Source organism: Mauremys reevesii, linkage group 1, assembly GCF_016161935.1.
Source record: "Mauremys reevesii isolate NIE-2019 linkage group 1, ASM1616193v1, whole genome shotgun sequence".
In the NCBI taxonomy this organism is placed as follows: domain Eukaryota; kingdom Metazoa; phylum Chordata; order Testudines; family Geoemydidae; genus Mauremys; species Mauremys reevesii.
The window spans coordinates 292,235,816-292,307,904 of record NC_052623.1 but is presented as its reverse complement, the minus strand read 5'-3'; the positions used below and the strand labels follow the sequence as shown (position 1 = coordinate 292,307,904).

Below are 72,089 nucleotides of genomic sequence, written 5' to 3'. Positions count from 1 at the left end.
CTTTGCTGAGGATAACACAACAAGATAAAGAGCGGATGCTTCTTGAATGCCAGCAGTCACTGGGACCATACGCTGCTATGCTTTGCCACGCAATGATACCTGATTACTTGCTACATGCATGGCGTGGTAAAGTGTCCTACCATGGTGGGCGGAACAAGGCTGCGTTGCCCAGAAACCTTCTGCAAAGGCTTCTGAAGTACCTACAGGAGCACTTCATCGAGATGTCCCTGGAGGATTTCCTCTCAATCCCCGGACATGTTAACAAACTTTTCTAAGTAACTATACTGTCTGAGAATGCATCCCAAGTCCTCAGGGCAAATCAATCATTAAAAAAGGCTTGCTTAAAAAACACTGTTTGCTATTTGCAAAGGTACACTCACCAGAGCTCCCTTCCATGGCGTCATTGTCTGGGATAGTTGCTTGTGAGGGCTGGGAGGAGGGTAATTCCGTCAGGGTGATAAAAAGCTCCTGGCTGCTGGGGCTCACGGAGTGCTGTGTGCTCTCTGCTAGGTCTTCCTCCTCTTCTTCATCTTCATCTTCCCCGTCTGCATAATCCTCAGCCATGGCAGAGATTACAACCCCCACCTCGGAATCCACGATCAGGGGTGGGGTACTTGTGGCGCAGCCCCCTAAAATTGCATGCAGCTCAGCATAGAAGTGGCATGTTTTTCGACCTGCCCCGGACCTTCCGTTTGCTTCTTTGGTTTTCTGGTAGGCTTGTCTGAGCTCCTTAACTTTCACTCTGCACTGCACTGAGTCCCTGCTGTGGCCTTTATCCGTCATAGCCTTAGAAATTCTTTCAAATACTTTTTCATTTCGTCTTTTGGAACGCAGTTCTGTTAGCACTGAATCCTCTCCCCATATAGCGATCAGATCCAGTACCTCCCGTGCAGTCCATGCTGGGGCTCTTTTTCGATTCTCAGGAGACTGCATTGTTACCTGTGCTGATGAGCTGTGCATGGTCACCTGTACTGATGAGCTCTCCACGCTGGGGAAACAGGAAATGAATTTCAAAAGTTCGCGGGGCTTTTCCTGTCTACCTGGCCAGTGCATCCGAGTTCAGAATGCTGTCCAGAGCAGTCACTGATGCACTGTGGGATACCGCCCGGAGGCCAATACCATCGATTTGCGGCCACACTAACCCTATTCCGATATGTTAATGCCGATATTAGCGCTACTCCTCTCGTCGGGGAGGAGTACAGAAACCGATTTAAAGAGCCATTAAAATCGATATAAGGTGCCTCCTAGTGTGGACGGTTGTGGTGTTAAATCGGTTTTACGCTCCTAAAACCGATTTAAACGCCTAGTGTAGACCAGGCTACAGATGCATCTCATCAAGGACCTGGAAAATTCACCGAGGAAGGAGAGGTGCTAGAAATTCCAATTCTAGGGATTCACATACAATAGAACTTTAGAGTTATGAACACCAGAGTTACAAACTGACCAGTCAACAACACACCTCACTTGGTACACAATCAGGCAGCATCAGAGACAAATATATATATATATCAAATACAGTACAATACTGTGTTAAACATAAACCACTAAAAAAATAAAGGGAAGGCAGCATTTTTCTTCTGCATAGTAAAGTTTTCAAATCTGTATTAAGTCAATGTTCAGTTGTAAACTTTTGAAAGAACAACCATAACATTTTCTTCAGCATTAGGAACATTTCAGAGTTACGAACAACCTCCATTCCTGAGGTGTTCGTAACTGAGGTTCTGCTGTAACTCTGTTCTATAAACGGGGACTCTAGCACTGTAGACTACTACAAGATGTATTAGACCCTAGGTGGAGAGGAATGTGAGTATCACCAACGCAAGGATCAGTAAGTGTATAGACTCCCTGTTGCCAATGAATGGGGATGTAGGCAGCCTTAACCCTTAAATGTGCTCTCTTCATTCAGGAAACAGATTTGCTAGTCTTTTTACTGAAGGCAAAGGATGGGTGAAGCAGGGCAATCAACCAGCCTCTGAAGAGGCAAGGAAAAATGAAGAAGTCAGCAACATGTGCTCTGGAGACAACAGGAAGGAAGCAAGTCACTGTATCTACAGCAAAAGTTTAAGAGTGAGCCCAGGTCTGTTGGAGGAGTTGGTGGTATCTGCTGGAGTGGGAAGGGGGAAAATGTAACATGAGTCAGTTTTACAAATCTCAGAGTGCTAGCTATTAACAAAATCAGGTATTACCTGGTGGTGTGTTCCATTATGAAAGGTTTGCAGAGCTCAGTTACAGGGGAAAGACTTTGAAAGGGCAAGACAGCACTACAGTGTTCTTTTGTTCAAAATCTGCAACATTCAGGCAACTTAAACAATCCTGAACACTGTATCTAGCACTGCAGCAAAGTGCATTTAAAAAAAAAACACAACTCCACTTATTGCTCATTTTACCATGCTGAAAATTTGATGAGGTAAAATTAAAAAACACATTAAAACCAACATTACTTCTTCCTGGACCTACCAACTGGGACAATTGGACACAACATGTTTAGATGAAGCTTTTATTGCTTCTTAAAATTTCAAGGAATGAACCTGTTCTAAAATACTTTTTTTATTTTTATTTTTTTTTACTGGCACACTAGCTAACATAGTAGGAAACTGCGTGAATGCTTCCTATGAGCTAATTTAGTAATCCAGGGGCAAAATTCACACACAAAAATAATTCCAGTATATATGATTATTTTCTTTTTATATATTTGTTTTAACTAAATACACTAATATTTAGAATGGCTAAACATGACAGAGAACAGGATGTGTAGAATTATGTAGATGTCAACATAGAAACACTAATCATCTATCATCTCTATTTATACATTGAACTATTAGTGACACCATATCTATCTAGAAGCATGCCCCAGACAGCATACCTGAAATATGTTATTTCTATCAGATAGCTGAAAGGATACTTTTTCTATATGCATATAGTACTTCTTATAGACATCCATAGTTATATTAGTCATGAGAAAGGTTTTCAATTATGCAGTGTTTATTTCTTAGTTATTATACTATAGTTCTTAGTAACACTTTAGTTTGGGATTAGGTAAATTATATTAACATCCCCAAGGATGCATAATTTGGGATTTTCATATATTTTGGTATCAAGAATTGTACAGACTTTCAATCCTTAACATTATAGCAACCCTCACAACTAGTGAAAAAAAATGAACCTGCTTTACAATTCCTCCAACCACTGTTGTCATGATTCCTTACTTCATTTTACCAAGTCTCAGTTTGAATAACATTCTTTTGTATCCATTAAAGGTCACTGCAAAAGTGGTGTATGTTGGCACATATGGAATCCCAACCTTCTGGATCAAGACTGGTATTCAAGTCCCTATTGCAAATTTGTCTTAAGTTTTTTTTTCTTGTTACATATGAACTGACACTGAGCTTGTAAACACCCTAGTGTATCACTGCATTAGGTTTTCTCCATGTATTTTATTTCTCCATGGAATTTTCTCCAAATTAATCTCTCAGATTGAGGTCAAAGATACTTATTTTGCATTCCTTAGTTGAAAATATTTCCACATTACATTCCTATTATAAAGCAACAAGCAGTATAATTACTCCATTTCAAATTAACCATTATCGTTCTTTTCTATTCTGTTCTTCCTAATCTTTTAGTATTTACTTTCAGAGCTTTTTGGTTCCAAAATGATGGAAGTGAATAATTTCAACCTGAATTCCTGGGAAAGAAGAGTCTGGGTATCTTCACTCTGTTTCCAAAACCAAAACAATAGCTCAGAATGAACATGATCCTAAGCCCATTGGAGTCAATGAGGGTATGTCTACACAGCATTTTGGAGCTTGTGGGAGTGAGCCTCCTAGCCCAAGTTGATCAACTCAGGCTAGCAGGGCTCGTGCTAGACCTCTAAAAATGGCTGCATGGGCTGCGCTTTGAAGTTGCTGCTGAGTCTGGAGCTCACGCTCTGAAACCTAAGGATGGGAGAGGGCTTCAGAGCCAAAGCTTCAGCACAAGTCAACACCTCAAAGCATTGTCTACACAGTCATTTTTAGAGGGCTAGCACAAGTCATGCTAGCCTGAGTCAATCAACTTGGGCTGGGATGCTTGCTCCCGCAGGCTCCAAAATGCTGTGTAGATGTACCCTAAGCACCCTTCTATTGGCTTGTATCACTAATCTAGTGCTTTGATGCTGAATGTTTATCTAAGGCTTGTCTACACTGTGGGTCAGTGCACGGCAAGACAGGATGTGTGACTCTACAGTGCACTTGCTTGCTGAGGAGTAACATCCCATGTGGTCACAACTACAGCTTGGTGAAAGTCCCAGAGTATGGCAGGAGTTTCACTGCACTGTAGTAGTGACCACATGGGACATTAGCATGACAAGCTAGTATACTGGAGAGTCACAGCTCGGCTTGTCACACACTAGCTTGCTGTATAGACCAAACCTGAGTGTGTAGTTCAGAGAAGCCACAGATGTACTTTGCTAAATTGGGGTCATACCAGATTCCATATGAAAGCAGTCAACTGCAGTAAACACAGTAGGTAGGTGCTGACGCGTCTTTATTTCAAATAAGTGGGAAACTCAAGAGTTTTCTAATTTTTCTTTTTGTGTGTATGTGTCACCAGATAATCTTTTCACTTTATTAATAGTTTAGGTCCAGTGTTGATACTCACTAAACCGTTCTACTGTAAGTCAGACAGTGTTCATTCCTGACAGACGGTGCTTTACATAATGAAGACAAATGTGAATGAGCAGCTGTCAGCGGGGCTCATCATTAATGCATGATTCCATATTGGCAGGAACACAGTCCCCCTTGAAGACACTTTGTTTCCTTTAAACCCATTGCAATCAGCTTCTAAATACAACCACCCAGCAAAATAAAAGAATGACATGAAATATTGACCATAGCTGAACAGTGACTAGAATGAAGCGTTAACACACAGGGAAACATTTTTTATCACACAGTTTGCTTGTTAAGTGCTAAATCATGGGCCGTATTCCAGTGTCAGTTACACAACTACAATCCCACTAAAGGCAACGGGTTGCACAAGTGTAAACATAGGCATAATTTGGTTCAGGTCTTCATTTTTACAGTCTAACTCCTCAGAACTTGGAAGAGCAAGAATCATTAATTTTCCTAATATTGGATATTCATATTACTCTGTACACAGTAATGATTGCTTTCAATAAATCATATTTAGAACCAGGAACCCTTTGTGCTCACAACAGGAGACAAAACAAGATCAAAGATTATTCTTCCAGCTATGAAGTGTACTGTCCAATTACTTATACTATTTGAACGTATGTAAATCAGACTACTACAAATTCCTGTATTTGTTCTGCTACTGTACTGGGTTGTGGAGAAATTAAATCTGAGTCTGTTTTTTTCCAAACCAAAAAGAAGATTTTTTTTTAAGTCAAAAGAGGCCTTCCCCAACCATGATAAAGTTAGTTAAGCAGTAAATGTGTGTGTGAGCAAAGTTAGGTAATGATCAGGTTGTATGACCTATCATCTACTGGTTTGCATCATTCCCTATTTAGTTCCTTAGTATCAAATATAATTACAGTAGTAACATTATAATTTTCTTTTAGCCATTCAGTTGGAAGAAAGTAGGATTTTAATAAACAGTAACTTTGAGCCAAAGTTTGTTTTGATCAAATGCAATCTGCAAAATTTAAAGCAGTTTGCTGACACACTTTGCATATAGCCTTTATTTTCAGCTTCCATGGTCCATTAGCATGCAATATGAAATTATTTACTCTATATCAGTAAGTTGTCTTTCTACGCAAATTATTTATTGTTACTAAGTTCCGTACAGAAAATGAATTTGTTGGGTTTTTTTGGCTGAGAAAATTGTTCTGACCTAAATTTATATCCATTCATTTTTTATTCAAAAAACTGATCTCAATCCAGATGGCAGATTTTCCAGCTGAAAATCACAATGGAGAACAGGTGTACTTGAAAGCAGAGATAGTGAATCAAAGCAATCATAGTCCAGCATTAGTACACAGCCCACCCATATAGCCATTAGCTCATTTGCCAATGAAAATGCAGGAACTACAATTTTGCATAATTCATGAGTAAATAAATTCCATCTGTTTTACATTCTGATTCAGTGTTGATTGGGGGCATCAATGTAATAATGTGGAGAATACTCCGTGATAGTCTTTTGGCATAAACATATGTTTATAAGAGAAAAGCCTAAAGGCTTGTGAACATTTGCAATATTCTAAAGTTTATGCACCAAGAGAAATGGGATTGGTTTGTGTAAATTCTGAAAGAGATGTGAAGAGAGTATCACGTAATGATTCTGTGCAATGCTATATTGGAGAGTTTCCTCATCAGATCTATTCCTTTCAAGAGAGGTATTCAGTATAAATGAAAAGTCAAAAGAAAAGCTGTAAGCAATAATGTGTATTCATTTTGATTTCATGTTTAAATCTTTGAAAGCAAACTATTTACTTCCTTTGGTACCACCGCAATGTGAGTAAGGGGAGTTCAGGCTCAGCTCTACCCATGTCTGATTTTCCTTATAAATCATGTGATTAGGGGGACAGGGATTATGTGACTGATAGCCTGTTGAGATCTGAATCACAATTAATTCCCTAGAGTGGCCCAGCTGTGGACTTCCTTATACTCAGGTTGAGACATGGCATCTTAATCTTCTCCCTTATAAACATAGTCAAATTTTTGAGCTGCCATGTGTGTATCTAAAGTGTTGCAATTTTTTTTAAACTCAGAAATCAGTACATCTTTCCTGGATGTTTTAAGCACACAGCAGGGAGGGCATTATCTGAGTTTCAAAGTTTCAAATGAGAAGTTGTGGATGTGGTTTGAAGTTCCATGGCTCATCCCTTGTACTGACAGGTAGGGAAGATATATTTAGAACAAAATTGTAACTGTGCATTTTCCTCAAGCAATGGAGAACAAGAGCTAGGGGAAAATCCTCAGCAGGTGAAACTTGTCATTGAAGTCAATGGAACCATAACAATTTGGAGTCCCCCAAGAATCTGTACTGGGACCTGTGCTGTTCAACACATCCATAAATGATCTGGAAAAGGGAGTGAACAGTGAAGTGGCAAAGTTTGCAGATTATACAAAATTATTCAAGATAGTTAAGTCCAAAGCTGACTGCAAAGAGTTACAGGGGGATCACACAAAATGGGTGATTGTGCAACAAAATGGCAGATTAAATTCAACATTCATCAAAGTAATAATGCACACTGAAAAAAATAATCCCAACTATATATATCTAATGGTAGGTTCTAAATTAGCTGCTATCGCAAGAAAGAGATCTTGGAGTTACTGGATAGTTCTCAGAAAACTTTTGCTCAGTGCACAACAGCAGACAAAAGGGCTAACAGAATGTTAGGACCTATTATGATAGGAATAGAAAATCAGACAGAAATTTTCAGAATGCCATTATATAAATCCATGGTATGCCCGCACCTTGAATCCTGGATATAGTGGAACTGGAAAAGGGCAACAAAGATGACCAAGGTGATGGAAGAGCTTCCATACAAGGAGAGACTAAAAGGATTAGGACTGTTCATCTTAAAAAAGAGAGATCAATAAGGGGGGATATGATGGAGGTCTATCAAATAATAAATGGTGTGGAAAAAGTGAATGGACAAGTATTATGTACCCTTCACCACAATACAAAAACCCAGGGGTCAGTTGATGAAATTAATAAGCATCAGGTTTAATACAAACAAGAGGAAATACTTTTTTCACACAATGCACAACCTGTGGAACTCATTATCATGGGATGTTGTGATGGCCAAAAGTTTAACTGGCTTAAAAGAAGAACTAGATAAGTTCCATCAATGACTATTAGCTAAGATGGTCAGAGATGCAATCCCATGCTTGAGGTGACCCTACCTCTGACTGCCAGAAGCCTGAAGTGGAAGATGGGGAGGATTACTCCAAAATTGCCCTGTTCTGTACACTCTCCTTGAAGCTCTGGTACTGGCCACTCTCGGACGCAGGATATTGGGCTAGATGGACTATTGATCTGACCTAGTGTGGTAGCTGTTATGTTCTTGCATTCTTAATTTACACCAGCTGAAGATCTGCCCCCTAGAGAATGGAGTACCAATTATGGCTACTCCTAGGCACTCTCCACTATCTTGAGGCATTAATATTTTGTTTGAAAGAACCATTTTCCAAGTTTAATTACTAATGGTTCAATACACTAAAAATATATTAATCTGCTCTACCCCCAGAAGGTCAGATGGCCTCTTTAGAACTACAGCTGCAGCATAATTACCCGATTTCAGCATCCCATAATAAATAAATATTGTCACCTGCTGAAGGCTTTCCTTCCCAGTGCTTCTAGCTACAACATGCAGAAATCATTTCTTTATTCCTATTATAGCAACTATGTATGTGAAATAACATCTTGGGAGATTGTGCTGGCATGCTCAGTTAACTTCCCTGACATCTAGCCCCAAAGAGAGAATGCTTTGATTAAAAGGAATAAGAAGAGTAGACTGTAAGTTAAACAGACTTACAAAATGAAAAACAGCTAAAAAGAACTTTATTTTAAAAGGACTGAAAAACAGTGGGCAAGAAGCCCTAAAGTGCCCTCAGGAAGAAAAGCCACAAAATATTGCTTCAAAAAAATAAATTTAAATAATATAAACTGAGGCAACAGAGTTATCTCTGTCAGTGGATGAGCTGTGTAAGAAACTCCAGTTTGGCACTGAAATAATTCTTCAGACAAAAATAATGCATTATCAATGTGCACTGCACCATAGTCTACTTGCTGAATCAGACAAAAATCTGTTTGTCTGAGAGTTTACCAGCATGATTTCTCCTCAGAATAATCTAGCCCATCACAGTACTAGAAAGGACATCTTCAATGGGTGGCCAATTTCTCTTCAATATGTTAGCCTGTCAAAGAGTTTCACAAACACTGTGAACACCACCACCATCCTGGCTATCACTCAGACCTATTATTTGATTGTCATTTTTGACTCATAATGAATGTGAGGACTTAGAAAGAGGTCTATGTCAAAGTCTTGCAGATATTTCCTGCATTACATCTCTAAAATTTCCAGTCTATCCACATAGTGAAAATGCTCATCCAGGCACACATCATCTTGAATCTCAAATACTGCAAAATCTTTTTCTCTGGCCTTCACACATGCAATCTTGCCCAGCTCATATCCATTCAGAATGCTGCTGCAAAGATCATTCTCTTAGCTTTGACTAGTTAGCCCTCTCGTCATATGCTTTCACTGGCTCCCCCTTCTCCATTGTATCAAACTTAAGCGACTTGTCTTCCCTTTCAAAGCTTATCCCCATGCTACCTATCATCTCTCATTCAGTACTGAAAGGTCAGCTTCTGCCTCACCATGATGCCAGCCTCTATCACCCACTTAATAAATTTTCAAACAAGCATCTTCATGCTTTCTCCCATGTTGCCTCTCATACTTGGGAGATATTCCCCATAAATATCTGCAAAGCCCCTGCACTGTTCTCCTTCAAATCTGTTCCTAAAACTCCCCTGGCCTACAAAAAATGTGACAACAGTTAGCTTACTATTGTGCTGACCAATATTGTTTCCTTGTATTCCTCCATATCTCTCTATTCATCTGTTGTCTCTTGTCTTATACTTAGATTGTAAGCTCTTTGGGGCAGGGACCATCTTTTTGTTCAGCACCTAGCACAGTGGGGTCCTGGTCCATCACTGGGGCTCTTAGGCACTATGGTAATACAAAATAATAAATAACAAAAAGCCAAAATTTATGACCCTCTCTCGTTCCTGTAGTTTTGCCCAAATCAGAAGGTTGCAGATCATCATTACAACTAAAGACAGCACTAAGGGTTTAGACAACATTTTATTTCTGGCATTCAGCATTACATTTTCAGTCCTCCCTTTTCCTGGCATTTTTTCATAGAACCCCCACTGACTGAAGACACAAACATCTGCTAGGGACAGTCATGAGCTGCATCTTAGCGTAGTTCATCACTGAGGGAACCCACTGCAGATGAGCTCTGTCCTCAGCAATAAGCGTTACCATCTAAAATAATTCCCATTGAGTTAGTTTTGAGAGGATAAAAGGCTGATTCATCCAGAAAAAAAAAACAAAAAAGGGAACAAACAAAATAAAAAATGCAGAAGGTCCTCTGTTTGCGACATGGTTACTTTTCATCTCCCAGGATAAAATATTCATGATCTTTCCAGCTCTAGCTGCCTAATGCTCAGGGAAAACTGTTAAATGTGTAGCTGGATGATGTGCAATGTGAGTTTTATACATCTAGAGATTCAATTTTTTATATGATGCTTTTAGGTTTTTCATGTATTTCACAGTTTTATGCATCTAATGCTTCATTGCCGAAGACTCTCAAAATGTACAATTTCACATGGAAACAGATTAAAGGGATTTGAGGAATATTCTCATTTTTCAGTCCATATAGCAACACTACTAAAAAAGCAGCACTCAGATTACAGAGTAGACTAAAATGTGATTAAGAAGATATTACCTTGACAAGGTAAAACTCATACAGCAAAACCACTCATAAAGTGGAATTTAAGTTCAGAAGAAAAAGCTGTCAGTACTTTTTTCATGCAATGCTTACAATTATAAAAACTTCATCTTGTCTTCAATGGGGGTTCTGAGTGTGCAAGGAGTATAGGATTAAGCCCAATGTATTTTTCTCAGTTTACTGTCTTTATCCTCTGTCATAAACAGATAGTTAAGGGTTAATGCCTCTTTTACCTGTAAAGGGTTAAGAAGTTCACCTAGCCTAGCTGACACCTGACCAGAGGAACCAATGGGGGAACAAGATGTTTCAAAAGGAAGGAGGGACGTTTCCTTTGTTTAGTCAGTTTTCAGTTTCAGCCAGAGTGAGAAAGATCAAGGAACCAGCCTCTTATCAGAGTAGTAAGTTTTAGAAAGGGATAAATAGGTTTATGTTTATTTTCTTTTGTAACTTGTCTTGGTGAAATTAGGGGAATTATCAAATTGGGTATTCTTGTGTGTATTAAGGTTTTTGCCCAGGGGAACATTCTGTGTTTTAAATCTGTTGTCTGTGAGGTCAGCTGTATGCTGTTTCCCAGAGGTTTTTTTTTCTTTCACCTTTCTTTTCTTTAAAAGCCTTCTTTTTAAGAACCTGATTGATTTTTCCTTGTTTTAAGATCCAAGGGGATTGGATCTGGACTCACCAGGAATTGGTGGGGGGAAAGGAGGAGGGATGGTTAAATTCTCCTTGTTTTAAGATCCCCGGGATTTCGATCAGTGTTCACCAGGGACTTGGTGGAGGAGTCTCTCAAGGCTACCCAGGGAGGGGAAGGTTTTTTGGGGGGGAAGAGAGTATTCCAGGTACTCAGAAATCTGGATGGTGGCAGCGAGACCAGATCTAAGCTGGTAGTTAAGCTTAGAAGTGTTCATGCACGTCCCCACATCTGTACCCTAAAGTTCAGAGTGGGGGTGAGACCTATGACATCCTCAGAAAACATTGAATACGTATAATTGTCCATAATTTGATCACTCTAATGGTATTCAAATTGATCCCCACGCCAACTACCTAATAGCCTCAAGCCATGTACCTGGATATTTCTGTGCACAACACAAACTCTTGCCTCCAGATAAGCACTTGACAAAAACCTCATTCCCCACCACCCAACCCCCCCTGCTCTCCTCAAGGTAAGGTTGTCACCTATGAGGCACAAATAAACAGGACATCCAGGATGATCCTGAGCTCATGAAACTGGACAGCAGGCACTGTGTACTGAGGAGCACCCTTACAGATTTCCTAGTACAGCTACCTAAAAATAGGGATGATCCTGGGAAAACTTACACAGGTGTTCAAGAGAAATACTCCAAACATTCCAGTCCAACCTTGCCTCCTATTCCTCTGGCAACTTGAAAGCTCCCAGTTTCCAGGAGTGAAGTAATTGGAAACTAGGTAGTATTCTAAGAACTTTGCCAGCCTCCACTGGCAACATTTTGAAGAAGAGGGTTTTCTTTTCTATGGCAAAGGGAGCACAAACCAACAATCCAATCAGAAGACTTTTTGTCCTGAGGTCACTGTTGCAAAGGGAACTATGTCTACATGAGCCTCCATGGCTGTGCTGGGCAAGACTGACTAGTATCACCAACAAACGGTAAGCCCTACTGGGATTATATAAGTAAACAATTCTGCTGTTGATGCACAAAAAAGAATGGACTTTTTCACAGCTATGCAGTGAATGAAAGGTAGAAAAAATATTTTTGTCACTAATATAAACATATATGTCTCTCAATATGCATGAAGAACAGATCTGTTGAGTAAGAAGGTTCCATTTTACATGGTCATTTTTTAGAGTGAAAGTATACTTTAAACAGGACTATTTGACAGAAAGATAATCCCAAAGTTTAAATAAAGGATTGTATGTTGAATTGATTAGTTAGTTTCAGACAAGTGAAAGAATTTAAAAAAAGAGCAAGCAACTCTTCGGGGAATAATCCCTCTCAAAGCTGCAAAAGGCTTTTGGTATAGATATCATAACTGACAGGAATACAACTGACTGAACAACTATTTTGTGTATGTGTAGGATTTAGTGTAAATGCTGCATTTTTCAAAAGATAATACTCATTGTTGAAAAGATTGATGCAAAAACACTAAAAGTTGAACTAAAAAAATATTCCCTATGATAGACTTTAAAGCTGTGTCAAGCTGGTTTCCTATATTAACTGATAGTATCCTCTCATGTTTTTGTTTTATTTGTTTAATCTGGAGAAGGGCTAAAAGATTTGGACACAGAAAGTTTAGTTTTTGAACAGTAAGGCTTGCATTATTTTGGTATTTTACCCAAAGAGACAAAATTAGAAGGTTCTTCACTGGATAGATAGATAGATAGATAGATAGGATAGTCATCTTTGCAATTATTTCTCACATGTGAGAGGGTTTTTTTGTCATAATTGAGAAATTCTGAAATATTTTCCCTTATATAATCAGTTCTTTCCAATATCATTTTGCACAGAATATTCTATATTCCATACAAAAAATACATAAAAGTACATTATTTAGATTGCAAAATCAAGCACTCAAAAGCTAGGAATTGTCATATTTGCAGTTGACTGTGCAACCTTAATTCCACCCCTTTGTGCATCCATCCCATGCACTGAATGGGCAGCTGGGTGCCCCTCTACCCTTTCCTTACTATTCCTTTACTACAGTGTTTCCCAAACTTGGGACGCCGCTTGTGTAGGGAAAGCTCCTGGCAGGCCGGGCCGGTTTGTTTACCTGCCCCGTCCGCAGATTTTGCCGATTGCAGCTCCCACTGGCCATGGTTCGCTGCTCCATGCCAATGGGAGCTGCTGGAAGCAGCGCGGGCCAAGGGACATACTGGCCGCCGCTTCCAGCAGCTTCCATTGGTCTGGAGCAGCAAACCGCGGCCAGTGGGAGCCGCGATCAGCGGAACCTGTGGACAGGGCAGGTAAACAAACCAACCCGGCCAACCAGGGGCTTTACCTAGACAAGTGGCGTCCCAAGTTTGGGAAACACTGCTTTACTATAACCCTCCGCCCCCAATCCCCACACATGCAGTTATGGTCTCCTTTCTACAACTACATAAGAATGACCCTACTGGATCAGACCAAAGGTCCATCTAGCCCAGTATCCTGTCTTTCAACAGTGGCCAGTGCCAGGTGCCCCAGAGGGAATAAAGAGAACAGGTAATCATCAAGGGATCCATCCCCTGTCGCTCATTCCCAGACACCATTCCTGCCCATCCTAGCCAATAGCCACTGATGGACCTATCCTCCATGAACTTATCTAGTTCTTTTTTTAACCCTGTTATGGTCTTGGCCTTCACAACATCTTCTGACAAGGAGTTCCACAGGTTGACCATGCATTGTGTTAAGAAATACTTCCTTTTATTTGTTTTAAACCTGCTGCCTATTAATTTCATTTGGTGACCCCTAGTTCTTGTGTTATGAGAAGTAGTAAACAACATTTCCTTATCTACTTTCTCTACACCAGTCATGATTTTATAGACCTCAATCATATCTCCCCTTAGCCATCTCTTTTCCAAGCTGAAAAGTCCCAGTCTTATTAATCTCTCCTCATATGGAAGCCGTTCCATACCCCTAATCATTTTTATTGACTTTTTCTGAACCTTTTCCAATTCCAATATATCTTTTTTGAGATGGGACAACCACATCTGCACACAGTATTTAAGATGTGAGCGTACCATGGATTTATATAGAGGCAATGTGATATTTTCTGTCCTATTATCTATCCCTTTCTTAATTATTCCAAGCATTCTGTTTGCTTTTTTTGACTGCCGCTGCACATTGAGTGGATGTTTTCAGAGAACTACTTTGCATTTATCAACATTACATTTTATCTGCCATTTTGTTGCCCAGTCACCCAGTTTTGAGAGATCCTTTTGTAGCTCTTCGCAGTCTGCCTGGGTCTTAACTATCTTTAGTAATTTTGTATCTGCAAATTTTGCCACCTCAATGTTTACCCCTTTTTCCAGATCATTTATGAATATGTTGAATAGGACTGGTCCCAGAACAGACCCCTGGGGGACACCACTATTTACCTCTCTCCATTCTGAAAACTAACTATTTATAGCTACCCTTTGTTTCCTATCTTTTAACCAGTTACCAATCCATAAGAGCACCTTCCCTCTTTCCCGTGCTTACTTTGCATAAGAGCCTTTGGTGAGGGAACTTGTCAAAGGCTTTCTGAAAATCTAAGTACATTATATCCACAGAATCCCCTTGGTCCACATGCTTGTTGACCCCCTCAAAGAATTCTAGTAGATTATACCCCTACAGTTGCCAGACATCAAACTGCCCTGAAACAAATTTCCAGAATTGGCACAGCAGCCTCATATCATGGATGTCAACTCTTCAGTGTCAAAGGCATGAGTTTTTCTGGCTTCAGTGAAGGCCAAGCTATTCAGCAGCAATACTGCTCAGCCACCAGAGCCCACAAAAATACTACAAGCTATGGACCCATCAGACATGGACTCATCTCCTTCTGGCATCCAAAACTCCTGATTCTTGTTTCCTTTAGCATCCCTGAATACAGCTGTACAATAAATGGAAGTTATTCCAGCAGATGGACTCAGTGAGTGTTTAGTTTGGTTTACATTTTTGTATAAAGTATAGATTCTCTTCCTTTCCCCACCACACAGAAATTCACATGCACAGAGGCTGTCTACACTGGCCACAGGGGGGTATTTTGCAAAAAAATTTAGCTACTTTTGACTTCTTTTCTGCTTATAGCTCTGCTCTTGAAAGCCATCTGCCTCCATCTCTAGTCCTGACAGAGAGGCATAATTGAAAAGCAGGCACATTAAAAACCTGATTGTCAGTCCTGGTAACTGGACTGGCTGGAAGCCGAGACTCTGCTCTGTAATATCTAATTATATATTCATGGCTGCTGAATAAACGGATTTCTCTCCCCACCAAAAAAATTGTAATCGTCCTCCACAGCTGAAACCTGCAGACTTTTTGTCAGCCAGCAGCCACATAAGTTAATTTCATACAGGCTGAACTCAGACAGTAATGGCTCCAGTCATCACAATCTGACTGCATATATGTACAGTATACAGTAGCCATCTCAAGGCACATATATCCCAGTCTCCAAATCCCATTAGATTCATTCATAGATTCCAAGACCAGAAGGGAGCACTGTGATCATATAGTCTGACCTCCTATGTAACACCGGCCATAGAACTTGCCCCAAAATATTTTCTAAAGCATACCTTTCAGAAAAACATCCAATCTTGATGTTTAAATATTATCAGTGACCCTTGGCAAATCATTCCAAACTTTTAGGGTTAGTAGAAGTTATCAATAAATCCTCACCCTCCCAGATGAATTTGGATACTTTGAATGATTATAACACATTTGTTGAAAATTCCACTAAACATCTTATTCTCATTTTCCCCCTCAAAGTAATACTCAAGACACCAATCTACCTGATTTTTTCAACAAAAAAATTGCAAGACCTATTTTCCATAATGTGGTTTTGAACTAGATAAGTGCAGGAAGGACCTTAAATCATAAATATTGTGATTTACAAAAAGCAAATACAATGGCCAAACTGGCAGACCTAATGGTTCAGTGTCTTTATAAGTCTTTCTTTTCTGTAGATTTGGAATCAAATTTTGCTTATGATACAGGTGAAACTAAGATTGCTGTTCTCATATTAATACTCAAAGGAGTTTTGTCCATCATTCCTTTCAGCAAAATAGAGAATGTTTGCTCAGGAGATACCCACAAATGGCCGAGTAAAGGCACTGGATTGAGGTGCAGTGACATAGCCACACATGGGGAGCATGCATATGTTGTGCAAGGCAAAGCCATCACTCTCATTTTCATGAGCAACTGATTTAAATAAATCAATTAAACAAAATTAATATGCTCACATACAAAGATCTTGTCTGTCACATTTCAAATCAGGATGAATTTATGGAGCTGAGTTAAATCCTGAAAAACAGGACAGAAGTGCTGATGCATACTGGATGATATGGAGATCCAAATAGCACCACAATAATTAATGTTTGCCCTGAAGCATTCTTTATATACATACCTGGGTAACATGGACATATTTTGGTGGTTATGACTTACTAATGTTGCCATATGGAGAAAGCTGTACAGACAATATGACCTTCCAAAGCAGACAGGCTATATTGGGGAATACGAAAGCAATAAAATTTCCTTAACAGCAATGCCAGGTTGCAATCGCCTTCTCTTTGCACATTTTGGAATGCTGTTTACGTTTTCTGCATGTTAAGAAAAATGCCTTACGATTCAAGGAAATGTACACACATTTATCCAAGCTGGGTTTTTATTGCCCGTGTAACCTGAACTTCAGTTCAAATAGATTTATTTCAGTGTCTGCTTCTGTGATAAAGAACAGAGATTTCAAGTTCACTTTATTAGAAAGAAATAATGTAATTATAAATCAATGAGGACTACACAAATAGTAACCAAGAAAAATGATACTTTGTAATTTGGCACTGTCAGTTAGTTTAATATGATTCTTCCTCATAATATGTAGCAAACATCTGGATGTTTTACATGCTGGCATTTCTTCCTTCCTGAAAATAATAGTAATAAAAACCCCCAAACAAAAATAACCTCCCACAGACTGAAAACTAGAACCATCTGCTAGTCTCAGAAGGCTCAAAAACTAAATTCACTAGCACATGAGTGTACAACTGTTCAGACCCTCATTATCAAGGGGCCATATTGTGTATCAGTTTTACTGCCAACAAAGGTGACTCTCTAAAAGTGCATTGTGGGGTTCCATGTTAATTTTAGTCACTGAAGCAAGCATCTAGGATTCTCAGGAACACAGGGAGCTGGTCTGTACAGTAAGACAACATGACATTTTTCAGAGTAGAACAGCACCTTCAGCAAACTCTTCCCTCCCCACATTGTAATCAAAGGGAGGTTCTGCTTTAAAGATAGCCCCCTATGGCACCATATATGTATTGTAGTTTATTTTAGTTCCTGAAATCTGGTCTAAAACCAATATTAATATGCAGGGCAAATGGACCCCTCACAAAATATTTTTAAAATAGATTATTGTACTTTTCTGTGTTGTCTTGAGGGAAAATATAAAAGGCTCTTAACTACAAAACAAGCTGATGCAGACAAGTCAATGAGGGCTCAAGCTGAGTTCAGCCCTGATCTGGCTCAGCTGTGTGCCCATGAAAATGGAAAAGCCATGCCAGCAAGACTTTGTCAGTAATCCCTGGAGGCAGTAATGACCTAATATATCATGTTATTTATTTTCAGTATGTGTATCATCAGTTTGAGCAGCTCAGCTCCTCTTCTAGCCTGAATAACTAAATCAGTCCCTTTGGTTCACTCTGGCTTAGTTAGAAGTACCTTCAAGCTTTTTGACTAGGCTTGATCTAAAAATAGGACGGTAGCGTGTGAAGGGAGTGAAATGAAACATGGCTTGAACTCTTAACTGTTCCTTGGGAGAAAAAGAATAAACAACGTGACCAAAATATACTTGAAAAATGGTTTATTCTAACAACAGAATTGTAAAAGGAAATGTCAAGCTAAGAGGCAAGCACATGTAATTGGCAACCTAAACAGATCTAGGAGATGCCTTCATGAGTTGCAACAATGACTTTTAATGGGAGGTTGACATTAAACTTAATGTTAGTCATAGTCATATTAAACATGATGAGAGATCTGCTTCCATCCCAAATTAAATTAATTCAGGATGATTTACTGACCTATTAATCCACACCAATTGTCAACATCTCAAGCACCTGCCTATAACTGATCATGATAGACTTGTGTTGGTATAGTACAAAATAGCATAAAAAAAATACATTCAGAGTTTGCCAAGTAGTACACAACTTCTGTCAAGGAATTAAAATGTTCTCCATATCCAAGTACAACAAAGCAGGAATGGAAATTTTCCAATGAAAGGCTGAAGGAAGCAACTACCTGTTAATACCTGATACTTTCTTAGTTTCCTTGAGTGTGTTTGGGCATATAATAAAATTGAAAGACAAGGTGTTTTACATTTACAAAATGGAGGTTTTACTTAATACATGCTACTGATAGTGAGAAAAATAGTTAAATTAAACCATGAAATATTCATTATAGTTTTTCTGATTCACCCATATAAACTAAAGGCCAAGTTCTCCGCTGTTGTAAATCAGTGTAGCGCCATTAATGTCAAAGGGGCTGTCCCAATTTACACCACAGACCATACATTTAGACTAATCAGCTGGGGTTGTCAAAAAAAAAAAGCCTAACAGAGGTGTTTGGTATCTAAATCCCACAGATGTTCAGTAGGATTTTGGCACTTAAATCCTTCAGGCTGCTTTGAAAATCACACATATGAATCTGACAAAATATTGGCACCAGGAAGATGGATTCTGATTGGTGCATTTGCCTTTATTTTTTCTTCTCAAAAACAGATGACCTTTTGTGCTAATGTAAAGAAAGTCTCATATACAGGTAGTTTTATTCATTAGAGAGGTTTGTAAAGACAGTCAGTGTCTCTATTGATTCAATATCTATATCTATATTGACACTTTCTCTACATAGTGAGGTCCACATAAAATTTCACCCCAAAAATGTTCCCTCCCCAAACCCAAGTGTTCAAAAAAGGTGTATTATATCCATTTATAATTCAGTCCTAAAAGAAAATTTAATTCCTATAAGAAATAACACAAACCAGACAGAAAATCATTTTTAATTCAAAAAGCAAAACAACAAACACCCCAACCTTTAGCCCAAAGCACTGAATTGTTCACTCAAAAAACTGCAATCTAGCCAAAAAAAACCCCACAGGGTTTGGATATGGTGAGCTTCACAGGCCTGGGCCAGTAATTTAAAAATGTGCATCAGGAGGATCTATACTTAATCCCTACCCAAAATCTAGGCAATTGAATTTCCCTGCTAGCCTAGTGGAAGCCTGCAGGCTGAGGTCTCAAAGATTATTAATTATTATTATTATTATTATTATTATAAACTTCCATGTAGAGCTTCTCCCACTCTTATAGACCTCACACACTCAGTATTCCTACTTTAACACATCTAGTTCCATGGCATTCCGTCTGATCAGTGTCACATTAAAATGTCATATTATTAATGTTCAATCTTGGTCTGAATGGCAACTCTCTATTTAACATTTCAGCAGGGAAGGAAGATTCAATGTGATACATTAAACATATCACGTTGATGGATGCAATAATTTGCTTTATGACATCTCTCTGCCCCAATGGAAGTTCACCTGCTCTTTAAGACACATTGTGATAATTGGGCCTAAAAATTTGCCCTAATTGTGAGATCAATTGTAAAAAATATGTAAAAGTTTATAAAATGATACAATAGCCTATAATAACAAATGTTGATGGAAATAAGTTAAGTTGCTTCCTATAATGAATGTTAAACAGGTGCAAGAGAACCAGACAGGGAAACTAAATTAGTCCAAACAAAAAAAGGCCACATTGATATAATTCAGGACTATGCTGAAATCATGCATGGTAAAAACAGAAGATGTGCAACCAGAAATTAATGAACCAAAATCGATGTCAGTTAATAGGCCTAATTGGTGGACAAAATAATTTGGGGATGGGCTATTCCATCCATCACTCCCTTTATGTGTCCTTAAAGAAGGAGACCTTGGGGAGAGAATACAGAAAGAACAGAACTTATGGAGACTGATGAAGCAAGCTTCACGATCAAGACTGCCATTCCTACCATTTCCTGGGATGCCAGGCCTTCGTCTGATCTTGAAAGATGTCCTGACCAGGCTGGGCCAGATAGAGGGCCCTAGATAAAAAACACTACCTGTACCAGCTCCAGCTGAATCCCAAACACCTCCTGAGATGATATAGGATTGGACTTTAACAGCAGCAGCAGCAAGAGCCCCAGCTCACCTCAGCTAACTTCTTTTCTTTCTCCAAAGTTATTACCATCTTTGATGCCATCTAAGACTGTCATAGAAAGGGGGGTTCCTTCTAAAACACTCTCCAGCTACAGGAAAAAGGAATGGAAACAAGGGGTGTTATGAAAATGAAAACCTTATTTAATGCTTTACATTTCAAATACTTTTACTGTTTTCCCCTCTTTTCTGTATGTTTAATAAAATGTTTAGAAGATTTTTGATAGTGCATTTGTCAGTGGACTAAGGAGGCTGAGGTCCATTGTATACCAAACCCCAGACCTTGTTTAACACTGTTTATTGTTGGACAGTGAGTTATGTTAACACCTCTGGCCCATATATTCCAGCTCAATTAATATAACAGACAAATCCAATCAGGGCCACCCGGGGGGGGGGGCAAGTGGAGCAATTTGCCCCAGGCCCAAGGGCCTTGAAGGGGCCCCCACAGGAGCATCACCAGGGAGGGAACAGGAGGGGCCGCCGCTCCCCCACTGAGCACATTCCCCCTAAGTGGCGCCTTAGTAGGAATTTGTAAGAAGGTAGAAAGGTCCGGGATTCTTCCCCCGTCCCCTTCCCCCCCTGCAGAGTGCGGCGCTGCTGATTGGCCACCGGGGCCTGATTGAGCTGCTCCCATTGGGCCTCCAGCAGCTAGACCCCTCCCCCCATGCTGCCTCAGCAGACTACCGGGGCAGGGCTGTGCGCTGGCAGCCTGTTTAACTTGGGCTCCAGAGGCAGCCGGCGGCTCGAGCTGCCTGGTGGTGAGAGGAGTCCTGGGAGGGCAGTCAGGGAGCAGGGGGAGGGTTGGGTTGGGTTGGGTGGAGGGGGTGGGAAGAGGGCCTGGGGCAGTCAGGGAGCAAGGGAGGTTAGATGGGAGGAAGTCTGGGCTTCTGTCCAACAGCAAAACAAGCATATAAAAGCAGCCTTCAGTGGGAAGTACTATCAGATGGCCTGGGCAGCCTGCACTTTACCCAGCCTGCTTGCCTGAGCTGTGATGCAGCCTGAATGATTTAAAGGCCCCAAACACTGCTGAAAGAGCTGGGAAAGTTGCAAGCTTTCTCTGCTGGGCTTTTCATCTGGGTAATACAATGCAAACCCGCTTGAGGCACTGCACAAGAGATATGTATTGAGGCAGTCCAAACATCTCACAGCTTAAGCTCTTAAGCTAGGATGGGTAAGAATGGTGTCCCTAGCCTCTGTTCGTCAGAGGATGGAGATGGATGGCAGGAGAGAGATCACTTGATCGTTGGTTAGGTTCACTCCCTCTGGGGCACCTGGTATTGGCCACTGTCGGTAGACAGATACTGGGCTAGATGAACCTTTGGTCTGACCCAGTACGGCCGTTCTTATGTTCTAAGCTTGCAGCCATGGCACAAAAGGATTTGGGAGCAGTTAACAATTCTGTGTGGTTAAGAGATTTTTCATTTCCTGGGCCTTGCTACCCAATGCCACAGAGCCCCACAGAGGAGACTGAGTAGCCCTGCTTGTCCTCTGCAATCCCTTCCCTGCTTCTTTCCCTTGTGTTTGCAAGGGTCTCATTAACATGCTGCATCCAAATGCCCCTCCCCCAGGCCTTCCCTCCAGAGACACAGCCTCCTGGCTTCTCCTTCTTCCTCACTTTCTCCTTCTCTCCGTCTCTGTGGTTTTTCCCCATGCCCTGTCCCTTGTCTGTGCTCCCTCTCCACCCCATGCACTGTATTAAGCACATCTCTGCCTCTCTTGTTTATGAGCTCTGTGCTGGGATGGCAGAGGCAGAGCTGTTGTTGTGTTCTCTGCTAGGTCTGTTTGGATCAGACTCTAAAATCAAGCGCTCCCTTTGCTAGCAGTATCCCTCTTCCTGCTTGCAAAGGCTTCTGGCTAAACACTAAATCCAGGTGCTAGGGCAGAAGCAGCTACCCATGTACCCTCAATGGCAGGAGCAGTGTGTGGTCCCTCGCCCCCCCTCACACACTTTGGATTACGGGGGGGTCTTGTCAGGGGGTGGGGAGTGGTCGGATAGGTGTGGGAGTCCTGGCAGTCTGTCTGGGGGCAGGGGTGTGGATAAGGGTTGGGGCAGTCAGGGGACAGGTAGGGTTCTAGGAGGGCAGTTAGGGACAGGGGTCCCAGGAGGGGTCAGTCAGGGGACAAGGAGTGGGGGGCTGTTGGGGATTCTGAGGGGGGCAGGAAGTGGGAGGGAGTGGATGTAATTAGTAATTTGATATGTTGGGTGGTGCCTTTTTTTATGTTCACTCCCCCTGATGTTAGAACCTGGTTATGCCACTGCCCACAAGAATATAGTATTCTATAGTATTACAACTTTTTTTTATGGAAGGGGCCCCCGAAATTGCTTTGCCCCAGGCCCCCTGAATCCTCTGGGCGGCCCTGAATCCATTTGGACATCCCCACATGCCCGATATGTTATGATAGACATTTAATTAGATATAAAACTAATTTGAAAGTGTCAGCAATATTTTTTCTAAAGTGCATTTAGACATAACTTCATGTCATATTGTTATTAAAAGAAGTTATTACAGTGGGAGTGAAAATTGTTTTAGAAGAAAGACTACTATTCAGATTGAATACCCCATCCTTAAGTGACTGGCACTGCACTGATCATTATAATAGTTATCACATTACATTGAATAGAAAATATATTCAGATTACTAGCTTTATTGTATTATAGCAAAAGAGAAAAATATGTTGGAGTTAACAAATGCTGTTGCCTGATTAGAATAGTCATTTGCCAATTCCTATTTCCTTTAAAGTCACCAATTTGTATTTAAAGTAACTGAATACCTGGGTAAGAAAATTGTTATACATACACACATATATTATAGACAGGAAGACTGACAGATATAAACACATAGAGAGAAAGAGTCAGAGAATATAGAACTATTGTATGTTTTCTGTTCTTCGCTTTCTTCTCTGCCCCGCCCCATACACTCCCTTTACACCCCCCAAACATGTTACTAAACCAAAGTGAAAAGCTTACTTCGTGGCAGAATGCTTTACATACTCAATAAGCCAGAGTCTATGTTTGCGGAGAAGTGAATGTTCAAAACCCAGCTCAAGTTATCCTTTCAGTGTCAAAAAATCAGTTATTCTAGGGAACTACCTAACCTATCTGATACACTGATATCAACCTCATTACTTATGACTTTCCAGCTGTGATAGTCCTGGTTTTCCTTTAGATTGGAGAACTTCCATAACACATCCTCTCCCCCACTTTTCCATAGCACAGAGTGTTATTCATACTAAAATAGTGCCTAGAGGTCACACCCAATAATAGGGCCTCATTGTGTAGACCGTATATGTACGCATAGTAAGAGACAGTCCTTGTTCCAGAGAGCTTACCATCTAAATAAAGCCTATAATTTAAATTGATTTTGGCTATATCCCTACCAGTTATTCACTGGTACATGACCAGATATTTTAAACAGAAAACTAGCACACTGTATTTAGGTGGGGGTAGGCTAGCAGCTGTTGGGGTTGCATGGGTGAGCTTGTCATTGGGTGTTGTGAGAGCGTTTGGCAGTTATAAGGGATTTCTGTTGCAAGCAAGTGTGTTTGGCAGCTCAAGGGCAAGTGCTTGAAAGTACTTGTCATTGCTGGAGTGAACAGAAAGGTATCCATAGTAAGGGATTGTGTTGAGGACATCTTAGCGGAGGTGTCTGATCATGATTTTTCAACCACACACACACACACACACACTCCCTGACTATCCATTTGCCTTCTAGTGTCTGGACCTTCATGTCTTCTTCCCACCACAAGTGGCATAACCTCTATTCCTCTGCAGAAAGACTAGTACTCTCCATACCTTAAAAGATAACTTGGGGTTCAACTGCCCTGACACTGCATCTACCTAATGAATGACACATGCTCTAGAATGCTATGATATTGGGGGGCGTTAGAAAGATCAGTCTGTCAAAAATTGGAGCATCCCATGTTCTACTCCATTATAGATACTACACGGAAGTGATACACAGATCCAACTTGGCCCTAAGTTCACTTGGAAGTTAGAAAGGCTGCGATGGGGGAAAGAAGATGTAGCAGGGGCCAGGTCACTAACAGCCAGCCAGGGGGAAGTCAGCCAGCTGAATGATTACACTGAAGCTAAAACACCTCTTTCAGTATAAATTGCCAGGATAAACTTGGCACCTCCAAAACACTGGGACATTCTGAGAAATCACACCTGGTCACTTTGCTCATGAGAATATATCCCCTTTACAGGTGAAAATAGTTTGTTTTTTGCTTTTTCAGTATAGGCTGCTTCAATACAGGAACTTTTTTTTTTTTTTAAATCTCACACATCCAGGTTACATGTTTTCATTATTTCATCATTTCTCTGTCCCTTTAGCGAGGTCAGATGTTTGCTTTACAGAGGAGGAGTTCCATAATATTTTGAATGCCAGGAAAATATACACCACTGCAGTTGTCAGATCAAACATTCAGCCATCAGGAATTTAACACTCCTACTAGAACAGCTGTTAAAGACAGTTAACCTTGACAGTCCTTTGAGCAGTGATATTAATACCAAACAATCTCTACGTGATGGGCACATGGATCCACTTACATTCTTCTCCAACAATGGGCTCTCACCTCAAACTTCTTCCATATACATTTGTGTTTACGCTTTACAACACTAAACAGATAGCTGAATGGGATCCAATTCTTTGCTCCAGTACTTAGCAGACAGTGTTAAGGACAGAGGATTAAGGCAGACACTCTGCCCCCATATTCAGAGTATATTTAATACATAAGTGTTTATGCTCTTGAACAAAAATTCTCTTCAGAAGCTTGAGGTTTTTTATAATAACTAAAAAGATTTTGGGCTTTGGGGTTTCACAAAAGCACAACAAAATTCTCAGAATTGGACAGTGAATTTTCATGAAAAAGCCATTTTTGTTGGAAAAATATTTCAAATGAAAAATTTCTATCAGCTATAACTGGAACTTCAACTCAAGGTCAAAAGGTCAAAGTGTAGGGCTAATTTGGGCAAAACCCTGCTTAGGTGGCCATTCCTCTTCTCGCTACAATGCAGACTGCAGCAGTAGCTAGAGTCATCAGTTAAAATGATCCTGCAATGTGATGGAGTAAACCTGACCTATGTTTTCTGACTGGTTCCAGGATATAAAATCAGTCTTACCAGCACTCCTCCATGCTACATCTTTAGACCATGGTTACACAGGCCAGATCTTAAAGCAACATAATTGTTTTATTTTTTGATTCCTTCCACATTTGGAGCTTGTAATAGAATGTTAAACTATATTATACTATTTAGCCACTAGGTGACATGTGCAACATACCTCAGCTGTGCATACAGATATACCTGGCAGTGCATTAAGGGATATTATAGTGAACACATCTGGTGTATCTTTCTGGGGAGGATGCTCTGTAGCAAGTCCATATCTGGTACAACAACCTGGCCTACTAATAGCAGCCTTGCAACCTAAGATGTACAAGGTGTACATGACATGGTCTCAGAAGTAAACTAGTGCAAGAGGAGAACAGAAACAGAAGCAAAACAGGAACAAAGGTTCCAAACAGAAGGAACAAAGCAACAAAGCCTGCAGGATCAGTCTCAGCAACATGCCACTCTCAATGCTACAGAGAACTTCAGCATTGATAGACCTTCACAATGGACAGACTCCACAAAGTATTTTGGAAGATTGCTACAAAGCTCCACCAGGAAAATGGAGTTATCCAGGTATCATCTTCAATTTATGCTATGGGGAAGCAGATAGAGGATATCTTTATGTCTTTTGCTTTTAATGAACACATTCACAAAGATGACTATGAAAAAATTCCAGCTATATTTGATGCAACTTTATACCACAGAGAAACGTGGTTTATGAAAGAGCATGTTTTCATCAGAGAATTCAAAAACCAGGAGAAAATGCTGGATCTTTTATAGGAGCTCTACATGCATTGGTTGAAAACTGTGATTTTGGAACTGAAAAACATGAAAATGTCAGAGATAGGGTAATCATTGGACTTAGAGATAAAAGTATTTCATAGGACCAGCTTTAAATCTACATGCTACTACCCAAATACCAAAGCAGTCTGAACTTGTGAACCAGCACAAAAACAAACTTTCCAAACCAGACAATCTTGAAACTAGCTTAGAAGCTGTAAACAGACACAGCATGAGTGCTAAAAGTCATTTCCAGAAAAGCCCTGAGGCTATGCAGGAATTCCAGACTAACTATAAGGCATTTCAAACTAAATGCACAAGATGTGGAAAATTTCATAGCTCAAGTTGTGTGTCCAGCTAAAGCTGAAATATGTAATAAGTGCACAAAATATGGGCATTCTGCAGCTATTTGCCACACTAAAGCAGTCAGGGAGTTGACACATATTACAATCAAGAGCCACTGTTTCTGGGATCTACCATGGTATGGTGGTGGAATAACTCTCTGCCTTTCCCAGGGATGCATACTTCTTTGGAACAGTGGGTCTTGCTCATCTATCACACCTTGTTATATCAGCTGAGATTCATCTGACCCAACATGGTTATACAGCAGCACCAATGTGAATGAAAAATAACTTCAGTCTAATTACAATGTATAACAGATTTTCTTAGCTGAAGAAGACTGATATATTATGGAATCATTTATGTTAATTGGTATTTCTTAGTAGCTACATTCTACAGGAACACGATACTCTTATTCCAGAATAAGAACATCCACACATGGACAATGTGTAGTGAATCCTTAATCTATAATACAGATATACTTACAGAACCAGAATGGGGTATTTCATTTGTACATGTACTTATCTCAAATTTCTGTGAGCAGAAAGCCATTTTATTATTTCCTGTACATCATTAAGTTATTTCCAATTTACAAAACAGGCTGTAAAAGAATATTGCAGTTAAAACCAAAAAACAAAAAGATAGAAGTTCTCAGATTAGGTGATCCATAAATGTAATGCTCATTAATTTATAACTCACCTACTACAAAAGTAAACCTTACAACTTAAACTTGAACTCCAAAACTGTCAAATTTCTACAGGGGATTTAGGCAAAAACACAGGGAGACATGGCCAGATTAAGGCATAGGAGATATAGGCCTGTGCCTAGAGCCCCAGTTCCACGTGACTATATCAGAACAGGGTTGCAAATCCAAGCACTCAGAAATCATAAGATTGGTTTAAAAATTATTAGATTTTACAAATGAATAGATTTTAGGTCCTTTTGTTTCCTGGTGTTTGAGCCTTGAGGGTTCATGTTTTCCAGTTTTTCTTTGCAAATGAAAGCTAAGGGCATGGCTACACTTGCGAGTTAGAGTGCATTAAAGCAGCCCACTGTACTCTAACTCATGAGGCGTCCACACTGGCAAGGCACGTAGAGCACTCTGATTCCACAGCTAGAGCACTCCTGGTACTCCACCTCAGCAAGTGGAATAACTTTTGAAGCTCCCCTGCTGGAGCACCACAGTGCCAGTGTGTGAACACCTTGGGCGTTCTGTTAATGCCTGTTCTAGCCACTCTGGTCATCAGTGTGAACTTTAGTGCCCTGCCCGCAAGTGACCAACCACCAGACCCACCCTTTAAATTCTCTGGGAATTTTGAAAATCCCCTTCCTCTTTGCTCAGCCAGGCATGGAGTGCTCTCAGCGAATCTTTCCAGGTGACCATGCGTCTATGCGCCAGGCGATCCCCAGTGTGGAGCAATGGTGAGGTGCTGAACCTCATCAGTGTTTGGGGGGAGGAAGCTGTCCAGTCCCAGCTGCACTCCAGCCGTAGGAATTATGATACCTTTGGGCACATATCAAGGGCCATGATGGAAAGGGGCCATGACCAGGACGCACTGCAGTGCAGGGTTAAAGTGAAGGAGCTGTGGAATACGTACCGCAAAGCCCGCGAGGCAAATCACCACTCCGCTGGTGCCCCTGCGACCTGCCGTTTCTATAAAGAGCTGGACACGATACTTGGAGGCGACCCCACCTCCACTCTGAGGACCACCTTGGACACTTCAGAGCCCAGTTCAACAAGGCAGGAGGAGGAGGAGGAGCAAAGCGGGAGCGAGGGTGTTGAGGCAGAGGAAGACACCTCGGAATCCCTAGATGCATGCAGCCAGGAGCTGTTCCCAAGCCAGGAGGAAGGCAGCCAGTCGCGGCGGCCGGTGCTTGGGGAAGGACAAACACCAGAGGAGGTTCCCGGTAAGCGGCTTTTATTTTGGGAAGGAAGTTATTTGGTGTGGGCTCTTGGGGTGAGGAGGGTTAGGGTTGCATGCATGCCTAGATGCAAAATAGGGCATTGATGTGCTCTCTCACATTGCGATAATCGGCCTCAGTGACCTCTTCAAAGGTCTCAGCCAGAACTTGGGCAATGTGCTTGCATAGGTTTCTTGGGAGAGCCACTGTGGTCCTTGTCCCAGTCAGGCTAACATGTCCATTCCATTGTGCCGTGGGGGCGGGACCATTGCTGCACACAGGCAAGCTGCATATGGGCCAGTGCAGAAGCCGCATTTTAGTAGAAGACCCTCCCTTGCTTCCCAGGTCACCCTCAGCAGCAAGATATCTTCCATGACAAAATTCTGTGGGAAATGTGGGGACAGTGTTCAGTATAGTGGCCCCCTGCAGCTGTTGGCTCGCCCCAAGGCACAGAAACCCAGTACAGCCATGAAACTATCAGTCCTTGACCCTGCGCTTACTCACCATTTTGGGGCTCCCGTGGGTTATGTGCACTCGCTTTGGGATGGGCAAATTATGCTATTGTGTAGACTGTGCTTGCCCTCCTTAAGTACGGGGGGGAATCATTGCTCTGTTTGGTGTGAACAATGCTGTCTCTGTTAAGTGTTGCATTTTGCCACCTTGTGATCTCAGTCTTCCGTGTTATCACTGGCTGAGAGACTGCAAAGAATCAGGAGAGGCCACGAGGAAGCAAAAAAGACATGCTGCGTGAAGTAATGCAGCAGTCACTTAACAAGAATCTAAAAGCACAGGAGTGGAGGGAGAGTGAAAGGAGGATCCGCCAGCAGAACGTGGATCGCCGGCACAAAAGCGTGGAGCTCTGGCAGCAAAGCACGGATCGGCTGATAAGCATCATGGAGCGCCAAGCGAACTTGCTCCAGGCGCTCATAGTAATGCAGGCGGAGCACTACCGCGCCAGCCCGCCCCTGCAGCTCTTGTCCCAAAACTCTTTCCCTTGTGCCCCCATGTCACCTCCAACCCACTTTCCCCAACATCTGGGTTCTTATTGCCACCAGCTTCCTCCAACACCACCCAGCTCTGAAAACTACGACCCTTACCCACTGCACTCAACCCCCATCACCATGCAGTATAGCCATCCTGCAGTGCAGCACTCATTGCACAGCACTCCAGACAGGAAGGCTGAGTATGAGAACAGGACATACGCAAATCTGTGATTGTACCGTTTCCCACCTCACCCCCTTGCCCTTTCTGTTTCCCAAGCAGTTGTGTTTCTTTTCAATAAATGGATTTTTTGGCTTTGAAAACATTCTCTATTATTGCATAAAGTAAAAGATACCTTAGCCCAGGAAAGCAACAGGCACTGCAAGTCAGCGTAGCAAACACAGATTCCTACAAACATTGGAACCACTGCACTTCACTCCCGTGCAAAGCACCAAACATTACTGGTGACGTTCAGCCTCAACTTGCTCCCTCAAGACATCCCTAATCCTTGCAGCCCCATGCTGGGCCCCTCTAATAGCCCTGATCTCTGGCTTTTCAAATTCAGCCTCCAGGTGTTGAACCTCCAAAGGTCCATGCCTGAGTGAATCTTTCACCCTGTCCTTCACAAATGTTATGGAGGGCACAGCACACGGATATAACTGCCAGGATGCTGTCATCGGCCAGGTCCAGCTTCCCGTACAGAGAGCACCAGCGGAGAGAACCATAGAGAAATACCCCTTTCGATTAACATACTCGGGGGCTAGGTGGGATGGTGCCAAAATTGGAATATGCCTCCCATCTATTGCCCGTCCACAGTTAGGGAAACCCATTTGTGCAAAGCCAGCCACAGTGTCATGCACGTTACCCAGAGTCACGGTTCTTCTGAGCAGGATGTGATGAATGGCCCTGCAAACTTGCATCAACACAATTCCAATGGTCGACTTTCCCACTCCAAACTGGTTAGCAATCGATCAGTAGCTGTCTAGAGTTGCCAGCTTCCAGATTGCAATAGCCACCCACTTCTCCACCGGCTGGGCAGCTCTCAATTTCGTGTCCTTGCACTGCAGGGCTGGGACGAGCTCATCACACCCGTCCCATGAAAGTGGCTTTTCTCATCCAAAAGTTCTGCCGCCACTGCTCATCATCCCAGATTTGTATGACTATGTGATTCCACCACCCAGTGCTTGTTTCCTGAGCCCAAAAGCAGCGTTCCATGGTGGTGAGCATGTCCATGAATACCATAAGCAATCTCGTGTCATATGCGTTACGCAAGTCGACATCATTGTCGGACTCCTCACTGTCAGTTTGTAGCTTAAGAAGTAACTCAACTGCCAAATGTGATGTGCTGGCAAGACCCATCAGCATATTCCTCAGCACTTCGGGCTCCATTCCTGCAGACCAAAAGGGAAGGCAGAGCGCGCAGTACAAAAAACATTGAAAGATGGTGCCAAATGTGGACGGAAGCATAGGGATTTCTGGGATGCAAAGCGATGCATCACAGGGCATTGGGACAGGACCCAGAATGCCCCACATCCCCCATCCCCTTCCCACAAGCCACAGCACCAGAATGGGAAAAGGTGCTCTCTGGGATAGCTGCCCATAATGCACCGCTCCCAATGCCGCTGCATCACAAATGTGGCCACGCCAGAGCAGTTGCAGCTGTCAATGTGGACAGATTGCAGAGCTTTCCCTACTGCGCTCTCTGAAGGCTGGTTTAACTCAAAGTGCTCTACATTTGCAAATGTAGCCATGCCCTAAGACTCACACTTATTCACATGACTCCAGAAACTAGAGCTATCCAAAAAAAGGTCACATGTACTATTATACCTGGTTTTAGTTTAAAGACTTCTCTCTCATAGTTGTGGAGAAAAGCTTGGAAATATGACCCAAGTGTAACCAATGCAGAGATGTCGACCTGAGTCTGAAGACAGTCAGAAATTATAGCTCAGAAAGGCATGCATTGTCCCATGTATCTCAAGCGGGGGTTAATTCCAAGACCCATTGACCTGAAAGCTCTTCCAACACCACCCCAGCAGAACCCTGTGTGGCTGGAGAAGAACAGTGCAACAGGCATAGCCTGCTGACCCAAGCATATACAGCCTGACTGCTGGGGTAAATACTGGGAGTCTCTCCTGCTGCCATTGCTGCTTTTCTGGAGGGTAGAGGAAATTTTTGCTGGCAGGTATGTTTGTTCTGAGTGGGAGAAACTTTGCTGCTACACCTAGGGGAAAGAAAGGGACTCTGTTGAGATGAAAAGCTCTCTATCATCACCAATCCAAGTGGGGTTGAGGTGAAGCTGTGGGGGTAGAGTCATGGAGGCCTAATGCCATAGTATGCCTAAAGCCCTGGATTGCCTTAATCCAGACATTTAATGGAGTAGTGGGGGATGCCAGATATCATTATATGGCACAAGGGGAGTCATTCAGATATATTTATTGATTAGGATATTAATTGCTGCTGCTCTGAGATGATGTTTTGTAGAAATCTCACAAAATCTTGCAAGCTACAACACCAGAATCATTTGCGGTTTAGTTGGTAGCAATGTAACCACCACTGTTATTTTTAAGTGCACTATTAAACATCTCAAGTATCTGATTAATCAAGAGAGTATCTGTTAGGATATTATTCTCTTTGTACATTTAATTTTAGCCTTATTCACCAAGCCCTTCAAATGAATGGAACCTCAAGGTTTCCGATATGATAAAACAACAAATATCTAACAATAGTCAATAAACTTTTGATCATCAGTTCAGTGATTAAAAATGTTGGCATAGGCATGATCATAATTGGGTTTCAGAAATATTGGTCCATTAAGAAGAATGAGGAAGTTCATGCCTCTTGATGCTAGTGTTTCTGGCTGGCTGGCTGCAGACTCAGCAAAGCAGATTATTTTAGCTCCAGAATCAAACTCAGGCTCTGCAACAGGCAAACCATGAAAGTCTGTGTGTCCTCAGAGGCCAAAACCATGGAACATTAATTTCTTTGCTAAACAGAATTCTAAATAGTTACAGATATTGAAAATGCAATAATGCTACAGATTTAGGAACAAATTTAATTAAAGAAGCCTCTACACAACCTTCCTTATTTGATGGAAAATATTATGTTAGTATCAAATTAAATAAATCAAAATTATATCAAACAGCTTCTACTGCATGACCTTGGTGAGATCCCCACTCACATGACCTGTTGCTTTGAAATTTAAAGCAAGTTGTTTTTATGTTTATGACATTTCCAGTGACATTTAGTCAACCAATCAATCAAGCTCTGATGCTCTGCAAATTGTTTCCTCTCAAATGGGGAAGCCATTAAATTCAGTCAAGCAAACAGTTGTCTTCCAGCTTCAAAGATGGTCTTTAGGAAAACAAAGTGAAAATGAACTATCAGTCTCGAGAGGCAGAGGTTGTTTTTTTTTTCTATCACTTTGTTTCTTCATAGTAAGAGTGTGTTTAGCCTTTGAAATACATTTAGTTTATACTCATTAGTAACTTTGTCATTACTGTATGGTAAATTGCAGTAAATTGTTCATTCAAATTGTTGCATATGTTAGTCGTATTCTAAAGCCTATGCTATACAGCAGGTCAGACTAGATGATTATAATGGTTCCTTCTGGCCTTGGAATCGTGCTGCAGATGTAAAAGGGAACCAGCGCAATTAAAGCTTGCCTTGAAGCCAGCAGCAGTGTAGAGAAGACAGTGCAGCACAAGATGATGAAAGCAAGAAGGGCTTCTCAGCATCATCATATTATTGCCCATTTAATCTGTGCACTGTAAAAACCCCATTTCTTTACAGCTCTATTTAAAGTTTGTAAATTTACAAAAATAACTCCTCTATTGATAGACTTTGGAACTCTGGCACTAACCATAGTACGTACTGAAATATTTTATTCCCCCAGGAAGAGAAAGAGAATACAGCTAACTTTGGAAATCTCACCAAAATAAAGGAAAGCATGACAAAAATGGAAGTAATCTGCAGTCCATCATGGATTCTTTGGCTTTGTTAACTTGACTTTTTCTGTTCTGCTAAGGTGTTCAGAGCACTGACCCCGAAAGAACTAGAAATTTCATTCACTGGAACACTCTAAAAGAAATATCAGCTACAGAAGTATAAATGACAAACTGATTGCTATCCTTTTCCATCTTTAAAAACAAACACGAGTTGTAGATTGGCTGAGATTTTCAAAACCAAATAGATGACCCCACTTCACAATTCTTCTTAATTTTAATAGTGGGGCAAAATCCCCTGGTCAGCTTTGAAATCTCAACCACTGTGCTATGGTTGACATACATACTTAGCCCAAAGCCAAGTCCAGACAGACTAGTGCACCCTAGAAAGATAAACGTGAGAACTAAACTGACTACCAGCTGAACTGAACTGACTATCAGCAGGTCATTAACAATAAGATTCCAGCTCTTTCCAGGTATAATAGTACACAGAACACATATTACTTTTCAACCAAAAGTGTTTAATTTGGGGCTAGGATACACTACACAGTTAGGTGGACATAAAACAGCTTATGTCAACCTATGTCAGTGTCTACACTACAGCCTTGGTTCCACCGATGTAAGTGCCCTACTACACCGACATAACACCACCACCTGCATGAGAGGCGTAAATCTTACGTCGGTGTAGTTAGGGCAAGGCAGTGTCTGTGTAGACATTGCATCCCTTACATCTGCTGCTGTTAGCTATCTTGTCGCTTTCACAACAGGAGCCATGAAATTGACAAGAAAGCTGGGCAGCTAGAGCCCAGCTGTCCCCTTCCCTGGAGGGCTGGGGGGCTGGACCCCGCTCCTGGCTGGAAACCAGGGTGAGAATGGACCCCAAGGGGGCAGCCCACGATGAGCCCAGGAGCCTGCAGAGCTGAGAGATCAGGCTCTCAGCTCCCCACACTGCCTTTCTTAGGTCGGTGGAAGTGCTTCTGGTGAGGACATGCACCACCAAGCCAAGGAGGGTAGTGTGGACATGCACCACTGCAGTAAATACTGCAGTTGCTGTAAGTTGACCTAATATTGGTCGACTTTCATTTCTAGTGTAGACACCCTAATTGACACAAACTATTCAGAGACATCAGTTTATTCACCACTGAAAGGTAGCCATCTCTGAAAAGAAACATTTAAGTCTGGTATCAGAGGGGTAGCCATGTTAGTCTGGATCTGTAAAAGCAGCAAAGAGTCCTGTGGCACCTTATAGACTAGCAGACGTTTTGGAACATGAGCTTTCGTGGGTGAATACCCACTTCGTAGGACATCCCTCTTTGAAGTTTGATTTATTTAAGTGCAGATTCTACCTGGCCTGTTTTAATAACTTGGCCTGCATTGTGAATCAAATCTTGACTCCACCTTGTTCTCTGTTGAAGTCAGATTCAACTAAAGTCCCTCTTGGTACGCAAGGAAAAATCTCTCTATGTTTAAAAAGATTTCAAAGTCTCTTTTCTCTTCAACCAGCTTTTTAGAAGTCCAAGGTATCATCAGTACACACTGCTGCAGTCTAGAGCCCTGTAACTTTACAAGAGTAAGCAGAAAGTGGGGGAAATAATTATAAAATTATAAAAATTATTATTAGCACCAATTAAAGTTGCCCAACAATTCCTATTACACTACCCTATTTTCAGTTGCTTATAATGCTGCCAAATGTTAACAAATTGGCCTGAAATTTTTCACGTTGGATGTCTGCTTCCAGGTGATTTTTTCAGGAAAATTTCAGCCAAAGAGATTCTGTGTTTTCAAGAAAGAGTTATTTTTGCCTCGATACAAAAGTCTGGTGACCGTTCTTTTAGTGCTGCCCCTCCAACCCCCGTGCCCCACACCCACGCACAGTTTGGAGCAGGGACTTGAAATTTGGCAGATAGTGGCCTTCATGTCAGTGATGTGCCTTTTGCCATTTCCATTACAATCAGTCCAAATCTGGCCAAGTTACAAGCCTCTGAAGATTTGCAGTTTGCACGTGCTCAGGAGAGACTTGCTAGAGTTTTCCCAGCTAGATTCCTTGAAGATTCTGTCCACACTGAGCATAGATTCATAGATTCCAAGGCCAAAAAGGACCACTATGATCATCTAATATGACCACCTGTTATAGCACAGAACTTCCCCCAACATAATGCCTAGAGCAGATCTTTTACAAAAAAAATCCAATCTTGATTTTGAAATTGCCAGTGATGGAAAATCCACCACGACCATTGGTAAATTGTTCCAATGGTTAATTATTTTCATTGTTAAAAATGTACACCTTATTTCCAGTCTGACTTTGTCTAGCTTCAACTTGCAGCCACTGGATCATGCTGTACCTTTCTCTGCTAGATTGAAGTGCCCATTATTAAATATCTATTCCCCGTGTAAATACTTACAGACTGTGATCAAGTCACCCCTTAACCTTCTCTTTGTTAAGCTAAATACATTAAGCTCTTTGGCTAGGTCTACACTAGAGGGGGGAGTCGACCTAAGATACGCAAAACTTCAGCTACACAAATAGCGTAGCTGAAGTCAGCGTATCTTAGGTTGATTTATCTGGCCGTGAGGATGGTGGCGAGTTGACCGCTGCCGCTCCCCCGTTGACTCTGCTTCCGCCTCTCGCACATGGTGGAGTTCCGGAGTCGACAGCAAAGCGATCGGGGATCAATTTTATCGTGTCTACACTAGATGCAATAAATCGATCACTGCCCACCGATCTGGTGGGTAGTGTAAACATACCCTTTGAGTCTACCACCATAAACTGATTTTCTAATCCTTTAATCATTCTCATGGCTCTTCTCTGAACCTTCTCCAATTTATCAATATCCTTCCTGAATTGTGGGCACCAGAACTGGTCACAGTATTCCAGCAATGGTTGCACCAATGCCCATTATAGAGGTGAAATAACCTCTTTACTCCTATTCGAGATTTCTCTGTTTATGCATCCCACGATTGCATTAGCTCTTTTGGCCACAGCATCACACTCGGAGCTCATGTTCAGTTGATTATCCACCACAACCCCCAAATCCTTATCAGAGTCACTGCTGCCCAGGATAGAGTCCCCCCATCCTGTGAGTATGGCCTGCATTCTTTGCTCCCATATGTATACATTTACATTTACTCATATTAAAACGTATACTGTTTGCTTGCACTCAGTTTACCAAGCAATCCAGATTGCTCTGAATCAGTGACCTGCCCTCTTCAGTATTTCCCACTCCCCCATTTTTGTGTCATCAGCAAACTTCATCAGTGATGATATTATGTTTTTTTCCAGGTCATTAATAAAAATGTCAAATAGCATAGGGCCAAGAACCGATCCATGCAGGACCCCACTGGAAACACACCTGCTTGATGATGATTCCCCATTTACAATTATATTTTGAGAGCTATCAGTTAGACAGATTTTAATCCATTTAATGTATACCATGTTAAAAAAACCTAGAACAATATAAAATTATCAAAATGTTGTGTGGTACCTGTCAAACTAACCTTTATCAACCAAACTTGTAATCTCATAAAAAAAATCAGGTTAATTTGGCAGGATCTATTTTCTATGAACCCATGTGGATTCACATTAATTACATCATCCTCCTTTAATCAAGTCCTGTATCAACCACTCCATTATCTTGCCTAGGATTGATGTGAGGCTGACAGGCCTATAATTTCTCGGTTTATCCCAGTTACCCTTTTTAAAAATTGGCACAACATTAGCTTTCTGGAACTTCCCCAGTATTCGAAGACTTCTTGAAAATCAACATTAAAGGTCCAGCAAGCTTCTCAGCCAGTTCTTTTAAAACTCTGAGGTGCAAGTCATCTGGAACTGCTGATTTTAAAATGTCTAATTTTAATAGCTTCTATTTAATATCCTCCAGCCCAGCTCTGAGCAAAAATCTCTTTGCAGTTGCAGCTCTGGACTGCAGCAGACCATGCTAGGTCCAGGCACCTGAACTGAAAGCAAACCGTCTCTCCTATGCTCTCAGTGACCACCACTGGTGGGGCCAAGCAGCACAGAGGAGCAGAAAGCTGCCTGATTCAAAAGCAGAAGCAACAAGAGCTGGACGTGCAGGGAGTGTGAAGGGAATGGATTTGGAAAAGGACATTGGGGGGCGGAAGGGTGGGACCTGGGACTGGATACTAGCTGGGGGAGGAGTGGGAAACTGAGTCTGGGCTTTGCAGTGGGAGGAGACTGACAACCAGATCAGAGACTGAGACTGGCTAGGCAAGGAGACTGGGAGCCAGTAGGTGGAGGGAAGACTGAGACTAGATGAGGAGCTGGGGTGCAGGATTGATCTGGTGGGACAAGAATAGGACAGACAATCCATAGTATGGGGTGGGGAGGAGATGTGAGAGGAGGAGAGAGAGTTTTGATGAGGCGCTACTGTGCAGGAGGAGAACTGGTACTGGCTAGGCCAAAAGGGTGGACAAGGAGCCAAGGGAGGGCAGGCATTGAGATTAGCTAAGGAACCCAAGGAAGGAAACTTTGACTGAGAGCTAATCAGGACACTGAGGAGGGGGCATGACTAGAGGCCAAGATGGAAAAAACATGCATACAGGACAATGATATAAAGCCTACTGAAGTCAATGGGAGTCTTTCAGTTCATGTCTATATGGTTTTGGATCAGGCCTACAGTGCACTGAACAAAGATTTTTTTCAGAAAAAAATGCTTTCTCAAATGTTCAATAATCTCTCTGTGTATAATTCTGTCCAAGAATACTTTACAGCTCTACATTAACAGGCATTAATTTTTTTTCTCCCCCTAAATGCTTTATACTAATCAGCTCAAGAATTCCCAGGGTCTATGATAAATGCAAATATTTTACCCTATAAAAATGTTAACATGTATTTTTCTCTTCCCTAGGCAGCAGAGTAAAACAAATCAGGAAGTAGCTATAATCAACACAACCTACATTTCAAGGCAATGCTATTCCCTAATCCTCTGAACCTCTTTTTGGTCTTCAAAATTCTTCTCCTCCTCCCCTGCCACCTTTTCATTTCTCTCCCCTGGTCTTTCTTCTTAATTAGGTGTCATTTCAAAGGCATCAGTCTTCTTCAGCGTTCCTCATTAGGTTTTTCCTCAAACAAAGTCTTTCCTCTAGGTCCTAATATATCTTTCAGATTGGTTTCCTAATTAAAGCTATTTATAGAAGCATTGGAAATCTCTAGTGTGCTAGTTTGTCAATTCACTACTGTGGTTCAGTCTGTCAGGATTCCCTATATGTTCTGGGAAATCCTTTGCTGCTTTAGAGGCTGTCATTACAAATAGGAAGTGCTGAAAGAATGACACTAGAGATTTTCCAAAGAGACACTTCAAACTCATAAGACTGCTGAGACTGCAACCTTTGGAAAGAACAGAGTGACAATCTAAATTGATAACTTTTGAAACGTATCTAGGTTATACAGTCTGCACTACTGAACGCATAACCTAGAGAAATACAAGATTACTTTGTCATGCTTCATTCACATGATGAGAAAGTTTACATATATGGATTCTACAAAATATTTCAAATATGCTGTCTCTAGTCAAGTGCTGAAAACATACTAAAGATTAAACTGTCAAAAATTCAAAAGCATGAGAACAAATTCTCAAAAACTATCATTTATTTCTAGCAGGGCTACAGGTGCAGTCCTTTTCAGGTAGTCACAAAAACTGGATTTGAGTTCAAAGGAATGAGCTGAGTGAAATAGTCTTTTACCTGTACAGGACTAGTGAAGACTTAGTTAATTAGCATCTTTCTCTTGCTCAGCTTTTGGAACAAACTCAGTTGTGACAAGCTGTGTGCTTTATACAGTTGAAGCATTTAATATTTGCCAAATGTTGTTTGATATTTTTCCAGCACAGAAACAGCATTTTAACTGGCTTGCATCTGTCTTGAATCCCTAAGCAATTCACAGAGTGTTACTTTCCCGTTATGTGAAATATTTATTATTTGAGAACTGAAGTGTAGGTGACACCTACTCCTTGAAAAAGCTTCTTATCCCATTTTAGATCAACTCAATTGCTGCTCTCACCTAGCTAACCAAAATCAATTTTCTAATACTCTAATAAAATAGTTAACAGACCTATTACAAAGCAGCACACAACTGTACACAGTCAGGTCCCCAACCTGACCTTCAGTAATTGATCAGAACTCTTCTGGTGTGGAGAGTCAACTGCTGCGATTATTATTATTTTTTTTTTTTACCTGGGACAGCCCTTGCTAGCTCTGTGCCTTTCTCAAATTAGCTACATCTCAGCTTCCAGGCTAGCTGAGAAGTCAAACAGCATGTGTGTAAGTACTAAGTCTCAGACTCAGACTTAAAGGTCAGAAGGGACTATCGTGATCACCTAGTCTGACCTCCTGAACATTGCAGGCCACAGAACCACCCCCACCCCTGTAATAGACTGCTAACCTCTGGCTGAGTTACTGAAGACCTCAAATCATGATTTAAAGATTACAAGCCATAACAACCAATATAACCTTCAAGCTCCAAGATGATTACAAGGATGGCATTCCCACATGTCACCTATGACAGAGTGTCAGAATGAATCTGTAGCTGAAAAGTGATTTCAGAAAGACAAATTAACAATCCACAAGAGATTTTTTAAAATATACATCTTCTTAATCAATTATAGGTGAAGCTGTAGCACTACCTATTAGGAAGTGTTGGGCAACTTTAACATTATAAGACCCCATTTTCAGTTGCTTGTATCTTTGTCAATTTTTAACCATTTGGCCTGAAATTTTCCATGTTGGATGTCTGTCTCAGTGTGAGATTTTCTGGAAAATTTCAGCTTCAACGATTCATACATTTTCAAGAAAGAGACTAAAGTAAAATACAATTTCTTGCCTATGTTAAATTCTGGTGACCTTTTCTTAGAACAGCTTTCATGCCCCCTGTGCTTTGGAGCAGGGATTTAAAATTTGGCAGGGGGTAGCCTCTGTATCAGAGATTTTCCTTTTCTAGTCCACATGAAAATCCTCCTAAACTTGGCCAATCTATAAGCCTTTGAAAAACTGCAGTTTATATATGCTCAGTAGAGAATTGCTACAGCTTTCCCAGCTAGATTCCCTGAAGATTCCCAGGACTCAGCAGGACTTTTCCTGCAACTGCAGCTCTGGGCTGCTGTGGGCTATGCCTGGTCCTAGGTTTAAATAGAAAGTGGGGAAGCTGTCTCTCCTATGCGCTCAATGTCTCTCCCACAGACACACACTGAGTCCAGGCTGCATGGAAGAGGAAGCTGCCTGATCCACACGCAGTTGGACCTGTGGGAGGGGTAGGGCGGGGGGAGTAGTTTGGGTCAAGGAGCCTGGAACTGGAGGGGGAATCAGAGGAAAACTGGGATCGAGCAAGGGAATTGGGACCCAGGAAAGGAAAATTCAGGGAACTAGTTGCGGAGGGGCGGGGGGCATTGAGATTGGATGAAGATCTGGGGAAAAAACGGGGGCTGGCTGGACAAAGACACTGTGATTTGCAGGGCCGGCTCCAGACCCCAGCGTGCCAAGCGCGTGCTTGGGGTGGCATGCCTGCTGATGCTCCACCGGAGCCGCGAGACCAGCGGACCCTCCGCAGGCACGTCTGCAGGAGGTCCACCAGAGCCGTGGGACCGGCGACCGCCAGAGCGCCCCCCGCAGTGTGCTGCCGTGCTTGGGGCGGTGAAATTGCTAGAGCCGCCCCTGGTGATTGGCAATGGGTGAATGGGATGGGGAGGAGTAAGGGCAGAGAGATCTAACAAGGAACCAGGATGTGGTGAGCGAATTGGGATTGGCTGAACAAATATACTAGTGGGGGACAGACTGGATGAGGAACCCAAGGAGGGAAACTTTGACTGAGAGTCTGGGGATAAGAAATGTGGGTGAAGGGGTAAGAAGTGACTGGAGGACAGTATGGAGCAGAAAGACAGCTCAGATGAGAAGCTGGGAGGAGGGAACTTGGAACTGGCTTGGCAAGAGACTGGGAACAAGGAACTGTGGGGTAGGGAGAAGTAGGAATGGTTTGGAAAGGAGACAGGGACTCGGAGCAGGGGAAGAGTGAGACAGCGAATGGGGAGGTGTAAACTAGGACTTGCTGAGTAAGGAGACTGGGAGAGGCTAGATAAGGAGGAGAATGGGGCTGAATGAAGAGCTAGGGTAGATCATTTCCTACCTTTGGAGTGTTTGACTTTGCAACAATAATAATGTTCTTTTGATGCAGTTTCTGTGCATCTCATGTTTATATTCTTAAACTTTAAGGCACAGATGAATATATTACCCCCAGCCTCCCTTGAGAAGTGCCTGATCCTTCCCCCAGAGACGGAAACTGTGTGCTATACCTCATTTGACAAATGTCCTGAGCTTAAGTCAGCTACTGAACCCACATGCTCCCTTATCTCAGGTACTTATATATATCCTCCATTACTGTGGGTATCATTTTTAATGGTTTTTATCCTCATAATGCCCCAGCAATATAGGGAGATACTATTACAGGTTCCCCATTTTACAGATAAGGAACAGAGGATTATGAATTATGTGGCAGAGCACGGAATTAAACTTGTTCTCTGGACTCCCACACTAGCACCTACCTCTGAACTACTCTTCCTCTCTGGCAAGCACCCTGTCCCAATCTCACTTCGTATCCTGGACCAGACAAGCCTATCATGAGAGGAGGAGGAGGAAAAAGGGGGAAATCACAGTGAATTAAATGTTAACAACACTGAGTCTCTGCAGAATAGATGTTTTCATTTCCCCCCTCCCCCCTCAAAAAAAAACCTGACAAAATTTCTACCCTAGGAAAACGTATTTTAAAAATATCCTATAGCTTCACACATACATATCATTTCAGCCTCTCCGGCTTTCTGAAAAGTGACATTGTTACATCCAACACAGCCTCCAGACACCTTCCCCTGCTGATAGGTGGTGAAATCACTGCAAAAAGTAATGCCTACACTCTCCCTTTTTGTGTACTGCTTAAATGTTGGTTTTCAGGTGTTTGTGGTTTTCTCTGTTCTGTATTCCCACAACAAAAGACAAATGTGCATATGCCAGGTTCGAGCTGTTCCTTTCTTTGTTTTGCAACCTGGATATGACATGTTATGACACCTTAAGTATGTACAATGAGTTTTCATTTTATTATAACTCAACTTTATGAGCAAGGCGTCTATGCTGGAACTTCATCCAGTGAATGTGCTTGTCCTGCACCACCAGTTACAACAGAGGGAGCTGCATCCCTGGGACAGGTGCTTTTTCAGTATCTATTATAAATGAAAATAAATAAGATATAGGGTTTCACAGAGTTCTAGAAAAATTACTCTTAATAAACTACAGAGAAATATAGCCTTTCTATAGGTTTATTTCAAACCACACAATAGAATTCTATAGCAGGGATGTAATTCTCTATTAAAATGTTTAGGATGGTTTGAAATAAACCTATAGAAATGATATTGTTCAGTATTAAATTGTAAAGGGCATTTCCATAAGGGTGGATACCAAAAAGCATTAGTTTGTTATGGAATAGTTTAATAATAATATGCTCTGAGAAGTGACATCAGTTGTGACTCCAGCAGTGATAACTATGGGAGTGTATTATCAAACAGGCAAATTGTTTCCATCCTGATTTAATACTGGTTTATCAGAAAGTAAATCTTTACCCAAGTTTTCTAATGTAGGTCCTGATCCTGCAATTTACAACCTCCTGTTCTGTATAGACCTCCCTGAAGTCCAAGAGACTCCCCATGGACACAAGGGTCTGCGTATGCATTGAAGATACCTAGTTAGGCACTTTATTCGAAGTACTGACCACTTGTAGCTCCCATTGAACTTAACAGGAATTGAAGTTACTCAGCATCACTTATTTAGGGGGCCAGTTATAGGCATCCAAGCCAGAAAATGTTAGCCCTGATCTTTATATATTATACTTTTTAAAAAATTCAGGATTCTTTTTTCTGATTGTTGAGCTAGCAGAAAGTGTGGCAGCAATTCATTATGTTCTCTGCTGGGCTCCCTGAGGGTGCATGTCACAGGGTCAAATTTTCTGAAATGAAGATAATTGACCATATAATTCTCAAATTTATACTAAATTAATGGCATTTTTCATTATACCCAGGAGAAAATCCTGCCCCACCTCTGCAAGCAATGAAAGTCTTTAATAGAGCAGAGCTGCTGTGGTTAAAGTATTCAGGAGTGGGGGAGGCCGAGACGTAGTTCTCAGCTCACTCTGGGTGCCACAGAGAAGTGCTTCCTAGTAACATGGAGGAGGTTTGGAGATGGGAGGGTGTCCACTGTCAAAACTACAGGCCATATGAAAAGGAGATCAGAGGGACTACTACACTATTATATTTCTGAGGCTAAACTAGCAGCTTTGAAGCATCTCCACTGACACATCGAAGACCTGTGGATGATGGAAAGATTTCCTTTCTTCAGCCACAAATGAAGCTGGACAAATCTCACTTACCCAGCTTTTGTATTGGGGATGAGGATATGGACACAAACGAGTTTTAAGAGCTTTGCAGGGCTTTTATTTGAATCCCTGATTCAGGAAACCTCTTCAGCACATGCTGAAGTCCATCCCTATTCAGGACAGCACTTAAATACTTGCTTAGGTTTAAACATGTGCCCAAGTACCATTTACTTCAATGGGACTTAAGCATGAATTTAAGCATTTTCCTTAAGAGATATGCTTTCCTCAATCAGAGCTTTAAATTGCATATAATTTTTCCTTTCAATTTTTATTAAGATACACTACATGGAAGAAAGAAATGCTGCATTTATTAACAAGTGTATTTTGTTATTAACAAAAATTACTTTAATCCACCTGGGTGAAAAATATCATGGTATTAAAGTGATAGAGCAGGGTGTTCACATGAACCACAAAGCTCTATCTTAAAATAATGTTTGAGTTTTGACTCAAGACACACAAGCACAACTACATTCTGCTGACAAGCCGTCCTAAGTCCTGGACACAGCCCCTTGTGTTAATGGCTCATAGCACAGACCACCAGAAACATTAATGATAAAGAGGAAACTAGCTTTAAAATCTTAAACTACAGGTTAAAAAAAAGGTACAGATACACAACTGCAGCTGGGGATTGACAGCTAGACATTTCATACCTGTTCTTATTGTGTACACACTTGTCATGTTAGCAACATACTTGGCTATACAGTAAGAGAATTACAGTGAAAAATTTCTCTGAGTCATTTTACTATCCACTATTGCCAAGACATTCCCTGTCACACAGGAGGGTTGGGTTTTGCTTTGGAGGTTTTTGACATGGGATGATGAGGAAACTACCACAATTACCTTGTGTTTTAGAATAACGTTATTGGTAAATTTGAAGAAAACCTTCAATATTTGTTGACCCGCAATAATTGCTAATTCAAAATACAGTTAATGTACAATCAGTATCTACACAAACCAGGAAAAAATACTCTCTCACACCATTCTTAAAAGTTAGCCCTTCATATTTTAGGGAAAGCAGAAGTTACTTCAAAGAGCAGCATTCTCTCTCATATGAATTTGTCAGGATTCTAGTGTAGTGATGCACAATTCTCATAAAATACAAAGCTAAAGTTGACTAAACCCACGCCTTTTCTAGAGACTAATGGAAACATTTCTTCTAATGAATGCCTGTGAGATTTAAATAGTTTGAGTTACAAAGCCATTGAAATTTTACTGTCTTTTCATATCAATAACTGGTGTGTGCTATTAGCTTTACAAAGAAAAGCTGCTAATGCAGTGCTAATACATTAAAAGGTAGCATTAACAATACACAGACATTTATAATAGCTATTGCTTATTGAACTGTAACATAATGATTTGCTTTATACCAGTGATTCAGAATTGTTAAAAATTAAATATAGTCCGTTGGCCTTAACAGCTCAGCAGCTGAGCCAGATGCTGATATGCAGGGGAGGGGTGATTCAGGAAGAATAGTTGAGCTTTTGTGCCTCAGTGGAGGCAATTTGTAAGCAACACTTACAATTTTCAATGAGACATTAGAACTCAGACCACGTTGGGGGGATCTGCAGCTTGTTATCTGTAGAATATAGGCTGGATTAGCTGCTTCTAAAATCCAATGAGTTAATTCAACAAAGAAAGGGGTACTTTTATAAAGATCCTCCTTCTCACTTAGAAGTCAGAGCAGTGAGGCTGAGCATGATAAAAGCTATAGCCCCACATGGATGAGCCTGCAACTTTGAAAAAGTGTATCCATCATCTTCCCTAAAGCTACGAATGTCACCAGATAAAAACTCATGCAATACAGTATAAGAGTTCTCTTGAAGTTATTTTAATGGTTTTAGATTTAGCTTTATTAGACCATAATTCTCTCCATTCTAGAGCCAGAAAGCCACAGATTGTCCATTTTCTATCTGAGGCATAATTTTCCCATTTATTATTTTTTCCCTCATTCTCCCCCTCATTTGTTCCATCGGATAGGCATCAACTTAGATATGCAATGACTTCTCAAAGAGGCCCTGTAGCTGCAATGCATCAAACCTACTTTGTTGAACATTTGTTGGTCACTGCAACCTTAGCTTCATTTGCTTTTTCCTGAAATGAATGCTAAACAGCACTGCTTCTTCTGCAAGCAGGACAGATGTGTGGCCACCTTACCAGCTGATATGAAAGAACTCTTTTTCCTGCTGTCAAAAGGCCACTACAAATCTACAACATATACAGCATTTCCCCAAAGCCTGATCTCCATCAACTCACTAATCTAGGGAGAGAGATTTCTGAGTGTATACATTTCAGACATGTCAGCTACTTAACCTAAACATTTGTTTGTGCCTAGTAGAATATGCATCCAAACACCAGGGCTGAAATACTGGCCCCACTGAAGTCAGGATTTTACCGCTGAGAGAGCTTTAGAAGTCTATCTGCTATATACACTCTTCAGTTGAAAAGTCCAACATGATATGTAGGGAAGGAGCATCATAACACTATAGGATGACCAGACAGCAAATGAGAAAAACCAGGACGGGAGTGAGGAGGTAATAGGAGCCTATATAAGAAAAAGACCCAAAAATATAGGACTGTTCCTATAAAATGCAGACATCTGGTCACCCTATAACACTAAGAAGAGGACTGAGCTTGCCACTTTAAAAAAAAACATTTAGTTGGAATTACAGGGATTGCTCTTGCAAGGTGCTGAAGATTCAGACCCTGATGCAGCAAAGCACTTAATCACATGTTTAACTTCAAGAACAAGAGAAGCCCCATTGAAGTCAAAGGAACTACTCTCATGCATGTGTTTTTCTGGATCAGAGCCAGAGAGCTCAGGATTGAACCCACAATTCCCTTTGAAATGCATCATGCCATGAAACGTGGATGGAAAATCAAAGGGAGACCTTTTCCCTTGAATTTAAAGCACAGGAAAAATCCACCTCCCAGATGTGCATGGAAGATCAAACAGAAACCCTTGCCTCACCAGCTAGTGAGTCATGCTCCTTGTGGTTGGGTGTGGTATAGCAGGCTCTTCTCCTTTTACATCCCCTTCTGACAGCTGCTCTGTCTGTGGTCTGCTGAGTCTTGTGACTTGGCCCTCCAGCTGGGTCACATGTAGTCCCGCTCCTTCCAAGGTAAACCAATAGTCCACCAAACAATAGTCTATCAATTTCACATTTGGCCTTCAATCCAACTCCAGACTCACTAGTCCCTAAACATGATATCAGGGAGTTTCAATAGTCTTTACCCCTTGCAAGAGGGTTTCCATTCCACCTCCCTTGGTGAACTGGTAGCTGAACCCAGGCCCTCCCTCTCCTCTGGGTTCTGGTCCAGGGACCCTGAATCAGCAGCCCAGACCTCTCGCTGCCTCCCTGCACCAATTCCTATCTTGTTCCCAGGGCCGGCTCCAGGCACCAGCTTATCAAGCAGGTGCTTGGGGAGGCAACTCGGGAGTGGGGTGGCACTTTCAGGGATTTGGCAGCAATTCGGCAGAGGGTCCCTCACTCCCGCTCGGAGCGAAGGACCTCCCGCTGAATTGCCGCAGATCGCAATCGCTATCGCGGCTTTTTTTTTTTTTTTTGGCTGCTTGAGGCGGCAAAACCCCTGGAGCCGGCCCTGCTTGTTCCATCCTGGGTCTTTGCCAAATCCTTCTCCCGGTGTCCCAGTGTATCAGCGCCTCTCTCTCTAAACCTCTTTCACAGTCTCTCTGCAGAAAATATAAGACTCCCCTGAAAAAAAAATTTTTGTTTTTATGTTACTTCAGAATGCCTAATGGTGAAGTCTTCTCACGGCCTTTTATTAGCAATTTCTAGAAGCTCAAAATTACTTCTTCCTAAATTGTGCAGTAATCAAAGTTTAAGCTAATTTAGACTAATATGCCTGTTTACTTAACAATGCACTATATATATTCCTTAAGAATTTTCATCACTCCTTAAAGGTCAAATTTTTTATTAACAAGTGTCATATTAAATACTAGTTATTGCACACTTGATTTCACTTAAATTTATACCAGACAGCCCATAAGACATTAATATATTTTGTAGCCATTTATATTCTGAGAAATTAAACAGGCTAATAGAAGTGTGATTAGAGGAAATTGTTCTTCCATCAATTTTAGATCACCTATTGCCCTGATGCTTTCTCCATTCTCCAAATTCTGTCTCAGTGCAATGAAGGCCACAGATGAAGACTCTGTTACAAAAGTATTAGGAGCCCTGTCAATGCCTTTTATTGTAACAACACATGTCTGAATAGAGTTTCTCTCACCATCTTTTTTCTCACTCTGCTTAACTTCCACATCATACATTCCCAAAGGTAATTCTCTGAAGGACAATTTTCTTAGCAGTACATTGAGTCCCAGTATCTCATTACTGTTTGTTTTTTTTCAATTCCACACCTTATTCCAGTTCACAGGCTTAGAGTATCCTTGTACTATTGTTCAACGCAATCATTCCAGTTTGATGGCAGTTGTTTCTGTAGTACAAGTATTTCCTTAGGATATGAACTAAATAGCAAAAGAAAAGGTTATTTCTTGTACAGTCAGTATGCTGTAACTCATCATATTAGTGCTGTTCTGAACCAGCAGCACAAAGTGTTCAATAAGCAGACACACCAAATAATATGGTGTAGACTACTCTAATAACAGAGATATACCCTTAAGAAACTACATTCATTAAAGCAGAATTATATTGTGAAATATGTAATGTACACAATATGAAGAACAAATATTACCATGTTATTATTCAGTACACAGTATTCATCACCATGCTAAGAGAGACTACTCATCTGACTACAGCACTTTTCCAGTAGCATATCAATGAGCTAGAACCATATGGTTAGAAGAGACCGCAAGGATCATCTAGTCTAACCCTCTGCCAAGATGCAGGATGCTACTATGTACAATACATCCAGCAATACTGAAGAACCTGTGCTAACGATGACATGCTCTAAAATGACAACAGTCTCAGTTCTATTAAACTCAATGTAGAAAAAATTCCAAATGAGTTTAAACTTAATGTCTGACCACTGGTTGTTCAGATCACCTCTTATAAATTAGGCAACAAATATAATTTCATTAAATTAAAAAAAATACAATTTTGCCACATGCATACATACATGTGTTGGGGTATACAAACCCCACACTGGACAACAAGAGGTTAAGGAGCTGCTCTTGGCTCAGACACAACTCCCCTACAATACCTACAAGGCATGCACAGCTGGAGGAGGAGTTTAAAAATGGAGCAAAACAGCTCCCTTGTAGGCAGACCAGGGAAGAGAACCTGAGAAAAGGGCTGACTGAAGGCAGGAATTTCCCAGACAACCATTCCCTGAAGGCCCCTCCCCGAGGAAAAGATCCTGATACACCCAGAAAGGCTCCAGTGGACAGAGAGGTGCCATGCTTGGCCACGAGGAGGTGCCAGTGGTAAAATGACCCCTTCACACCTGTATATATGTGACATGTGCATATACTCCCACTCCAGAAAGAAAAACTTACCTCTGTCAGGGAACAAGGTTTCATAAAAAAAAATGGAAAATAAGGAACATCTTAAAAGGCAGGAAGGAAAATAACATGCAGTAATGGTATATAGATGGATAATTTGGTTATCACTTATAATGTCATCTTTTTGGTCAAAGGTTCTCCAAACCAAGATGCAAATAGCAGAAATTTTGGTTTTGTGTTAAGAAGTGACATATTTTCATCATTACAGAGGTTTAACTGAAGGAAAATTGTTTTTAAATTGTTTTTAGTTATCAAGTACTAGCAATACATTTAAATTAAACAAATTGGAAGTGGTAAAAAACAAAAGTGACTTCATGTTATCCTTTCTGTATAGGTATTTCCAACAGAATTAGCATATAGTTATTACAACCTTCTATGGCATATTTCACGGTAATGAAGTAAATAGCCCAAGTCACCTTTGTACTTAAATTTCTGTTTTATTTTGTTGACATTCATGATATTAAGTTTATTAATATTGACATGTTTGTACATATTTCACAGCTTTATTTTTTCATCACTTAAAATTGTATCTGCTGTATGAAAGGACTTAGTGCTACATTCCTTACTCAGGTCAAACTCCCATTGAAGCCAACAGGTGTTATGTACAAATAAGGATGGTATGTTGAGCAGTAAGCTATTAGGATAAAATCATTAACAGAACCAATTAACATTGTTTTAAAAACATTGTTGTACCTGTTTGATCACCATTATGTGGGGGAGTTATGCTACTATATAAATCCCCAACACCAGAGTTGTATACTGTAATTCTATATTAGATGAAAGGTTATAACCTAAATACATGTTTATTTGTAAATTTATTACCAATGAAAAGTAAATTGCCAGGAAAAAAAAACAAGTTTCTGCATTGGCTATAAAAGCACATATATAAATCTCCTTGTCAGACAAATGGTATGAAGAGGAGTTATATACAGAGGAGGACAAGGGAACATATCTCCCCATCATCTGCTAAACACAGAGAGAGAGAGAGAGAGAGCACTCCTCCCTCAAGATGACCTGGCACCAGGGCATTCCCTCTTCTCCACTCCATTAGTTGGGAAATGTAAAGTGTGAGCAACAGCAAGACCTGGAGTCTCTGGAGCTCTCAACCATCTTCACCAATGACAGAGCAGCAACAGTGCTAGATAGCCAGGAAGAACTGGTGTATCCCTCTTCTCTAAAATGCCTGTACAGTGCTTTGAATATATAAAGCTCTATAAAATACTATCTATTATTAAAAGATTTCTCACTCCTCCCCACCCCTCCTTTCCTGGCGTAAGAAAGTAACTGGGAAAACTTCACAGGAAGAGAAGGTCACACACAGGTGCTCCCTCTCCTCTCTTTAGGGGTGCGGAAGGGAATCTGGGGCTGTCCATAAATTATATAACACATTAGGAGGTGAGTGGGTCCTTAATTTTTGCATGTGTGTTTCAGTATTACAAAGAGGTACAAACGGTGGGTGGGTCTTGAAAGTCACCCCCAAAAAGTGTTATGTAACTTACAGACAGCCCTGGACAGAGGAATGTTATGCAAAATATCTTAAAAATCTTCTAAATGCAGGAAACTGCATTAGGGATTTCAGAATTGTCTGACATCTCACCTTTCTGTGTTATGCATCAATACAGATTTTCCATCCTAGTAGAAACTGGAAAAGGTAGCACCAGGGAGGTGCCTCTGCTGAGTTTCTCATGCTGCACACACACATACTCACACAGCCTTCTTTTTAGCTGACTATGGGGCACCTTAAGGGCACAAACACCTGTCCAATACATCTCTCCTTGTGTTCCCATTCTCTTTGCCTGGCTGCATCTTGTGACCATATGAGGATGCAACACTGTGCCAGCACATAGTATTGAGACCTATCACAACAGCCACCAAAACTGGGGAGGGTCTTCCTCCTGCCTTAATCTACTTCAGCCATTCCATCTAAATGAGTACTCTTCTTCAAGGTAACTATTATTCTGTTATTTAAGTATTTTCCAAGGTCAAAATACAAGCGATTGCCCTTTATGTATTAACTAAAAGAAAACAACACAATTTTGTCTAATAGATTACCCAAGTGAAAATAAATCTCACACTGTACTATCATTAGCTATGTATGCAAGTGCACATATTTTGGGCTAACTTCTGCTTTCAGTTACACTAATGTAAATTCACAAATCCATTGACTTCACTGGATTTTCTTCAGATTATTCCAGAGTAACTGAGACTTGAATTTGGCCACATGCATGCAGATATAAAATCTTCTGTTTCTGAAATGACACGACAGATCATCTGTGTGGCATTTATGTCAGAGCCATGGCAAAATGCTTTTCTAAGATGAATAAGTTGAAGAGAGAGAATGTTTGCACTGGAAACAGGAAGTCAGGAGCTGGCTTGTTTCCATGGAAACAAGAGCAGCAGCAGGCAGAACAGCTGTAGAAAGAAGGCAGAAGTTAAGCAGGCAGAAATCTCTCTTATTTTACCTTATTGATATGATGGTACAAACAAACAGATACAGTCCAAATTTAGGGCAGGCCAAATCAGCTGCTGTTAGGTAATTTATTAAGCAACAATTTTCAGTCAAGCCCGCCAGCAGACATTCTCAATCTATTGCGGTAGTGTTGTAATAGTATTCCAGAAGATAACTAGTAAGCGTCATCTACAACATGATTTAATCAGCCCTTGGGGTACAGTAATCTGTTGGCTAGATATGAATTGCTGTAATACTGCTGCATCCACTGTTGCATAAAGTACAATTCTTTCTGTTGCTTTAAAAGCAACAACTGTCCCTACAGACTAAATATTTCAAACAGAATGGTTAGGTCTAGCTAATTTAATCTAATGTATTGTTTTCCCACTAAACAAATAAAACTAGCATTTTGCTCACCAGAATGACAAAAAAAGCTCTCAATTTCTTTATGATCCTTTTTATTTCCTTAGAATACTTCTGTAATCATTTCCAGATGGAAGAGGGCTATATGACTCATAAGAGCTCAGAAGGTAACATCTGAAAATATATTTGTTTCAGTTGCAGGAGAAATCGATAATTTGAAATTAGAAAGGTTTGTTACCTTGCGCGTGAACATTTTCTTTTTTACTCTGTCATACTTCCTTACTCCTCCTCTCGCCATGTTTCAATCAGATTAACCCAGCAATTTTATTTCCAGAATCAAATTTTTTTAAAAGCTTCATACATCATTAACAGCCTAACCCTAAGGCTATAACCAGCACAATTTCCAAGGGTACTCAGTTGCCTTATTATAGATTAGACACCTTGCAAAAGTGAGACCAATTCATCAAATTAAGAATCAAGATACTCCTGCAGTGATGCCTTTAATAACAGGGCTCCCTAGTATACCATATGTCAAGTGGACTTTAACATTTTGAAGTGAGTCTACAAAACAATACGTGTCCAGGTGCAGCGAGTTATATGGGCCAATAGTGCCCATGCTCCAGCAAATTCAGGGCATGGAGGCCTGGCTCCACCAATGTTCAGGCCTGGGTCTCTCCCCTGGCCCCACCTGCTGCACCACGTGCCTCCCCCCGAGTGCCCCTACCTGCGACCTGGGCAGTGGGTGGCTGCCCTGCCGCTCCACGCTATGCTCCCTCACCAGCTGCTGACAGCTACAAAAGGGAGTGGTGCCACTGCAGAGGGAGGAGAGGAGGAGCCACACACGTGATGGCAGCCCTCCCAACCCTCTGGCACCTACCACAGGAGAGGTGAGGGGGCTTCCTGGACCTGAGAGGAGCCCAGCCCCTAGGAGCACGTGCAGTGACGGTGCCTGGTGAGTGTGCTGCTGGCAGGGAGAGGGCTGGAGGGACTGTGGAGTCCTCCTCTCTGGTCCCAGCCTTGGGGCAGCCTGCCTGCACCTCAAACTCCTCATCCCCAGCCCCGCCCTACCCCAGAGCCTGTATCCTCAGCCAGAGCCCTCACTGCCCTGCACCCTAACCCTCTGCCCCAGCCCTGAGCCTCCTCCTGCTTCATGAACCCCTCATCCCCGGCCTCACCCTGCAGTCCTCACCCCCACACCCCAACTCTCTGTCCTAGCCCTGAGCCCCTCCCACACTCCAAGCCCCTCATCCCCAGCCAGAGCCCTCATCCCCCAATACCCCCACACATTGTGCAATATAGGAAAACTGTACTGTTTCCAGTCCATTTTTACATTATATATATATATATATATATATATATATATATATATATATATATATATATATATATATATATATATATATATATATATATATATATAGGCTTACAAGGCAGAGGGTGCGGGACTTGGACCTGTTCTGGCACCACCAAAAATTATACAAAACTGCTGCCCCTGTACATGTCTCCTCTCCCATCTTGCTCAATGTAACTAATTCCTGCCCACTGCAGTCACCTCACAATGCTTGAGGATTTTGGAGAGGGTTAGTGAGATAAGTCTTTGAAGTTTAACTGACTAATTTTATATTAAAGTGTGGTATCCTTACGACTCCTATCCCCCTTCAGCAAGAGTGCTGGTGGATATACCTTTTTTTTTTTTTGGAAGTTCTGCAAGAAGTATTTTTCCAGATGGACCTAAAGTTTGCAAGGACCCTCAGAAGTTTTTGCATATTAATGAATATTAGCACTTCATGAACATTACCTAATTAGCTGTCATAACCCTCCTCACTGTGAAGCAGGCAAATATTATTGTCTCTATTTTAGAGATAAGGAAACTATGGGTTATGTGACTTGACTACAGCTACAAAAGGATTAGAATGTAAAGGGCCTTACATGTAGTACCATATTTCGTGAAATAGGCCATGCTGATTGTCACATTGTTCAACTACCTCATTTTGCAGCCACTGTCCCCACAGCTGTGAATGAATTTACGGGCTTCTCAAAATATGAGGAGCATGTGGCCACAGTTTTTATAGACCCTAAGGCCAGATCTGAAAGCCCATAGTGGGGACTGTGAATAACTCAGGATGTTTCTGAAAAATAAGTAAAAAACCCTAATGATCTGTTTACACTGCATCACATATTCAAGATTATATTTCAAAAGAAAATGGACTAGAAAATTTACTTGGTTTTAAACATGAAATCTGAAACTAGCCCTGGCATTTGTAAGTCCCTGTTGGAGCTGGGAGTGTCCGATAACTAAAAGCTTCCTGGGTCCCAAAGGCTGGTTCTGTTTGAACTTCTTCACACCCAGCACTTAATTTTGACTCAAATATTTCCTTATAAATTTTTCAGATTCATCTTTGCAATTTGCTCTTCTTGACTGCAATTAATACTTTACACTTATATAGCAATTGCCTCCTAAGGATGTCAAAGTGATTTACAAATATGAATTAATTAAGTCTCAGAATACACTTGATAGGAATAATACCTATCTCAGAGATGGGGAAACCAAGACACAGATGTGTTAAATGACTGGTCCCTTCTATGCTAGTGTCTTAGCATAGTGTCTTCTTATATGTACGTAACAGTATTTTGCAAAATGCTGTTTTGGGAATGATTTCTCTATTACTTATGTCTGGAGTGAAAGACAAATGTTCAAAAAGAGAACCACAGTAGGAAAAGTTGCACAGATCTGGAAATTTTGAAAAAAGTATTCTATGTAATCCCATTTAAAAGACATCCCATGTGTATATCACATTTATATCTATATAGTGGCAGGAATTATACTGATCATGCTCTACCTTGCAACATATCTAGATCTTATCTTTGTTTTACTAATATATCTCTTTAAAAAAACAAAACAAAATCAAAGCCCCACCACCACCATTTTGGACACGTGAGTTCTTAAGGAACATCAGTTAATATATCAATACTTTCTCATTCTTAGGCCATTTAACAGAATATTGAAAAATCAGGTAATAAATCTCAGTTACCATCTGAATATGATTAAGGTTGAAGATTTTTAGAATCATAAATAGAGACAAACGCATCTTTCATCAACAAACTAGTTACTTCCACTATTTATATAACATCATTTGATGGTCTTGCTAGAATCTCTCTCACACACACACACCACCACAAGTTACCATGACAACTTATATTTGAATTTCTATAAATTTCTATTTTTAGAGATCACAGTTTAGAAATCACAAATCATAAATATTAAGTGCTATCCTGTTAATCAAAATAAATAAAATGCTAGTTTTCTTCATCATATTTCAGAAAATTGAAATTGCTCAAATTACATAGAACAGTAATCCTAAAAAATAATAGTGATTATGAATGTTTAACACTAAGTATCTCTATAATCTGAGATAAGTGGTTCATGAGTCAAGAATCCTAGAATATCAGGGTTGGAAGGGACCTCAGGTGGTCATCTAGTCCAACCCCCTGCTCAAAGCAGGAACAATAGCCAGATTTTTGCCCCAGATCCCTAAATGGCCCCCCTCAAGGATTGAACTCGCCACCATGGGTTTAACAAGCCAATGCTCACACCACTGAGCTATCCTTCCCCATAGACTACAATGCAAAGTGTGAAATCCTGGCCTCACTGAAGTCAATGGGAGTTTTGCAACTGACTTCAGTGGAGCCAGGATTGCACCTAAAATGTTTATAGATTTACACATTGTTTATTTGAGTTTACACAAACTATTATTGCATTTATCAGAAGTGTCAGAAAGCTATCTTTCTTTCTGGAAAGATGGTGTCTAAATTGACAATAGCATTTCAATTCCAGATTGAGGTTGCCATCACTTAGAGTCTTTCACTATATCTACACTGCCAAAGGAAAAAAACAAAAAAAAACCTGAGTCTCTGAGCCCAGATCAACTGACTCAGGCTCATGGGACTCACATTATGGGGACTAAAAATATCAGGGTAGATGTACCTGCTTAGACTCTGATACCTTCTAGTTTCAAAGCCCAAGTGGGAACCTCTACATTACTATTTTTAGCCCATAGCACTAGTCCCATGGGCAACAGCCTTAGTTCACCCAAGCTCTGAGACTCACTGCCATGAGTGTTGTGGTTTTTGTTGTTTTGTTTTCAATCTTGATGTACCTAGAGAATCATCATTTGAGACCAGAAGGAATCAATAGATCATCTAGTCTGACTCCTATATATCACAGGCCATCAATACCACTCAGCACCCACATACTAAACCCAATAACAATCAAACTATTACAACCCATAGGAGACTAGACTATTATGAACCACAGACAGAGAATATACGGGGCCAAGGTGTACCAGTACCTGAGGTCCCCAAAATGGCAGGGAGGTGATTAAGTGAAATTGTTCATTAGGTGTTCACTAGCACTTAGACACAAAATTATTTTCTTCTCTGAAAGCCACTACCAATTCACAAAGTGGCCTTCTTAGCAGAAAGGTCACCATAAACAATAGCAGCCTTGAGAAAAAGCAAAACAATGTAGTTATAGCTCTAGCAATGGACTTATTCACTTCAGTATTAAGCAGCCAGTCAGAAATCAAGAGTTCAAAACTAGAAATCAAGAGTTAAATCTACTGAGCAGTAAATGAAGTCTCTTCTATAACATTAATATTAGCAGATTACAATGTTATGTTACAATATAAATACACAGTTCATTTTTAAGACTCAACAAATCCACTAATATCAACCAAACAACTAATGATAAAGTGTTCTGGTCCTCAGAATTGAAAGATATTGTTGAGGAATTCAAGTGGATCAAAAACATTTGAAGGAACTATGGTACTATGACTCAATTATAGCCAGCATTTGCCTTTCCAGGTTTCTTTTGGTGTCTTCCATTTAACCTTTACTTCATATTTGTCAGCTCTCTGGCAAAGAATGTTGGAAAGTCTCCAAAAAAAACAAACAAACCCACTACAGATTCAATGCACAGTTAAAAGGAAAATGAAGGTAATGAATAGTCTGAAGATGTTTTCCAATGGCATTTTGATGAAGATGAGTACTAGTTTGATGTCTAGAACACATTCTACTTTTAAAATAATATTGCTGAAATATTATAAATGTGTGTGTATGTCCCATTAGTAAGCAACAATAGGAATTTATTCCATTATCATTAATCCTCTATTATATTTTATTTCAATATTATCTGAAGCCAGTGGCACAGACAAAGCGAACTGCTGCACAAGCTTTGATTCCTTGGGAATGCTACCAATCAGTGAAGAACAGGAGTGACTGGGGAGCCTCAGAGCACCTGGGAGAAATGTACCTCCTGCCTGGATAGTTTCTCCTCTCACTAAAGACCCAATCCTACCCCCATTTGAGCCAGTAGGCATTAACCCATTAACTTCAGTGGGAGCTGGATCAGGCCCTACAATATGATTCAGCAACATACTTAACCACATGCTTAATTTTACAAAGGTGAGTAATTCTATTGAAGTCACTAGGACTACTCCCACAGTTAAGTTAAACATAGTTGTAAGTATTTGCAGAATGAGGCCCAAGTTTGAACCCTTCAGAAGAAATCCTGATACATATGTTGCAAAACATTTATTCCACTTGCATAAAACAAAACCACTTGTAGTTACAACAAACACAAAAGGAATAAGTTGTTGTGGGGGGCGGGGTTTTAAAAAAAATTAAACCTGGGAAAACCTCCATTCTTTTTCTTCAAAAACTGCACCTGATTTCCTTACCAGAAGGAACTCCAGAGACTTAAATAGGCCCAAAACCACAGGTCAGACAGTGAATCCAAATGGTGATTGAATAAGAAACAAAAATATGAGACTAAAATCAGGGTCTCACTCAAAAACAGAAAATAATCTGTGGCAAAATCCTAACCTCCAGTCTAAATCAAGATAATTTAGTAAAATCACTTACTGCCTCAGAATTATGTCCTGGATCACAGAATGAGTAAGGGTCACCCTCAGAAATCAAGGACTAATCCAAGGACTAGACTGAATCAGGATCACCCTCTGTCACACACGTTAAAGTATGATCACCCTCAGATCCAGACACCAAAGCAAGGAGAGAACTAAGGACACCCTCACAAATCACAGGGGGTAAGTCACTCTCACTTCACTATTAACACAGTGTCACTCCCAAAATCAAAGCCTGAGCAGGGTGGAGGAGAATGAGTCAGAGTCACTCTCTAGCAGGGTCCAGATCCTGCTACTCTTGTGGGTATCTATAAACTTTGGTCAACTCATCCCCACACCAATCCTTTCAGAGGACAGGTACAGATTTAGGGTCACATACACCCCAACACACACCAGGGATCCAGTGACTGAGGCAGGAGTACCCCCTCACACACATACACACACCCCCCCTCAGGAGTCCAGTGACTGAGGCAGGAGTACCCCCTCACACACATACACACACACACACACCCATCAGGAGTCCAGTGACTGCGGCAGGGGTGCCCCCCCACACACATACACCCTTCATCCCAGAGGACTAGGCACTAAGTTAGGTTCACACCCCATCCCAAGGGACCAGGGCCTGAACCAGGGTCCCCCCCCCACACACACACACAGGGAGACCAGAAACTGAGCAAGAGTCACCCCTCCTCCACATATACAAACACCCTTGGGAACCAAGGGCTGACTTAGGGGGACCAAGGGCTGATTTGGTCCCTCCAGGATTGACCTAGAGTCTCCAGGAAATGGCGTAGCGAGCGCCCTCCGTACCCTCCGACCGGAGGGGGCCCCGCAAGGAAGGGGGCCCCTAAAAGTGGCAAAAAAAATGTTTCTGCATTGTAAGGGGCCCTGGACATATGTTCGGAGGGGGCCACGTTCTTTGTTACTACGGCCCTGCCAGGAATTAAAGATTATTCTTGAATTAAAGATTATGTCAGGTGATGAAATCTCCAGGAATCCATCCCACCAAAATTGGCAACCCCCGGGCTCAGGGGCTGAGGCAGGGTCACGCTCTCCTCCTCCTCCTCCCCCCGCTCAGGGGCTGAGGCAGGTCACCCCCGGGGGGGAAGGAGCAGAGGCAGGGTCACGCCCCCCCCCCCAGCTCAGGGGCTGAGGCAGGTCACCCCCCAGGGGGGGAAGGAGCTGAGGCAGGGTCACGCCCCCCCCAGCTCAGGGGCTGAGGCAGGTCACCCCCCAGGGGGGGAAGGAGCTGAGGCAGGTCACGCCCCCCCCGGGCTCAGGGGCTGAGGCAGGTCACGCCCCAGGGGGGGAAGGAGCTGAGGCAGGGTCACGCCCCCCCGGGCTCAGGGGCTGAGGCAGGTCACGCCCCAGGGGGGGAAGGAGCTGAGGCAGGTCACCCCCCGGCGGGGAAGGAATTGAGGAAGGGTCACGCCCCGGCCCCCGGACTCCGCGCCTGCGCGGGGCCGCGCTCTCACCCTGGCGGCCCGGGAGGAGTAGGGGTCCTCGAAGAGCGCCCACACCCGGGGCTGCAGCCGTCTCCAGCGCCCGCCCACGCCGTCGGGGGGCCCGGCCGCCGCCCCCACGTCCTCGATGCCCAGCCGCTTGGCGGCCAGGTCGTCGTCGTCGCCGTCGAGCGGCGGCTCTCCGTTGATGAGGTCGGGGGTCTCGAAGATGTCGAGCGCCTCCTCGGCGTCGCGGTGCTGGCGGTAGGTCATCCAGCAGCAGGGCTCCACGTCGGTCTCGTCGATGCCCCAGAAGGCGAGCTCCTCCTCGAAGAGCGGCCCGCACACGTCGGCCGGGCAGTGCAGCTTGCCCGTGCGGTAGTAGTTGAGCACATAGGCGAAGACCCCGGGGTGCCGGTCGAAGAAGAACTCGCTGGGGCCGCCGCAGTTCCGGGGGCTGCCGCCGCTGCTGGCCTCCGGGCAGCCGCCCGGCACCTGCGGGGGCAGGATGGGGGGAGGCGGTGGCGGGGGAGCCGGCGGCTGCTCTTCCCCGCCCGAGGACTCGCTCTGGGACTCGCTGGCGAGCAGAGCCAGCCGGGTCCCCGGCAGGGTCTTCAGCGTGCTCCGGTAGGTCTCGTGCCGGGTGCCCCCCACGTTGAGGATCACCCTCTCGTTATCCTCGAGCTTTCCCATCTCTCTGGGTCAGACATGACTGGGGGGACAGACAGACAGACCCGTCAGCGTGAGGCCAGCAGGGACTGGAGGAAGACGTGAAATGGGAGGGAGGATAGGGAGCCCGGTTCTCTTGAGATCACTTTCCACCTCCTACCCCCTTACACGAAAATGCCCCACATCTTCCCTGCTCTTTACCCTCCTCCCACCTCCTGTGCCCACCACCTTGGTCGACCCTTCCTCTCTTCCCCAACTTGCCGCCTTTCTCTCCACCACTATGAGCCAAATCTCCAGAACTGCCTTTTCTATCTTCCCCAATCCCCCTCCAATAGGACCTGCCTTCCCCTGACATCCCAGGGTCTCCGCCTCGGTTTCCCACTATTCCCCTCCTCGCTTTCCTACAATAGCAGCTGTTAGAGCTTCTCTTTGCACCAGCGACTGGAAAGTTGGTTTGCAAACGACCCTGAAACAAACCTCGTAGTCCTTTGCTGTATCCTTGACGAATTCAAAGCACTGCCGCTCCCACACCCCCTTCTACAAACCAGTCCTTGCCTCCCCTGCTCTCAGATGGCTTGTTCCCCCCTCAGTGATCTAGACTCTTCCCCTGCACCTCTTCCTTCCCCCAGTATAGACAGAGAGAAAGCAGAGAGAAACCAAACAACCCTGCTTCTCCTTGATACGGATCAGTCACCTTCCCCACCCCTTTTTCCTCTCCGTTTCTGGGTTTCCTGGATCAAGCTCTCTGAATAAAAGCAAGCGGTTAAATTATTTGCTATTTGTCCATCTTTTATTATATTAGGGACTTAGAAGAGAAGGTTTGGTCTCTAGGAGGAAAAACCAAACCTCAGGCAGCAGGCACACCCTTAGAGGAGCTGTTAGCGTGCAGCTCTGGCTGCTACTTTCTCAAAGCACTAACCTCCCCACGGATTTTACCTACACATTCATATTTAGGAAGACCAGACGGAATCAGAGCCAGGTTGGCTTGGATTTTTCCACGGTATCCCCCTTCTCAAATACCTTAATGAGGAGAGAGAGAGAGGCTCCTCTTCATATACAAGACGCTGTTTTCTTCGCAGCTGTTGGCGGATCCTCCGCCGACCTGTCAGGCGAGAACTACTTGTTGTTTTTCTCCCCATGTTCAGGTGGCTATTCCACCGCCCTTGGTGTTGAACTGCGAAAGGAATAAAAGCAGCCCCCACCGCCTGCTGGTAGATCTCGCTTCCCTCATTTTGCCCGATACATGCAATCTTTCAACATCGGAATGAAGAGTAACCATCACCGAGAGAAAGCAAAACCATGGGTGGCTGGTCAGAGCACCTAAGGGTGCTGGCTGCTGTAATCCGAGCGGCTGGTTGGGAAGACTCTAATTTGAAGGTGAAAATGCAACTCAGGTTTGTCTTTCAAGCGCAGCCCCTCCCCTAAGGAGGGTGGCGTGGGAGCTGTCCCTTCAGCACCACTCTCCAGCAAACTCCATAGCGCACCGCCCTCTCCGAGGGTGCGCGGCTGGGGGAGACGGCAGCAAATACACATACCGCCTTCAGCCGAAAACGGCAATGCCGCCCCCGCTTCTGTGACACTGAATCGTTCCCTTAAGGACAGCAGCAGGGAGGAAGCGGGGCTGGCAGTGGCTGTTTATCTGAGCGATGCAGGGAAAGCGGCACCAAGCTACAGGTGACACTACAGCAGAGAGAGTTCGCCTCTCTCCGAGGCAGAGCCGCGGTACCCAGCGGGCACAGCTGGCCTGTGCCGAGGGCCCCTGGCTCTCGGGCACAGCGCGCCAGCAGCCTCTCTCCATGGGCGGCAGGAGGCAGGCACATGGCGCGCAGCGGCTGCAGCAGGGCTGGATCAGTCCGCGGCACTGGAGGCCCTCACGGATCAGCCCAAGCAGACACCTGCGGCTGGCGGAGCCCGCTGCCTCCGCTTCCCTTCAGGCGCACAGGCGGCGGCCGCAGCTCTTCGGGCAGCTAGGAAAGAGGAACCGCACCTTGTGTTCATGCGGCTGGGGAAGGGAGGATTTGGAGCAGGGAGCTGCCCCACAAATCATCCCAGCAAAGTGATCACCCCCGCCAACACCACCTGGCAACCCCAACAGAGCCCTATGACTGGGCATCAGGTTTCTACGGCCTCCCTCCCTAGCCCATTAGTGCTTCTTGTTTTCACGCATGCTGGAGGCTGGTCAAGGGGCAGAGATACCTCAGGCCCCAGCAGAGGATTGTGGGAGGCGAGAAGTCGCTCCTGCGGCCTCCTCAATAAAGGGATTTCCTTCCACCTCAGCGGAGGTCTGGGGTCGTCACCTGGGCACCCCGTGAAGGCTCTGCTGGAATAGCGGTAACTGAGACTACACACATCCTTGCCAATAGCAGATACAACTACCTGATTACAACTCCTAAAAGCCAAAATCTGTATTCTGTACATAGTTGTAAATCCGATGTAACTACTGAAAACTGATTGTTGCAACCGAAAAGAGAATTTAGCCCAATATGTTTTATACTTGCTATTTTTTGGATGGAGATTTACATTTTAGACCTTTCAGAGGCATCCTTTCTTGAACTCAGCATATGAAAACAGACCTGCATTGCTAAAATGTACAGACATGATCTCAGGTGTGTAGTGCAAAAAGGCTTTCTTGTTTGAAATGGTAAATAGAGATGAGAAACACTATATACATCTGTTGGATGCAGCTTACAGCTGTAATACATTTCTGCAGCTGCCTTCTGCCCTCCTGGTGGGAAACCCTGAACTGGGGCGCCAAAGACAGAGCCAGCTTGGAGTCACAGGGCTGCTACTGATCCACTAGGATGCATGCAATCTCATATGCAGGATCTATTCATAAGACAACCATCTCTCCAGCAGAAATCAGAGACAGAACCCCACAAACCAAACTTTGGAGATTTCTAATCCTACAGTCCATATCCCATGCCGGATAGGGTAATATGTCTATTTTTTTAAAAACTGGTTTTACTGCTTGAGAAAATATTTCAAAGTGGGGAAAAATCAGTCCACCTTATAATGTAAAGCTTTAGTCAAGTCTAAAAAAAATTGCACAGTGCACCAGTTTCTAAATATAATACAATTAATTTCTTTTGGTATCATTCCTTCTTGTACTTTAGCAAGTGATAGATTTCATAGCAAAATACAGAAAGAAATCATAACAAAGTTGATTTCAAAGCCCAGAAGGGAACACTTTAATAAAATAATGGAATAAATATAACAATATTCTACCATCAGCTTCTTCCTGACTGGCAACACTATTTTAATCTTCCCCTCAAATGATCACATTTTACTTTCTACTGTAGAATGTGAAAGAGGCCCAATCCTGCATTTTTGTACCCTTAAAATACCCACTGAAGTGGGAGTGTTTAAGGACAAAGCGTACAACAGCTTCAGGTTTGGGACCAACGTGCTTTTTAACAGCAAAAAATATAGTCAAAATAGAAAAATATTTCCACTCATACCAACAGCAACACAGATTCATGTTAAATATTCATTGGAAAGGTGTTTCTGTAGTTGAAGATTTGGAAATTCAGGATAGCTTGCAGGAACTGAATGAATCTCAGCAAAGTACAAAAAACTCCCCTTAGGATAGATATTTTGAAAGGAAAGCAGATCATGCATTATCAAACAGAAAAAGTTGACAAAGTCATAGAACTGTACTTGAAGAGATTGCTTTCTGGAAATTGGAAGCCAAATTAGAGTTGCACTTAACAGAAAAGGATTGCTATTGCAAATTTAAGTATCATGATTCAGACTCAGTAGAACTACCAACTGTGAATCAATACAAGAAAGGGCAAACAGGAGAAAAGAAAAAAGTACCCTTATCTGAAATTATGATCTATAGAAAAGAGGAAAAGATTTCACATGGAGGCACAAACCCTTATTTCTACTAAATTTTCTAAAGCAAAGCAGCATTTGCCCAATTTCACAGATGCTATTGTAAACAGGAAGAATGACAGAAAATATAGTAATAGTTGAAAATAGTATGATATAATCAAAAATGTAATCTTAAATCAATTTAAACTAGGGTGCAATGAATACCACTAATGTTTTTAAATACAAGTTTAATCATTGAGTTTCAATCAAGTTTTGAAATGTTTCTTCCTCTCCATTTTTCTCATGATCATTTGTGTGTGTGTGTGTGTGTGTGTGTGTGTGTATGTCAACTATATATAATTACATCTTTTGATCTTTTACAGATTTGGCAGAATTCATTAGACCATAAATCAATATTGTTATTGTTGTGAATCTCAGTGTACAATCATTAACATTATATCAGAAGGTATTTTGAGCTAAACTTTAGGGCCAAAATCATTCCTTACAGTGACTGATGTACAGGAAGTAGAAGAAGAATAAATTAAGCAAATAGATATAAAATTGCACTGTTAGGAGTCATAAGATGATTAAATTGTGCAAAGTTAGAGGGGAAAAACAAGAGGGAATTCTGATGATTAAATAAAAAGAAATGTTGATATTTTTGGACTTTAAAAATAAGAGTTAAATGCAAAATGGGTTTGATTAATGCACATCATTGGTGAAGACAGGTCTTATATGGGCAATGAAGACAAAATGTTAACTAGAGCTGAGTAAAACTGGTGAAAAAAATTGTGTGATTCTGAAATTGTTCTACATTTCATGTAATCTGACTCCCCCCTTAAAATTTCAATTCATTGTAAAATTTCTCTCAGTAAATTATGCAGAAACTCTTTTCACATTAAATTTTGACTGGAAAGATCAATACACACTTTTTCAGAAGGGAAATGCAAGAAGCAAAGGTAGAATGTTGTTAGAAGTAATGTGACACAGAAGAATGAACTCAGATATCCTCAGTCCTCATCCTGCTACTCACACTAACCTAACTAATCATCCAAAATACTGCACTACATGGGTTAGTTAAACCTTACATTTTACATTTCCTGACTTTTTTAAAATTAATAGTGTTATGTAAAATTAATGCAGGTTTTTGTATTTAAATTCATCTTTTCAGAAGAAAAAATGTGCTGGGAGGTTGGGGGTGAGAAATGACAGCTTCAGCAGTATGGTGTGTACAGTTTTGCTTTGCATAAACTCTGAACTGCAGCACTTACTTGCACAAAATCCCTGATTCTTGAACTTTGATTCTTGAGCTGCACAATGGTATTTTTCCAGAACTCCACCAGTCAAATTCTAGCTCTCTGTTTCAGGATGCAGGTCCAGAGGACTCCTCTGTCCCATTTCCCCTCTTGGTTCTCCAGTCAAGTCACCAAGGAAATTTAAAATATTCCCCCTCTTGGGACTGATTTATTAAGCCTTCACAAAATACATACATACATCCTTTGGCCATTCCTTTGTCGGGGCTCATCAATTACCCTTGATTTAGGGCTTCAGCTCTCTTGGCTCACCTGTTCCCTTTGAGTAGGGGAGGGCTCAGTCCCACTCCAGATCTTGGGTCTTACTGGAAATATCTCCTAAACTCTTTCCCAGCCTATGTCCCTGGGAGCAAGATCCTTCTGCCCTTACTAGACAGTCTCCAGTCTCCACACCTCTCCTTAGAACTGTGCTTGAAACCTGGCAGGCTTCCCAGCCCATCATCCAGTTTCAACCACAGAGGAGCATCCCTCCAAGTCTCTCTAGGTTCCCTTTGACCAAGCTAAGAGCACTCCTGTATAAATCCCAGCAGATAGACATATCATTCAGGCACCTGTCTCCCATTCCCATCTTGGTCTGGTCATCCTTACAATAACTGTCAGTCCCAAAATACCTGTTCTTAAAGAAGCTATTTCTTGGAACAACGCTAGCCTTTAAAGGGGACAGATCACCCTGTTATACTTTTTGATCCCCCCCAAAAAAAACCCCGCAAACAAACAAACAAAAAACCTTAATTGATGCTAACTAATTCTTCAAAAGCAGCATTGAATTGAACTGATGCTCTGAATGGCTGTGTGCCTCCATACAACCCCCTTGTAGCCTCCTGCATACATTACCCATGCCAGGGGCATTAGTAATCCAAGATGAGGGGGAAAGTTTACTGACCTGTGTATCTGCAACTTTTCAAGTAGTTTTGTCAGTAAAGACCTACATCTGTGGGATGTAGACTTTGTCTAGAGCTATGGAATATTCTATGTAAGTATTTCAAGGTGGCATAGCCCCAGGCTCCCTCAGTACTGGGCACTATTTAGTATCCCATACCAATTCTGAAAAGTGGCAATGAAGCTTTGATCTGTCCTGACAATCTGCTTGAACTCCGGTCAAAGGTCAGTAATTTCTTTCTCCTTCAAGTGATGTCAGTACAGAGTGCCACTTCTGGGGCACTGACAAGCAATCACAACTCTAAACAGGTGAGTTTGAAGAGAAGACTAATTAAACAATGAGTACAGTTCTGGTTTCCTGAATTAGGCAACCAATCTTGAGGCTAGGTCAAGAGTAGTGTTCTATAAATGTATGGACTTAGTTCTTGGCAGCAGCTCCACATTTCCACAGCAGGAATTATAAGAAAATATGCCTTAGATCTAATCAAATATGCTGAGATACCCTGAGGGACTTGGAAATCAGCTAATTAGTGTCTCCAATCCAGAGTCAGCAATTGTGTACCAGACTTCCATAACTCCTAACTGATTATTTGACTCACCTTCTCACTGTCAGAAAACTTGAAGATCAGAGATGGAAAGCAAGGAAGGTCTGGGCCAGATGGTCATGTCCTGAGAGATGACATCTGAACAAACTTCTAAGTCTAGCTAGCCCGGAACCTAGCAAGACTTCACTAACCCTCAGCTCTGCTCAGATGCCATGAGCTGGCACATGAACAATGAGGGGATGGGAAATTTAAGAAATTCTATTTACAAATAGAAGCACTATCCCTGTGCCTATGTTTCCCCTCCAGACCATGTCCATTCTTGTCCATTTTAGCTGATGTTCTTTGGAGTGTGAACTGTCTTTTATATGTGTTTGTATTAGCATACAGCATAATAAGGATTTAATATCAGGTAGGTCCTCTAAGCACTACTGCAATGCAAAGCATAATAAATACAACTGTTACCCAAAATGTTCAGGCCAAATCATATCAGCCTTTGAGCTACAAAAGGATGTTTTCTATTGGGTGGATCAAATTATCCAACCTGTGAAGGTTCATTATTAGTTACTAGTACCATGATCTCCTCAAAAAGAGGTATTAAGACTAGCTCCTGAATTGCCCTATGCTGAACATCTGGGGATGAACACCCTAAACCATCTGCTATTCTCATTTTATTAGCAAGCGGTGTAGAAGGAGATAGCCAATTTCTGAGCCCTCTGCATGGAGTGTCAATGGGTGTCCCTGAAAAAAAATTTAAAGGGACCTTTAGTTTCCCAGGACCAGGTTAACACCCATTTGAATAAACTGAGTTGGACATAATTTGGTCCTCTGAGAAGAGCACAAGGGAACACCATTACATTTTAGTTTTACTAGCTTATGCCATTCACTATCCTAAGGCCACCCACTATCCTAGAGCCATTCCACTGCAAAAAACAAACACAGACCATGGGTTAAAATGGTAGTCAGTGAGACCATAAGAACTGGACCACTTTCTCCGGTGTTCATGGATCAGGGGGAAAATTTCATGTTCCACCTAATGCAGGAGGTGTGGGATCTCAGGATAAAGATCAATTTGTACCATATTTATAACCCCCCAAACTGATGGATTATTTGAGGTCAACAAAATCCACAAAAATATGTTGTGAAAATTCATAAAGAAAGATGCAAATAATTAGGACAGGCTCCTCTCGTCTCTTCTTTGTGACTCAGGAAGTTCTACGGGACTCCAATAGATTTTTCATCTATTGGCTCTATTGGTTTGCGGATTAGGTACATCTATCCCAACAGGGTAAGGTATCTGCTTTAATGGTCTGCCTTCTCTGGCGTGTGGTGGCAGAAATTGCATGCAGAATTTCACTGACTGAGACATGCAGATTTAAGATCAAACGCCAAGGCAGTGCAGGAAGCAAAGAAAGATTTCTTTATAGGATCTGCAAAGTCTCATATTGTGGAATTGTTCTCAGTGTATTTAAGCTTGATGAATCTTGGCTGCTTCCATTTAGTTATAGTCAAGTGTTTCTTTCAGATTTCTTTTTCACGTTACTTTGCAAAGTTGCCCAAGTTCCGACTGAGCTGTCTATTGCCATGGAAACAGAGCAGTGTTCTCAAGAAGACAAATACTGAATCTTTGCTCACTGAGGTGATAGAGATGCAATAACTTGTGACGTGGACCCTTGTCCTTCCTTGCTGGTAAAAGATAGTGGGGGAGTACTGGTTCCATTGTTGTTTGGAATTGTCTGTTTCCTCATGTGATGACCGGATTCTGATGATTCTTAAAGAAGCAGTTATGAGGCCACTGTTCATGAAACCAACTCTTGACCATGACAGTCTGGCTAACTACTGACTGGTATCCCATCTCTAATTATGGAGAAAGGACACCAAGATGGCTATGGCATGGAAAATTATTTTCTTGAGTCCTTAGATTTCCTTGATTCTGGTCAAATCACATTATGGGTTTGGGTATAGGAATTAAACTGTACTGGTTGTGTTAATTGATCTCCACCTAGCAGTGGATGAAAATATCATATCCATGCTAATTCTTTTAGAACTTTCAGAAGCTTTTGACAACACTGTCAATTTTTTTTTGTTCACTTGTTTGTGAACCATAGCGGTGGTGGATAGAGTTACTTCATTTCTTTTTTGAGAGAACCCAAAGGGGTAGTTGTGGGCAATTGTTCTTCTGACCCAAGGGTTCTGGTCTGTAGGGCGCCATAGGGATCTATGCTGTCACCTGTTCAATGTATTTAGGAGGCCACTGGGATGGCTAATGAGGAGTATGGGTTGCAACTAGAACTGAGTGAAATTTTTTAGTGAATAGTACATTTGCTGAAAAAATCATTTTTCAGGGGAACTGAAGCTATTTGTGAATTTGAGTCAAATTTGGCAAATAGTTTTGGCTGAAGAACAAAAAAATTCAGAAAAGTCAAAACGTTTCAAATTGACATTTTCAAAATGTTGGGATTCCACCCGAGACCTCTTCCACTTGGCATATCCAGAACACCTTGTCCAGTTCTGGGAAAAACTTTATCCAGTTCTCTGGAATCCAAAAAACTCAGTTCTACTCCTGATTTCATCACTCAGGTTCCTTTATTTGGCATACAGCAAAACTATATTAAGTTGATCAGACTCAAGTGGAGCAGGTGGGTGCAGGCCAGGCATACCATACATCCAAAGTTACATAAAAAAGCTCTTTCTTTATATATATTTACACACTTCATTGCATTTACTATACAATGCATCACACATTTTGGGATTAGCTTGGTTACTTTTCAGGAACCAATCCCTGTGCAGCACATTCCGTCCATGCATTCTCCATGCTCAACCCACTCTTTACCCATTCCTAATTTATCTTGTCTATTGTTAGTAAATAGTTCCCTGGGTGTTCTCACAAGGGTTCCCAACTTTCTAATTTCAGAAAACCGAAGACCCTTTCCCCAAGGCCTCGCATGCACTCATTCCATGCCCCATTTCTCCATCGCTCGCTCTCCCCCACCCTCACTCACTCACTTTCACTGGGCTGGGGCAAGGGGTTGGGATGTGAGAGGGGGTGAGGGCATCAGCTGGGGGTGCAGGCTCTGGGGTGCGGCCAGGGATGAGAGGTTGGGGTTCAAGAAGGAACTCCAAGCTGGGACAGGATGTTGGGGCAGAGGAGGGGGTTTGGGGTGTGGGCTCCAGGTGGCTCTGGCTGGTGTGGTTTGCACGGACTCCGGGAGGTACTGATGTCAGGCAGCCCCTTAAATAGCAGCCACACCAGCACTGCCTTAGCATTTCCTGGGCCTCAAAGGCTGCTCTATCAGCCATGATTCCTGGACACATGGCTTGGCCAGCCCACCAAGGACAAAAGTTTTTCCTGCTCTCTGGAATGCTGGGGGTGGGCAGGGATAGAATTCCCCATGACGACAACCCTCCATACTGCTGCCCCAGCTTGCTGCACCCCCAGCATAGCCCAAATCACAGCAGCTCTAGGGAGAGTGCTGCTGCAGGCCCCATGATCCTCTCCCCTCCCCCGCCTTTTGCAGTGACCTTCCCAAACCCTCTCTTTCATCTACCCCCCCCCCCGAGTCTAGCCACTGGCTGGGGCCTCCATGCCCAGCTGCTGCCCAACTCTGCTTGGATCTGTTCCCAGAGAGAGCAGCCCAACTTTAGCCCCATGTTTCTGTGCAGTTCATTCATCCCTGGGAGGAGACCAGCCCACAGCCCCTTACCTACTGGTTGCATGGTTCCGAGACAAGCCTGATGCAGCAACCCCCATGGAGCGGGCAACTGGGCCCCAGGGCAGGTGGTGGCTGCTCGCCCTAGCCCCCTCCCCTGCCGCCGGCTGCATGCAGCCCCTGCGGTACTGGGTCAGCTCCTCTCTCTGCTCCTGCCAGCCAGGGAGCAGTGGGCCGGGTAGGGAGGGGGCTGAATGCACTTCCTAAAGGCCACAATGCCCACTCTGCAGGGAGCCCCCAGCGACCACGGTGGCTGCAGCCTGGGGTTAACCGTGCTGGCCCCAGCCTGCAGCTAGTTGCCTTTCCCACTGGGATCCACCCCCTGCCTGCTAGGGCTCGCACCGCCCCTGAGCTCCACAGGGAGAGCTGCTGCAGACTCTCTCCTCAACCCTCCACCGCTGACCGGACTTTTAATGGCCCAGTCAGCAGTGCCAACCGAAGTCACCAGGGTCCCTTTTCAAATGGGCATTATGCCTGGCATCCCTAGTTCTCACTCTTAGCTTAGCTGGCTCAGACATTCTGTTTTTAATTTTAGCCTACTGACCTATTTACTTATCTGATTTAATACAAACATTCTGTTTTCAGCCTCATGATCTGTTTACCTTTATACCTCTCTAATTCTATCCTCCAAGAAATGATGCCACCCTCCAGGTGTTAATTACTCATGTCCGGCCAGGCCTCAACTACATAAAACAAACCATTTTGATATTTCATTTAGAAAATTTCTATGTCTTGTCTATGAACTGATTTGCTCATTTTTTTTTCAAAACATTATACAGTCACTATTGACTGATATTACTTAGATTTGGGCAAACTGAGACTTCTGCTTTTAGGCTCACCTCTGTTCGCTGTATTGTTAACAGCATACCAATCCTCCATCCCTGTTTGTCTGTTTCTTCCACCTGTTGCATCCTCTCTGATACCCAGATTTTCAGTTTTCTGAGGCAAGGACTATCTCCTGTTACCAGTTGGTAGAGTGCCTAGCACAACTGGACCCTGATTTTGGACTGAGGTTCCTAAGTCCTGCAATAAGACATTATAACAATAAAATAAAAAAATAATTGGGTTGTGACTAAAAGAAGCAGCTCTGGAAGACAGAGTGAAAACTGGGGTTATATGAAAGTGGAGTTGCAACCTGAACTATCACTTTCACTACTGCAAAGACTACAAAAAAAAATATTGACCCTCACCCAGGAAAAAGCTTCAGTTTAAAATTTAGCAGTACCACAATTAACTGTAATACTACATTAAACGCTGAAAAAATGCAACCATTTATCAAGCTCATTACTGAACAAATTTTAAAATGTACTGATTTAGGCTCTTAGCATGTCTTTTCAAACATTGTTTAGGAGAATCAATACTTAAGTTCTTTCCCTAGCTACAATATATTCTGAAATACACATGGAAATGTTTTTTTGTCCTTTATGACAATCTTGTCCTAGATGGAAAGCAGAATTGTGTCCTGCATTGTCAGCAATGAGTTCAATTTCACAATACAGTGTTAATATAATACAGATTCATTAAAATAGAAAAAAGACTTTATCATCATCCATACCAGAGTCTTTATGATTTTAGATTAAGAAGTTATTTCTTACCATGTCCATTTTTGTTCTACTGCCTAGATTATTCCCAATATTTTCTCCTCATTATATTTATATACTTCTAGGTGGTGGTAGAAATCCTAGAAT

General features: G+C 42.2%; 1 protein-coding gene across 7 annotated transcripts; it reads right to left on the bottom strand.

Annotated features, from left to right (window-relative positions):
• Positions 1 to 42,521: 42,521 nt before the first annotated feature.
• LOC120395573 (potassium voltage-gated channel subfamily C member 2-like) lies at positions 42,522 to 61,631 on the bottom strand. Of its 7 annotated transcripts, XR_005592704.1 has the most exons (5): positions 61,165 to 61,631; positions 59,509 to 60,187; positions 48,067 to 48,306; positions 46,784 to 46,926; positions 42,545 to 42,610 (listed from the first exon to the last, which is right to left on the bottom strand). XR_005592704.1 is itself a non-coding variant. In XM_039520059.1 (3 exons), the coding sequence occupies exons 2-3, from the start codon at positions 60,166 to 60,168 to the stop codon at positions 42,530 to 42,532; spliced, it is 741 nt and encodes a 246-aa protein (XP_039375993.1). In that variant the 5' UTR covers positions 60,169 to 60,187; positions 61,165 to 61,631; the 3' UTR covers positions 42,522 to 42,529. The 7 variants fall into 7 exon arrangements, 6 of the variants coding, with proteins under 6 accessions (XP_039375993.1, XP_039375994.1, XP_039375995.1 ...); XM_039520059.1 differs by lacking the exons at positions 46,784 to 46,926; positions 48,067 to 48,306 and having other exon boundaries at positions 42,522 to 42,610; XM_039520060.1 differs by lacking the exons at positions 46,784 to 46,926; positions 48,067 to 48,306; positions 61,165 to 61,631 and adding an exon at positions 61,085 to 61,152 and having other exon boundaries at positions 42,522 to 42,610.
• Between the last annotated feature and the right edge of the window lie 10,458 nt (positions 61,632 to 72,089).

Excerpts from the sequence above, each read along its gene's own strand:
- LOC120395573 (XM_039520059.1), bottom strand. The coding sequence starts at position 60,168 with ATGGGAAAGCTCGAGGATAACGAGAGGGTGATCCTCAACGTGGGGGGC. Across the intron at positions 42,611-59,508 it reads ACTCCTCCCGGGCCGCCAGG|ATACTGAAAAAGCACCTGTC; the intron begins GTGAGAGCGCGG and ends CATTTATAATAG.